Genomic DNA, 72,089 nt, shown 5'->3' on the forward strand with positions numbered 1-72,089 from the left:
GGTCCACATACTTTATATCAAATTCACTCAAGATAATAACCCATTTGGCCAAGCAGCCTATCAATGCTTCCTTGTTGCATAGGTATTTGAGTGGATCGATTTTGGTGATGAGTTGTACCTTGTGCGTTAATATGTAGTGCCTCAATTTGGTGGCTGCTAAGATAACTGCTAGGAAAGATCGCTCAATAGGTGTTTAATTGAGTTCATAGTCTACCAATGCGTGAGAGATATAGTATACAACACATTCTTTTCCTTTTGCATTGTGTTGTGCTAGTAGTACTCCTAATGTTGTATTTGTAACTGAAATATATAGCAATAGAGGTCTATTTGGATCTCGTGGGATCAACAATGGTGTATGCATTAGGTAGTCTTTAAGCATTTGGAATGTCTGCTGGCACTTTCTATCCCATTGAAAGTGGGTATCCTTGTATAATAGATGCATCAAGGGATGACACTTATCAGCCAATTGTGCAATGAATCTCCGAATTGATTGTAGTTGCCCCTATAGTGTCCTTAACTGACTGATGTTCTTTGGAGGTGGCATGTCCATGATTGCTTTGACTTTCACCAGATGTACTTCAATTCCCCTGCTTGAGACAATGTATCCTAGGAGCTTCCCAGAGGTGACTCCAAAGACACATTTCTTTGGATTAAGACAGACATGATATTTCTCTAATCTATCAAAGATTTGACCTAGTATTACCAAATGGCCTTCTCTTGTTAATGATTTAACTAGTAAATCATCGACATAATCTTCCACTATGGTGTGCATCATGTCATGAATGATGGTAGTCATAGCTCCTTGATAGGTTTCCCCTGCATTCTTCAGACCAAATGGCATCACATTCCCATAGTAGGTTCCCCATGGGCATGTGAAAGTAGTTTTATGTTGATCCTCTGGAGCAATCTTGATTTGGTTGTACCCTGAAAAGCCATCCATAAGATAAAGAATTGGATTACCCGCTATGAGATAGACAATAATTTCAATGTTTTATAAGGGGAAGTCATCCTTAGGGCATGCCTTGTTCAAATCTCTGAAGTCGGTATAGATATGGATGCCCCCATTAGCTTTACCAATAGGTACAATGTTGGAGATCCAATTTGCATAATCGATTGGTTTGATGAAACCAACATCCAAGAGCTTTTTGAGTTCCACTTTGACAAGGATAGCAATCTGTGGGTGCATCTTTCTGAGCTTTTGTTTAATCAGTTTAGCTCCTTCTGGCATGGTGAGGTGATGCATGACCAACTCAAGATCTATGCCAGGCATGTCTACATAAGACCATGCCAAGTTGATTTGACGCTTGTGGAAGAATTCAACAAATTTTGGTTGTTCCTCTGGAGTTAGTAGAGATGCCAAATGTATTTGGTGAGGAGTCTCAGGGGTCCCCACATTGAATTCTTTTGTTTCTTCAATTAGGATTGTCAATCTCTCCTGATTTGTACTAGAGGGGAGGATGTCAAACATTTCATCCGTAGGTGCCTCAGAGAGGTTTTCACCTTTGGATATGCTCTTTATTTTTTACTTTTTTGGGATCAATAAGTGCCACGATGTGGTTTTCACTAGAAGATCCATGTTTTATTGTGATATTTTTGCAGCTGAAAGGTTTGGGATCTGCCCCAAAGTACATTGTGCTATTAAGTTTGATGGAAAATCTAGCTTTATGATTCCCACTTGGTATGTTATCTCATATTTCTAAAATTTCGATGAGCGCCTCATCATTTTGGAAGTAATCGAGACATGAGGGATTTGGCTAGTTCCAGTCAATGAGTTCAGGGTGGATGATAAGCATGTCCTCATCGATTAGGTTGAGTTGAAAGGAGGTATCAGTGAGAGTTAATATAGATGAGTGAAGTTTGTCAATGGTACTCTCCTTGTCAGATTCTGGTGTAGGATTTGACATAGGGCCTGTGGAAGTTTCATCTTTCTCAGGAACCCAAAAGGTTTTGATCTATGCCTCTCCATAAACTGGGATATCTTTACAAGGTGGTGGAGGTGATGTGTCTTCTATTGTTCTAAAAAATGAGAAACCCAAGTTCACCTGCAATCTATCTATGAAGTAGCCAATCTCAATCAATGAAAAGCTTCAAGGCTTGGACAACATAACATAGAATCCTAATGATCCTCCTACACTTTAGGTTCTACTAGACCTAGGGGGGACACCATTTTGATGCATAAAATACAGCTGGTTACAGACATATGGCATCAACAAAATCAAATAGATCTCGTAAGGCTTAAAAACTAGGAGGTTATTGCAAATGGGCTAGATCTACATTGACATCTCAACTAAGTTCAATCATGAGATAGGGGGGAAAAAACAAAACTACAAACATAAAACTAAAAGGATATTTGATTTTAAAAATATCTAAGAATCCCCAGAATCTGCAAGACCAGTGCCTTATCCAAGGGCATAGAGTCATACATCAAACTGTAAATGGAAACTTCTATTGCAAATCCAATTTATTGAGAAAGATATCCCTATATTAATGCCTGACATTAATACATTCTAAACTCAAACAAAGGATCATACATATCCAAACATTATCATGAATCCAAAATGATTGTTCATATAATTTAAACTCTTCCTTGAAGAGTACCTAAGAACACTCATTACACTCCCACTCTTGAGAGGACAAACCCAAACTCCCTTGAAGATTGGATTTATTGAAAATAAGAGAAGGCCTAGAGACAATCCAATAAACTATATATATGCCTTACATATATGTAACCTTGAACAAAAAACATTTACAGCAAGAAGATACTCAATTACTTGAAATAGGGACACTGCTATACAAAACTCTGGAAAAAGGCTCAAAGGTGGAAACACAGAATATGGAGCTCTCTCGCTTACCAAAAATTTAGGAACCTCTACAAATGAGAAGACCTCTAAAAAAAAAGGAAGAGAGGAATATTGGATTTCATCTCTAACAATGGCAACTGCCAAATCCTTGCATTAACTGCCCACACACTCGACTTGCAGAAAATCATCACTTTCTGACTGAAAAATATATTTTGAGATCACAAGGAACCTTCCCCAAAAATATCCATTGGGGGTTACACTTGACTATAGAAATGGATTCCTCATTTTGAAAGCTTTCCAACGATATACAATACATCTATATTTGGGCAAAAAATAACCCCTTAACCATCAACCTCTCAGACGAGCACAACCAACCAGTCATTAATTTCCCTTGCAGATTACTCAGGAACAATATATTTAATTTTGACTTTTATCTTTCTTTCTTTTGTGATCCACCACATGGCACCCTTTTATTGGCTCTAGAGTCCCTCTATGTACCACTTGTCCTACCACCTAAGCAAGGCTAAACCTACCCTCTAACCTGGGCCCGCCTTGTCATGATGGTTAACCAGTGAGCATCTTTCTATTGCGGTATAGAGACTACTGTTAGATCTCTTTGCCCAACCATCAGATCTTCTCAATTTTCTCTGCCTTTACCTCTTCGTCCATCTATGCCACGTGCCAGTCTTTGGTTTTCCACTTGATCCACCTGAGCATGAATTCATCTGCCACCCCAGTGCCACCGAACCCACCATTTCACTTTGCTTTGTTCGGCATTAGTCTTTCGACCAAACTTCCTCCCTCGGTGAGCTATTCACATGTCTCATCGATGCCTTTCACTTTATTGATGGGACCATTTTTGATTTCTTTGATATACCCCATGTCAATGGAACCAAGCTTTTGGCTAAACCATTTAGAGATCCATCGCGGCCAAGGTTTGTTCGATAAATCACCCTTTGGTTTGTCTACACATCTAGTTGGCTGCCATCTAGGTGCCACCTATTTGCCACCTGTTCTACCATGTGTCACCACGTGGCACCTTATGATTTTCTTAGAGTCCACCTTGGCGCCACCTGACCTACCACCTCACCAGTCGCCAAGTTGTGGTGATTAACAGTCGAGCACTTTCTCATAGTGGTATAGCGATGGTCGTTCGATCTCTTGCAACCTAGTCACCTATTAATTTGCCCTTTTACTACAAAATTTGGCTGCTTTGAGATGCAAGCACACGCGGGGGCCCACCAACACTGAGCTAGTCTTGTCAAAGGCCTGTAAGCTTTGAAACTAAGGATATATGCAACCTTTCTTTTAAATATTAAAACTCTCCTCCCACCACCAATGTGGGATAAATGGTTCTTCATGCTTGGCGACATTTACATGGAATTTTCTCTAGCCTTTTAAAAAACCTCTTTGGCGCCTAAGTAAAATTCTTTACACAGGCCAATTGCATTTTCTCTAAGTTTCTTTGCTTCCGATGTCTTACAGGAACATGATGGGAGGATTGCTAGTTCTATTTCTCATGCTCTCAAACTAGGCAATTTAGGTTGATTCATCAGGTGCCATTTGAAAGTGCAAAGAAGAATTTTAAAATGGGCCACTCAAACTACCAAAATTTTATAGGTCCCAACATCTTCCTTGTCTTAAGTATTTAGATTCACTAAATCCCATTCCCATTCATGCGAGTCAATCTCTAAATCACTCTCTAACATCTGATTACCGTACCAGGTTGGGATGTCTTTTGAATTCAAGAGTGTATTGGTTACGAGCTTGTGCTCTTTTGGAGGTGGGATTGCTGGAGATGTTGGTAGGGTTATCGGTGTTGATGATGCTACTGCTGGGGTTATTGGTGTTGTTGATGCTGCTGCTGGGAGTATCGGTACTCTTGATGTTGCTACAAGGATTACCGGTGCTATTGATGTAGTTGGTGCTACTGATGCTACTGATGGGTTTATCAGTGTTGTTGATGTTACTGATGGCTTTGATGCTACCGATGGGATTATTAGTTTTGTTGGTGCAGTTGATGTTGTTGGTCCTATCGATATAATCAAGGATGGCCTCCTTGGAGTAACTGGTTGATACATGGGTTTACTTGGTTTTCCTTTGAATCTAAGTTTAGGAAGAGATTCCTTTTGAAAACATACTCCAGTTTTATCTTTGGGTTTCAACTCAGGTTGTAAGGGCTCATGTCATCCTTGTTTGCAATGTCCCAAAGCACTCTGGCCATCATAGCCCATTCTTTGCATGATAGTGAGGCCTCTGCCATATTTATCAGTGGGAAGTTTAGCCTTTGGGCTTTCTTTGTTGATAGGGTCTTTGTAGATCCATTCTGCTAGGTCTTCATCCATGGTTTCCTCTTCCTGAATTTTTCCAGGGATGAACTACGCCAAAGTGCATGCTTGCTTGGCAAGTGGTGGTTGAAGCAACTTTTGAGGTTTGCCATGAGTTCTAGGGGAGGTGAGTAATTGCCCAACACAAAAGAGTTGGCTAAGATTATATTCCCTAGGACCTTCCTTGGCCATTTTCATTTCCAACTTCTCTTGATTTGGTATAGGGGTGATCAAATTAGAAAGAGAGGTTGGATTAGCATATGATGTGGAAGGGATAGCTTTTGTGTTGTTAGGTACGGTGATCTTGGGCTAATGGTTAATATTGTTAAAATATGTAAATGGATTTGCATCGCTAAGGATTGTAATTTCTATGCCATTATGGGGAAACTTGATACACTGATGATAGGTAGATGGAGGGGCTTGCATGGCATGTATCCAAGGTCTTCCTAAAAAAAGATTATATGGAAAAGGAAGGTCTAGAACTTGGCAGACTATATGTTTCACCACTGGCCCCACTCTGATAGGTAATTCAACAGCTCCTCTGGAAGAATGCTCTGTATCATCATAGGCCTTAATGGTTATCTTTTTATTGGCATCCACTAATTCTACCACATATCCCAATGTTGTGACTAGCTGCAAGGTGCATATATTCAAGTCAGCTCCATTGTCAATCAAGACTCGCCTTATTCTATGTTGGTTTACAAATCCTTCAATGTGAAGGGATGCATTATGTGGTTGTTGGAATGAAGCGTTGTCACTTTCAGAAAAAGTGAGGCAAGGTGATGACCTGAGGTTGCCAATCATGGCTTGAAATTGATCTATGTTGAGGTTGGCGAGGGATGATGCTTCTTAGAGAGCTTGAACCAAGATTGTTTTATGAGAAGGGAATCGATAGGCAGGATCCTAGTTTCCTGAGTCATCTTGACTCACTCCAAGGATTTGTTCCTAGCCTAACTTGGGAATACCTCACTCTATTCCCCTAATCCACTCTAGGTCCTCACTACCGAGGGTTATTACTCTACTCTTTGTGAATTCACTTTCATAAATCCACCAACTCACTAGTCCACTGAATCTAACTAGACACCTTGCAGGGTTTTCTCTACCATGGATTATTCCTACAACTTCTTCTAAGTTGTTCTCCTCCTCATGCATGGGTCTTTCTTCTTATTGATCCCATCTTCCCCTTGATCTGAGGCTAATAGCCTAGATTCCAATCTACCCTGCAAATGATTTCACTTGGTCACTAATACCTAGTCGGGCTATCATCAAGCTCGCCTAGGACCGGTTTTCTAAAACAACCAACGCCATTCCCTGGTTTGCTACAAATAGAACTCTATCATACATGACTAGCTCTTCCTGACAACCTCCAATGGTTGTGTGGATCCCACAATGAAAAATCAAGATAGAGCCATGTTTACATTATCTTGTCACCAATAGAAAACAAGAAACAAAATGACAACTTATTTACAGAGCTGAGCTTGGCATGACTTCAAAATTGGAGCTCACAAAACACAGGAAAGAAACATTTACTCTATCACACTGGCATTTAAAGATTTAAGCCATTATTTACAGTTTGCAAATGAAAATGGAACTCTGAGAGAGAAACCATAAAATGGTCTTCAAATGGTTATTCAACACAATCCCAATCCAACCTCCTTCTAACCTTTCAACCTGTTACAGAATGCCCATTGGGTCTTATATAGCCTCCTAGACATGTCGTGAATCATCCTTAATGGACAAGATTCAAATTGACACAATTTGTTTCTGTCTGTAACTATCTTTCTATCTCCATTGGGTCATCAGAGTAGCCTCAAAACACTCACTCTAATGTCCGATATCGGTTTACAAATCGCGCACTTCTTCATTGGGTTATCAACATAGCAACAAACATCTCTTTCCGATGACCAATGGTGCGCTCCCAATAGAATGCTTCCTTATTGGGTTTTTGGGGTAGCTCCAAACATGCTATACCGATAACTGAATGCGCTCCCAAAAGTATGCTTTCCTATCGGGTCTTTGGGTTAGCACCAAACAATTTTACCAATGGCCAATGGTGCGCTCTCAAAAAAATCTTCCTTATTGGGTTGTCGGTGTAGCTCCAAACATGTAATACTGATAGCCGATGATGCACTCCAAACCTTCTGCCTTCCCTTCAGGTTATCAGTGTAGCTCTAGACATGTGATACCAATAGTTGATGGTGCGCTCCAAACCGCATGTTTTCCCATCAGGTTATCGGGTGGCACAAAAAATAGTAATATCGATACTCGATGGCTCCACTTCATCTCGCTCCACTCACTGCCTTCTCGTTGGGTCCCACCATGGTTGCTAAGTCATGGGCGATAAACCTCATGCAACTTGCCATAGCAGTATAGCGACTGATGTAGATCAACCTGGGACTTTCTCACTCGTTAGCTGGCAGTTTCATCGGGCTATTGGGGTAGGTGCAAAATACTCCTACTGATATCTGATGGTTTGCTTTGAATCACTCCAACCACTAGCGACTTCATCGAGGCACGTGGTGATGAAAACATGAATCATCGGAGCGAGTTATGCTGAAAACATGAATTTTCAAAAATGAAGATGAAAATGCACTCCAAGCTCCAAACATACAATCTAATGGATTAGAACCAGTCCTTATGCCAAAATTGCCAAAATTGCAAAGGGTATTTCCTCACCCTTAGGTGCTCCTGCACCATACTCCCCACATGAAAAATCAGGTCCCCCTAGGGCAGCAAGGCAACATCAATGCCCAGTCTTTTGAAATCGGATTCTGCAACCCAAGTGGATTTGACCTCAGGTAAGCTGTGCCACTTGATTAAGTGTTCCCTATACACACCATTCCTTGTTTGCTTCTTCACCCTGGAATCTAAAATCTATTCTGCCTGTGGTTTAGAAATGGGTGATACTAGAATATCACTAAGAGTAGTGTACTCTACTAGAGTCGGTCCATCTGGCACTGTAGGACCTTTAAACTGAACCAATTCTTTGACATTAAACACAAGGGACAATACCAAATTTGTGGGTAAATCTACCTTATAAGCATTGGAGCCATACTTAGCCAAAAAATTTGCAAGGACCGATGCATCTCATCTGAATCTTACTAGGGACTCCATTTTGCAATCTTGCCTTGTTCAGATGTACCATAACCATGTCTCCAACTACAAATTGAATGTCTTTTCTCCTCTCATCTACTTTAGCCTTAATCCTTTGCGTAGCATCGATCAATGTTTTCCGCACTTGTTCATGCACCTCTTTCATAAACTGAGTGACATCCTCGACATGTCCACTTCTTTCTTCTAGGCTTCCTAAATCTCGAAGTTCATAAACACTACATGGGAGGAGTCCATAAATAATCTCAAAGGGACTCTTACCCGTAGTTCTGTTGACATTGTCATTATATGTGAATTCTGCCTATGGTAGCACTTGATCCCACATCTATCCATACTCCTTTGTCAGACACCTCAGAAGATTACCCAGTACTCGGTTAATGACTTCTGTTTGACCATCTGTCTATGAATGGTATGTAGAACCAAAAGAAAGGTTAGCTCCTAGTCTTGTCCATAGAGTTTTCCAAAAGTCTCCCATAAACTTCACATCCCTGTCTGAAACTATACTAAGAGGCAACCCATGAATTTTTACCACCTCTTTGAAAAATAAATGTGCAATGCACATAGCATCATGCATAGTCTTGCATGGAACAAAATGACTCATTTTACTAAACCGGTCAACAATGACAAAAATACTATCCAGGCTAGTCTTGGTTTTTGGCAAACCTACAACAAAATCCACGTTGATGCACTCCCATGGTCTTTTGGGAACTGGTAAAGGTTGGTATAGTCCAGCATTTGAACTAGTACCCTTGGCTTTCTAACACACAATACACTATTCAACATACTTCCAGATAACTTTATGTATTTTCAGCCAATAATAAAATCTTTGCACCAACTCAATTGTTTTATTCAGACCAAAATGTCCACTAAGACTTCCATTATGTTTTTCCTGTATGAGATTTTTCCTCATAGATCCTCTTGGCACACATAACTGACATCCCTTAAACAAAAGACCACTATGCAATGTGTAATTTGCATACTGGCTATTGAAATGATTATTAAACTCACCACATACCTTGTATACATCTGAAAAGTCTTCATCTTCTCTATAAAGCTCCTTGAAACTCTCCACACCTATTCTCTGCAAAGTCACTTCTTATACAGTGAGAAGTTTTTTACTTAAGGCATCTGCTACCTTGTTCAGCTACCCTTTTTGTGCTTGATAGTGAAAGTGTATGCCTACAGGTATTCTATCCATTTGATGTGTCTATCGCTCAACTTTTCTTGAGTATTGATAAAACTGAAGGCTTGGTTATTTGTAAACACTACAAATTCTTTGGGCAAAATATAATGTCTCCACTTCCTAAGAGCTTGCACTAAGGCATAAAATTTTAAGTCATAGGATGAGTATCTCTTCTTAGATTGATTCAATTTTTTACTATAGAATGATACTAGTCTTCCCTCTTGGTTCAAAATAGCTCCTACTGCTATATGACTAGCATCACATTCTAAGGCAAACAACTTATCAAAACTTGGTAAAACTAGGATGGGTTGGGTAGCTATCATCTTTTTGGACAACTCAAACCCCTAGTCCACTTCTTTAGTCCACCTAAACTTAGTTTTCAACCCACCCTTAATTGTATCAAGAACATGAGCACAAATTTCACTAAAACCATGAATGAACTTCCTATAAAATTAGGAAACTCCATGAAATTTTTTTACCTCAATAGCAGTTTTTGGTGTAGGCCAACTCTGTATTTCTTCCACCTTGCTAGGATCCATTTCCAAAGTACCTTGGGATACAACAAAACCCAGATAAATGAGTTCTTGTTTCATGAATTCACATTTTTTAAGATTGATGGCCAACCGTTCCTCATGCAGTTTCCTTAAGACAATCTGCAAGTTTTCAAGATTCTCTTCCTCTATTTTACTGAATATGAGGATATCATCAAGGTATACCACCAAAAATCTACCTATGTATTCCTTAAACACCTCATTCATCAACCTCATGAAGGTGGTAGGGGAGTTAGTAAGCACAAATGGCATAACTAACCACTCATATAACCCCTCTGTAGTCTTAAAAGTTGTTTTCCATTCATCCCCTTCTTTAATTTGGATATGATGATAACCACTCTTTAAATCCAGCATAGTAAAATACTTTGCTTCTCCAAGACAATCCATCAAATCCTCAATTCTAGGGATAGGAAATATGTATCTTATGGTGATTCTGTTTATTGTTCGAGAATCAGTACATAATCTCCATTTACCTCCTTTCTTGGTTGCTAAAAGCATTGGTACAACACATGGGCTTATACTTTTTCTGATTAGACCTTGATTAAGCAACTCTTGTACTTGTCTTGCCACTTCTTTGTTTTGTTCAAGAGTCATTTTATATGCAGCTTTATTTGGTAGTGATGCTCCAGGTATAAAGTCCCTCTAGTGACTTACTATTGTAGGAGGAGGTAGCATTGCGGGTGTTCCATCACTCACAATGTCCTTAAACTGTTCTAACAACTATTGAACCTCTTCAGATAAACTTTCTTGTTCAGTCTCCTTTTCTTGACTAGGTTTCACTATTAGAGCAAAATGTTCTCCATCTCCTTTCTTGAGATCTCTCAAAAATTCTTTTCCTCCAGTCAACAACACATTAAGACCACTAGTCTTGGTTCCTTCATCCTCTACCAAATATTGAATCTTGTATGTCACCCCTTCCTTTGTGAATGCATAGGAGTTCTTTTCTCCATCATGGATAGCTTTTTTGTCAAATTGCCATGGTCTACCTAGAAACAAATGAGAGGCATCCATGGGTAGAACATCACATAAAATTATGTCAGAATACTTCCCAATTGCGAATTCAACCCATGCTTGTTCATTTCCTAGCACATGTTGTACTTTATTCAACCATGTGACCTTGTAAGGATAACTATGTGGCATGCTACTCAACCCAAGTTTACTTACTGCTTCTTCAAAGATGATATTGTCCATTGATCCTAAGTCAATGATCACTTTACATGCCTTACCAAGTATCTTGCACTTTACTCTGAAAAGATACCTCCTCTATTTAGGCTCTTCCTTAACCGACTCCCTGATTAGTACCCTTCTAACCATCAGATTCTCACCATTCTCTGAGTCAAGGTTTACTTCAAGAGACTTCACACTACTAGAATCCTCTTGTACATAATTAATTCTTTTCTCTTTATGTGATGAGGCTACCTTCTCTAGTACACCTATAGGCAGGATGACCAAAATTACTATAATGGTAACACTTCATGTTTTCAAAGTATGAACCTCCACCAGAACTTCTGGATCTACCTCTGTTGTTGCTATTTTGACCTCTTCCTCTACCATAATTTCCTCTTCCACTGGATTCATTAGTCTACTGAGTCAATTTTGACTCTCCTTGTGATCTTGCATCACTTCCTCTACCACTATAGATTCCTCTATAACCTTTTGAATCTTGGCCTCTACCTTTGCCTCTACTAGTACCTTCATGTTTCTTCTTATTCTTTTCTTCTACCTTCAGGGCCAACTGATAACATTTGTGAACAGTATTTGGAATCAACAAACTTAATTCCTCTTGTATGTTTCATCTCATACTGTTAAGATACCTTGCTACTCTAATGTTTTCATCCTGCATCACTTTTTCCTTAGACGCAACTTCTGGAACTCTTCAGTGTAGGTACTTACATCTAACTCCTTTTGCCTTAGGTTTTGTCTTTTCCTATGCAACTATATTTCATAATCCTCAGGAAGATAAGTCTCTCTAATTTTTCTTACTATCCCTCTCCAAGTAGAGATGGGGATCTTACCTTCTCTTTCTCTCTCATTTTGTATAAACTTCCACCAAGTAATGGTAGCACCTCTCATTCTTGATAGCCACTAAACCATTTGGGCCTCAGTCACACCTTCACACTCAAAATGGTTTTCCATACCCTTTATCCATCTTGCCACTAAACAATGGTACTCCTTCCAAAGAATTTCCACTCATTGCCTTCAAAGCCTTCAAGAATGGTTCTTGATCAATAACAAGGTCTGGGGTAGGGACTTCATCCACTATTGCCAACATTTTACCCTTCTCATCTATCTTCCCACTCGCTTCTGTTGTCTTGACTTCCACTACACCTAGTTTCTGCTCCAACTGCTCCAAACTTTCCTTGAGCAATTGGTTTTCATCTTCTTGGTTAGAGACCTGCTTAGCCAATTCTGCATTGGTCACCATCTTTACTCCTTCTGATACTAGATCAGTCTTACACTCTTTACCCCAAATCTTTAACTCACTCTGATACCAATTTGATAGGGAGGATCCTAGTTGCTTGAGTTATCTTGACTCACTCCAAGGCTTTCTTTACTAGCCTAACACGGGAATACCTCACTCTATTCCCCTAATACACTCTAGGTCCTCACTACCTAGGGTTATTACTTTTCTCTTTGTGAATTCACTTTTGTAAATCCACCAACTCACTAGTCCACTAAATCTAACCAGGCACTTTGCAGGGTTTTCTCTACCATGGATTATTCCTACAACTTCTTTTAAGTTGTTCTCCTCCTCATGTGTGGGTCTTTCTTCATATTGATCCCATCTTCCCCCTAATGTGATGCTAATAGCCTAGATTCCAATCTACCTTGCAAGTGATTCCTCTTGGTCACTGATACCTAGTTGGGCTATCATCAAGCTTGCCTAGGGCTAGTTTGTTGAAATGGACAACACCATTCCCTAGTCTGCTACAAATAGAACTCTATCATACATGGTTGGCTCTTCTTGACAACCTCTAATGGTCATGCGGATCCCACGATGGAGAATCAAGACAAGGTGATTTTTACAATTGCTTGTCACCAATAGAAAATTATAAGAAATAGAACAACAACTTATCTACAAAGCCGAGCTTGGAACGACTTCAAAATTGGAACTCACAAAACACAAGAAAGAAATATCTACTCTATCACACTGGCATTTAAATATTTAAGCCATTATTTAGAGTTTGCAAATGAAAATGGAACTTTGAGAGAGAAAGTAGAAAACAGTCTTCAAATTGTTATTCAACACAATCCCAATCCAACCTCCTTATAACCTATCCAACCCATTTTAGAATGCCCATTGGGTCTTATATAGCCTCCTAGACATGTTGTGAATCATCCTTAATGGACGAGATTCAAATCAACACAATCGGTTTCTGTCTGTAACTATTTTTCTATCTCCATCAGGTCATCGAAGTAGCCTCAAAATGCTCAATCTGATATCCGATGTCGGTTTACAAATCGTGCACTTCTATATTGGGTTATCGGCATAGCAATAAATAGCTCTTTTTGATGGCCGATTGTGTACTCCCAATAGAATGCTTCCCTATCGGGTTTTCAGGGTAGCTCCAAACATGCTATATCGATAACTAAATGTGCTACCAACAGTATGCTTTCCTATCGGGTCTTCGAGTTAGCACCAAAACAATGTTGTCGATGGCTGATGGTGTGCACTCAACAAAAGCTTCCTTATTGGGTTGTCAGTGTAGCTCCAAACATGTAATACCGATAGCTGATGGTGCACTCCAAACCTTTTGCCTTCCCTTCGGGTTATCAGTGTAGCTCCAAACATGTGACACCAATAGCCGATGGTGTGCTCCAAACTGTATGTCTTCCCATCAGGTTATCGGGCGGCACAAAAACTAGTTATGCTGATACCCAATGGCTCCACTTCATCTCACTCTACTCACTGCCTTCTCACTGGGTCCCACCATGGTCACCAAGTTGCGAGCGATAAACCTCATGGAGCTTACCATAGCAGTACAGTGATCGATGTAGATCAACTCGAGACTTGCTCACCTATAAGCTGGTGGTTTCATTGGGCTATCGGGGTAGGTTTAAAACACTACCGCTGATATCCGATGGTTCGCTTTGACTCACTCCAACTGCTGGCAACTTCATCGAGGCACATTACACCGAAAACATGAATCATCGGGGCAAGTTATGCCGAAAACATGAATTTTCAAAAATGAAGACAAAAATGCGCGCCAAGCTCCAAACATACAACCTAATGGACTAGAACCAGTCCTTATGCCAAAACTGGCAAAATTGAAAAGGGTATTTCCTCATCCTTAGGTGCTCCTACACTAGGAATAAGTGCAAAATCTCTCATATGGATATGAGTGCGAGCGTTTTATCCAATTGTTCCACAAGATTATATTGCTTGGGCAGGGGTGTCATTCTATGTGGTGTTTCTCGAATGGTACTCTTGCTACGATGTGCAACAATGTTGCATGCAGAATTTAGATCTTTGATGGTGAGAGTTGCAACTTGTTCATCAACATCATAGAGGTGATTAACAGTATAATTATAGGCAGCTTGTGTATAATTAGTTGTAGTGTTTTTGTTTCACCCAGAGGTGGAAGGACCCCTTTGATCATGTGATGGAAGTGGATTCTTAAACATTAGATGATCATCATTGGATGTTTTAGGGTCATGTCCTTCTATTTCAATTTCTCCTCTGTTAATAAGATCTTGAACAAGACCTTTTAGTCAATGGCAATTGCTCATCTTATGCCCTTTTCCCTGGTGGAATTCACAATGTTCATTATCTCTCCACCATGGAGGTTTGACTTGAGGCTCATAGTTAGAGGTTTTTGGTAAGGTCACAAGATTGGAAGAGACCAATTGACACAATATTTTTTTGATGGGTTCCCCTAAGGGTGTGTACATGCATTTTGGTTTATAGTTTTGTTGCCTTTGTTTTGGTTCCTCTGGTGGTGCATTACAGCCTTGATTTTGTGGATGAGTGATGGTATTGTTTTTAGGAGGGGGATTTTGTCCTGCAAACCTAACCACAGGTTGTGCAATTTTTACCATTCATGCATCCACTATATTGTCATTGACAATGTTGTTGTTCTTGTTCTTGTTCCAAAAGTTGGGTTTATCACTATTATATCATGGATGAGGGCCATCTTTCGGTTCATTGTATATTTTGATAAGTCCCTTTTTGATAAGGGCTATTTCACATTTTAATCCTTGAGTGATCATCTCCTCAAAGGACTCTGTGCCCTTCATGTCTAAATGGAATTCCATCTCATCATTCAAGTTGGAAATGAATATTTCCACTAGTTCTTGTTTAGGTAAATGAAGAGAATGTCTGCTAGATAGTTGCCTCCACCATTGTAGGAAAGTTGAGAACAATTCCCTTGGTTTTTGTTTGGTGTTGCATAAATCTTCCATGGTAACATCTCATTCTATGTTATGTGCATAATGAGCAATGAATTTTTGAACTAGTTCCTCAAATGTTCTAATGCCATCTCGTAGTAATGAAAACCATTGTGTAGTTGTGCCTCCCAAACTCTGAGCAAAAAGGCACATTAGATATACATCCTCATAGGCCACCTCTAAACAAGCTGAGTGAAATTCTCATACATGATCTCTAGGGTCTCCTTTGCCCCTATACTTTTCAAACTTGGGTGTTTCAAACCCTCATGGAAATGGTGGCATATGCATGCTCCTATCAAAAGGATAGGGACAAATATCATTAAGTGAAAACCGGGTAGTCTTCACACCACTATTGAGTTGTTGACCGAGATTGTTGTCTCAACATGTCTATTTCTATAGGAGGAGTTGGAGGATTCCCTTGATGATTAAGGTCATTGTGGAAGTAATCTCTGCCTCTTCCACCATCATTACGAATATGTTGCTCAGATGTTTGTCGTATTTGTGCAGTATCAAAGTCAGAGGGTAGTTTGGCACCCTCTTGAGTAAGTCTTAGAAATTCAGCATTTGCGTTGTTTATAAGGATTTCGTCAGAGTCTATTGAACTTGGGATTATGTTGTTCTCTTTCGAGATCTTTGGGAGTTGGATTGCTAGGATCTTACTCATTTTTTGCCTCCTCCAACGACCTCATGGAAATCATTGAGGTTTTCTTCCTTGTCTTCAATCTCTAGTTGTCGGTTTCTCATTAATCTTGTTTGAGCCATGTTGTTGAAATTTTGAGGTTGGTGAAAGCAATGATGAGGTGGTGATGAAATTTTTGATGGAAGATAAGTCTTTGTGAAATTTTTATAAGATGGATTGCTAACACTAAAGGGTGGATGTTACCAAAGTTCTTTGTGAATTGCTCTTGTGTTTTCAACAATTTTGATGTGATAAGGTATAGCAACATTTGAGATGTGTTACAAACCAACCTACCTAGCAATGATAGGATGCACTCATAAACTAGTTTTAACCTGTGTAGAAATGCCTCTTAGGATGATTGATCCTAGATGTAGGGACATGCTAAAAGTTATTTGTTGGTTTGATTTAAGAATTTTTTAGAAGAACTTAGGACAAGACCTTTTGTGTTTTTTTGAGAGTTGAATGTATTTGTGATGTGTGAAGGTGAAAGTGGATAGAATATGGACCTCAATAAAAACTTTATGTCACAAAGGGGGTTTCTACTTCTTCCTCTCTCTCAGGGGTTGGTGGTTCCCCTCGAGCTATGTTGTAGGTGATACAAAATTTTGGAAATAATGCAAGGTTGATCTTGCCTCCTTTGTTTTTGTGATAATCCAAGGCTCAATAGTGAGTAAAAGCTCTATTTTTCAAAGGCTCCTTGTCAAATTGGTTGGATTTTCCTTTAAGGTACAAGTGCATATGGCGCAAGAAGGCTCTATGTGAGAGAAAAAAATGTCTATTGATATAGAAAAAATTCCTTCTTTTGATAAGAGATTTTAAACTCATTTGTCTCTTTTTCAATGTGGTCTTTTGATGAAGACTCCTTTTTCTCAAGATGTGAGCACTGATGGTCATACAAACTTCATACTTGTTTCACTTGTTGATGTTGTTTTGTTTACCAATGTTGAATATAAATTTGTTGGATGAATATTTGGTTTTAAATTGTTTTGAATTTCTTTGACAAGAAAACACAACAAGCACACAAGCACAATAACCTTGCCCCTTTTCAACAAAAGGCAAAAATAGGTGTGGGTCTAAATCAACCCAATCATGAACTTTCTTGACCCTTTGTACAAATGTATTTTATGTTTCCCAAAGCATCTAGTTGGCTCAAATTGTTACTAGTTTGACACAAGACAAATACAACTCAAACACACTTTATCCCTAAGGTCAATGGCCAGTTGCGATATTTTCAGCCTACATCTTGATATTTCTTCGACTTTGGTACTACATACCTTATGAATCCTGTCATGGCAGGTAAGGATGTGATATACCAAGTCTTGCATGATCATAATAGATAGATGATCCCTTTGATGGGGGAGTCACCACTTTTATCAAGCTACAAGTAGCCTTTCAAAAAACCTTGTTTCTACTCAAGGAAATATGTACGGTGAGTATCTTGGGAGAAAAACCATCTACGCTCTTGAGTTTTGAGCTTTCTTTGTGTAAATTGACAATGTTTTATATGGTCTAGTTAAAAATTGAATATGCATTTATATAGTTAATCTTTTATTAATATTTGGGTTCTTTGTATAGTGCATTGGTTAAGCGGTGGTGTTGCTATGATCATTAAGATTCAAATCTCACACTTTATTAATTCTATAGAAAATTATTTTTCTTTAAATTAAATTAGAATTTTTTTTAGATTAAGCTAAGCTAAAGATTTTGAGTGTGTAAGAATCAATTATGGAGATAGCCACCCAAGATATAGATTCGTATTGAATAGAACAATAACAAGAATGAACAATAGAGACAAGAACAAACTATATTCTCATCAACGATGCTATAAGTTGAATTTAACCAACAATGTACCTAAGCATGTTTATATTGGCAAGGCAAAAGGGAATGAGAGCACACAATAATGACATGTGGCCCAATGAGATGCAAGAGTGGGTAAGAGTTAGAACTCAAGCACCCAACACAAGTAACAATGCATCCTAGGAAAGGACAAATCCACCTAAAGTGGAAATGTTCCAACTAATCTTATGTAATTTTCTAAGTAAGCTTAAGTAAAGTGTAATTATATCCTAGGAGATTAAAAAAAAATTTATTACATGAACACCTCCCTTAAGTGCAACTTAGGGGAATGTAGACTCAAGCTAACAATGTGATTTGGACCCTGGCTACTAGGCCATGTTAAGTACACATGTACAAATGCAATGCAATCTCTTGCAACTACAGGGAGAAAACCCAGTGGGAAAAAACTCCCTTGCAAAAGATAGATGAAAATACAAAAGAATTATCAAAGAGGAATGAGAAGGAGAAAACCCCATGTGAGGAAAAAGTCCCCCCCATAAGAGAGGATAAGATAGACCAAGTAGCTCCCTCCCTGCCCTGCCACCCCCCTCCCCCCACAATGTACAATGTCCACCAACAATAGAAGCTCAAAACTAAATGAAGAAGTTGCCCCACAATCATCAAACAACATTTAGGAAGAAACAAAACCAAAGGTTTATGTACAAATGCTTATGGTTATGGTTACATTGATCATTTTAGTTATTCGTGAAGTATTATTGATTCTATTTATCAATTTAAAATTGAACTTAAAAGTTTTATTAAAAGAAAATCTATAAATTTAGAATATAATTATATGTGAAGTCCATAAAATACACTTATTGTAATATTGAGAGTGTGATTTGGGAAAAGAATGATTACATTAACCATCAATATGTACATTTATTTGACTAATCATTTTATGTATTGTTGCAATTGTGTTGTTAAGGGTGACAACAACTCATAAAAGGAGGAATGTTATACAAGTATTCCTATAAAAAATAATAATAAAGAATCGTATCTATGTAGGCGAAGCGTACCAGTAGTGGATATAGCTAACTTCGTGCACCTAGAACTCCTAAACGGTACATTTGGATTTCAATGATTTTATTCGGTTGTCTTTGTATGTGACTTAAGTACTTATAACTAAGGTTTTGGCTTTTGGGTAGTAGCAATGCATAATGTGGGATCAATTGTGTGCACAAGGGTCAAGAATTACATATTTCAAAGTGTCACCCGATACCTACTTAAAGATGTTCCAATAACCATCCACTCAAAATTACCATATTTGTGGACAAATACCCTAGTAGATGTGCATAAATGTCCTAGTAGTGGTGCACAAATGAGCCAATTATGGATTAAAAAGGTCAAAAAAGGTAAAAAATGATCGGCTTTTGGTATATGTGAAACTTATTAATGAGCTTTTCATTATCATTTTTTTGGCTCCTTTAGAATTACTAATTGGTAAATTAGGTGCACAAAGAGTGATTGGTTATTGGAACCCGATATACTATTGATGCTAAACAATGTGAGTGGAGATATTCTACATAGTTTGGGGATATGAGTCGACTTGAATCGTTGGACCTTTCTTCAAACAAGATTTTAGGACATATTCCTTTAGAGCTTCAATCTCTAAGCCATTCGAGACATTTAAATTTGACCAACAATAATCTATCTGGAATTATTTTGCAAGGAGGACAAATGATCACATTTGAAAATACGTCATATTTCATAAATCCAAATTTGCAAGGATGCCCACTTCCAAAGGGTTGCTCATGGCTAAAATTTGCACCTCCTGCTCCTATAAGTAATGGTGAAGATAAAGATGAAGAGGAGAGTGAGCAGATTCCCTAGTATTAAATTGGAGTAGGATGGTCATATCGAGCAGGTTTTCTAATTGTTATAGTGTTATTGTTACTATTTACTAGGTTGTCATTAGTTTTAGGTTCAAAGTCATTCTATATACTCTAGTCGGTTAATCTACCAAAATATTCAGTCAGTAAGCACAGAGCAGTCGGTTATAGAAGAAAGTAGTCACAGAACTTAGTATACACCGAGCTATCTACCGAGTAACACTCTATGTCTATCAAGCAACAAAAATGATGTACCGATTTAACACACACTGAGTGAAACATGTTACCAGATTCATTGAACCTAGACACATGTGGGAAATGTGTTACAAGATTGAGGAATAGGGAATCATTAGCAATTGGGAAATTGCACCTTAAAGATTTTGTATGATATTGAGGACATCTATCCAATGAAATATTTTGTATGGTTATTCATTTAATGAATCATGTTTGTAAGATCGAAGCAATGAACAAGATCACCGACATGAGAGATCTATTTATACAGCATGAATTGAGGATCAGGCATATATGTGTATGAAGCAAGACATGTGTGATAGATAAGGAAGCACTGAGTGTTGTAACTATCAGAGACACAGAGGTCACCGAGAAGGATTTCAGAGAACAGTCAAGGAACAGAGTAAACATAAGGGTTTACTGAGTTAATTTATGGATTACTGAGGTATGCTATAAGCAAGGTAATCTTATTTTGAGCACATAGAATCTACTATAACATTTCAGATGTGAAGTTGCAGATATTTTGTAGTATTTTGATTGTAATATTTTGAGTTGTAAGAGAAACCTTTAACAGGGTAAAAGACTCTAACAAAGTCTATAAATTGTAAAGCCTTTAACCAGGTGCAACATTTAGAATAAGTGTTGTAAAATCCTTTAGCAAGGTAGATCTTAAGATATTGATACTCCTAACAGGGTAAGCTATTAGAAGTAGCTAAGCATATAGCTCTAACTGAGCAACCTTTATTATTGCAATAGTGAAGTTGTGGGTGCCATCCCCACCGCATTTTTTCTCTCTAACCAAGAGTTTCTGCATAACCAAAATATATGTGTTCTGGAGTGAATCATGTATGATTGTTATTTATTTGTTTTAGCATTATATTATGTTACAGCAGTTTTTGGCTTATGCTTAACAGTAAAGTTATTGTTGAAGAAATGATTTGAAGTACTGATTCACCCCTCCTCTCTTAGTACATTATCTTTCCATATTGGGCCTAACAATTGGTATCAGAGCTTGAATCTTGGAAAAGGGTTTAACTTCCTAAAGAGAAAGATCTTATCAATGGAAGGCTACAAACAATCTTGGAGAATTGTTAATCTTCAAAATGAATTGGATCATTCTAATCAAGTGATTGCTAACATGCAGAAACAAATGCAAAAATCTTTGAAAGTTAGAAGAAGATTATCTGATGATTTGTAGGACTCTCAAGAGTTAGTGGAGCAAATTGAGACATCATCTGAGAATAGTATATCTGAAGAGACTGAAGAAATAATTGGAGAACTGAAAGAAAAGAACAAAGCACTGACTAGTTAGCTAAAAGCAATAAAAAGAGATCATGAACATTTCAGCACACAGATGACTGAAAATCTTGATGCATTAAGGACAAATGAGGATAAATTAAGAGATCTAGAAAGAGAAAAACAACAGCTTGAAGCATTAGTATCTGAAAAGAATGATGAAATCAAAAGGTTGACTGGAATTCAACAAAATCTGTTAGATCAATTGGGTTATGCACATCATGAAGCAAATTTGAAAGATGATGAGAATCAAGCATTGAAATTTGAAGTATCAAGGTTGACCGATGAACTTGAAACAGAGAAGAAATCCAAAGAAACATTGAAGAAGAGTTATGAAGCATCAAAGATGTTGGATGAGCAACTAAATACAAAAAGACCCAACAAAGTTGCAGGACTCAGTTACAAAGGAAAATACTCTACCGAGAAGGGAATCCACACTACCGAGAGAGGAGAATCATCAAAGCAAGCTAGAAATAAGAAGAACATCAAAGGAAAGAAGCCTATTTGCAACTACTATGGAAAACAAGGACATACTGCTAACATGTGTCAAATCAAAAAAGGTAAGCAACCAAATGTCACTAGGTCCAAAGGTTATTGTTACAATTGCAATAAATATGGTCTCACATCTAACCAATGTAGGACAAAGTTTGCTAGCAATTATCAGAAGGCAAAATTGAAATGGTTTTGTAAAAATTGCATTAGATATGGACATAGTACCGAGAAGTGTTGATTTAAGCAGAAGAACTGTATGTGGTGTGAACACTGAGCAAATACTAGAGGCTACCGAACTCACATAGATCTTAACCGAAAATATACTGTAGTACCATGGGATTATAATACAAGGATATGGTGTGAATGTTGTGGAAGATATGGACATATAAGTGCCAACTGCTTTATAAGGTTTGGAATGAACAACTGAAGATCATGGAGAAATCCTGGTATGGCATGTTTTCATTGTCACAAAATTGGACACTTGGCTAGAGATTGTAGAGATCAACCTAGAGGAGATACTGAGGAAATAAAAAGCAAATTACAGATGATTTGGAAAAAGAAGGAAATTGTGTCAAATGAAGAAAGCACCTTACCTACTGAGTTAGGTACACCTATTCCAAATTAATCGGTAAAGGTATGAAGGGACTGCATTCTCTCAAGGTTAAATCTTAACAATTCTTATTTTATCATGTACTTAATTCAAAATCTGCATAGCTAAAGATGCATTAGGAAATTTGAAATTTTATCAAGTGTTTTGGAAGCCTATCTAGTCGGTAAATGCAGGAAGTCTAGCTACTCGGTAAAAGCATAAAAAGTAAGTGGAACCGAGTGCATTTAATGTTTTCTTACCTAACTGCATGGAGCCCAATAAGGTAAAATGTGTACTTAAAGCTTTTGCGTGGTCATTTTACACTTACCAAGTTTTCAGAGAGCAGAGCGAAGTGATTCAAAGGTGATCAAATCTCTTTCGAAGCAAAATTCAAGGTATTTACATCAATCACAATGCATTGTCAAGCTAGTTTACTGATCATATCAGTTGTGAATATCTATTTTATATTTTCTAAGAGGAAAGTGTCTGCCATTTAAAAGTTTTCAAACCCTAAGGATCTTTTGAAATGGCCCCTAAGTTTCAGAAGCCCGTTGTTGTTGAGAACATTGAGAAGCCCTCATTGAAATACTCTCTTACTCGCAAAGTAGCATCTGAACTGGATGATAACACTTCATTTTCACTCATTCCGGATAAGGTTTTATTAGTTGAGGATGTCAGATTCTTCACCAAGTGTCGGGTTGAGGAACTAGGTCACACAGAGATCAAGGACACATATGATGAATTGTGTACCGATGGAAAACTAGATAGCAAGTTTGAACACAATAAAGTCAAGGGATTAACCATAGCCCTAACCTACCCACGAGTCTTCAAACCCCAATGGGTTAATTTTTTTTTGAGCAGAGTTCATGATGACTTCATGTGGTTAGAGGAGCAACCATTCAAGATCACCAAGGAAATCATCCACTTGATCATCGGTTACCCTATTTTTGACCATGCCCAAGCTCAGAAAATGATTTCACAGAAGGAATTGATCACTTTAACTGGAGTTGAATCTAATTATAGAGGTCTGATACTGAACAATGTCATAGATGCAGAGCTGAAGTTTGCAATTAGAGTCATAGGTTATTGTTTCTTTCAATCAGCAAGGGAAAACAGTGTACCATGTGCAGCTGTTGATTTAGCCTATAAAATTGTGAAGAAAGCTATGAAAATTGATCTAGGTGAAGTATTGTTGGAAAATCTGTTTGAAAATCTCAACACCATAAGGAAGCCAAAGAAGAACAACTCAGCAAACACACTAAAGTTTGGATCACTTTTGGTATGCATGTTTTTCTATTTTGAGAAATTCTTTCTATCAGTCGGTAATATAGTTTGGGAGCTACACCAACCAATCACCCATCAAATCAATGACTTCATCAAACAGCTAGGTGATAACTTCAATGAGATTATGGATGATTATTTTAGCAAGTTTCAGGAAAAGATGCATAATAGGTATAGGATTCCACCCCAGTTAGTGGAGAAATACAAAGATGATATATGCTTTGAAGTGGACACCGACTACTGCTATGTCAATGCTGTGGAACCGAGAACTCAATCTTTTCCACCTATGGGTTATGAGATTGACTTGGACATTACACAGCAATAGATAGATTCTTTTCTTGAACTACCAAGGCATGCTCCCGAGATGAGATATGGTACATATGAAGAAGTTAAAGAGAAAGTTAAGATGAGAATTGTAGTACCTAAGGCTACAAGGAAAGAAACAAATATGATTAAGGCATTAACATAGAAATTTGGAGAAGGTTCTTCCTCCACACCTATCAAGAGCATTCAAGTCATCACCAAGGAGGAATCTGAAGCCCAAGAAGCAACTATTACATTAAGCACCGAGTTGCCAAAAGGGAAAATTTTGAAAAGGAAGAAACAGGATACATCAAAGGTATCACCGACTCCTTCAATAAAGCACCCAAACACTAGATCATATGCAATGTCACCGAGTAAGAAACAGAAAAATGTTGCCGCACCAAAGGTAATAAAAACTTATAAGAAATCTACTCGGAGACTCATTTTGACTAAAGAGTCTAGTGACACCAAATCTGAAGATGCAAGCAAATTTCAGATTGTTAAGAGTCAAAAGAAAGATGTACATAGTGTTGATAATTTTTGTGCAAATCTAAAACAATATGGTGGATTTGGAGCATTTAGATATGTTAAGTATGAATCCAGAAATGATGCAGAAAATAGACAAATAGAAGAAGTTGTAATCTACACACTTCTGAAAGTCTGATTGGTCCCATTGGAAGTAACTAATTCTCTTCCAAAAGAATTGTATTTGCATATTGATGACAGGTGGAAGTATGCTATGGACTTGGAGAAATAGATGAGAGAAAGAAGTCTGATACATCTCTTTTTAGACATGTCGATAGATGAGATAAATGAACATCTGAAAAGATACCAGACAAACTTCCTAGTCAAGCAAAGAGCCTTGAAATTGATGAATGGCCTTTATCTTGAAGTAGAGAATGAGACCAAAGAAAAGTGGCAGGAACTCTTTCGAATCAAGAATGCTAGTGAGAAAGTTGAAGTTGAAATAGTTGATGTCATCGAGAAAGATCTTGATATCACTGAGCAAGACCTTGTTGATACTATACAAATTGATGAGGATATCATGGACACCAAGGTACAAGAACAAGAAATGATAGAAGGGAATGCTTATGCCAAACTAGTATTCAGTGAGTCAATTTTGGAACAAGTTTAGCCCTATCCTCCGGTCACTCAGCATGTTTCAACTGAGGCACCTGAGGATACTGAACAAGGAAAAGAGGGTCAAAAGTCTACAAAAGGAGAAGCTACTTCTCAGGCCACCTAGGAATAGACTTCTCAAGCCCCTTCTAGCGCTGAAAATGTTACAACTGAGACCCCGAGAAAGGATTCACCGAAGGCTACATCTAAGGTTAAAAAAATTGACAAAAGTGTTGCCTCTATCGAGCAACCCACCATGGGTCAACAAGCCTCACAAGCCATTGTATTAGTTCAATCGGTGAAAACCTCCACATCTAAAGAAAAGAAAATGAAAAAGCATAGTTTCAAATTACATTTGTCAAAACCAATAGTGTTGTCGAATGTAGACATATCCAAATTAAAAGGGCAAGCACTTATTGAATTCGGTGAACTATGCAAAGCCAAAGAAGAACAAGAGAAACAAATGACTATACAAAAGAAAAAAAGAGTACTTCAGAAGGTGAAAGCACTATTAACAGATATGCTACTTGAAGCTACAGTGACAAAAGATGCAGCCATCCATGTTCAACTGGATGAACTCCTAACTAAAATAGAGACATCTAGAGTAGACGCATCTGAATACTTGAGAAAATTGAAGGACAAAGAGCTCACTGCAAAAATGATTGAAGAGGTACAGAAAGCCATTGCTATCGGCAAAGTTAAACTTGTCAAATTTATTGTTGAGTTGTCCCCTCAACTCAAGCACATTCTTTCTTTATTTTAGAAACTATGTACATTTTCTTTATTTATTAAAGATATCAAGAATAAAACAGAAGTGATTGAGAAACAAATCACTGATCTCTCTAATCAATTGACCACTGAGCCAAATTCTATTCAGAATTTCTATACCAAGTTACAAAAGCTCATGGCTCAACAATTGGAACTTAGGAATGAAGAGCAAAAAATAAGGATGGACATTATGACTCTTCAAACATTATTCATTCCACACTTGTCCTCCATTCAAGAACAGATCAACAAGGCTACCTCTTTATCCACTCTGCCAGAGGGAAGCACTTTAGATGGACTGATTTTATTGTTAGCAGATATTACAGCTCGGAATTCACTCATGGATAGTGTCAAGGATGCACTCTCTGCCGCTCTCACTAATGCAAGAACAAAGTATAAATCCATTTTTGACCAAATGCCTCCACCGAATGGTAACTAGTTTTGATGTTTGTCAAAAAGGGGGAGTATAGTGTATATAAGTGGAGTATACCAAGCAAATCAGCATATTCGAGTATACAGATAATTTTGATAGGAGGAGCAGTGAACCGAGTAGTGATCACCGAGTAGTGAATACAAAATATTTTATCACAATGCATGCATAATCAGAGTTTTGTACAGTATATTGATAAGGGGACTATATTTGAGTATACTATTTTATTGACAATTGTATATACTGTCAGTTTAGTCAAATTTTGTAAGTATATAGATTTTTTGAGTTATGACTTTGAAAGAAGTTTTGTCAAACATCTGAACTAATGTCAAAAGGGGAGATTGTTACTATTTACTAAGTTCTCATTAGTTTTAGGTTCAAAGTCATTCTATATACTCTAGTTGGTTAATCTACCAAAATATTCAGTCAGTAAGCACAGAGTAGTTGGTTATAGAAGAAAGTAGTCATAGAGCTTGGTATACACCGAGTTGTCTACCGAGTAACACTCTATGTCTACCGAGCAGCAAAAATGATATACCAAGTTAACACACACAGAGTGAAACGTGTTACCAGATTCATTGAATCTAGACACATGTGGGAAACGTGTTACAAGATCGAGGAATAGGGAATCATTATCACTTAGGAAATTGCACCTTAAAGATTTTGTATGTTTTTGAGGACATCTATCCAATGAAATATTTTGTATGGTTATTCATTTAATGAATCATGTTTGTAAGATCAAAGCAATGAACAAGATCACTGACATAAGAGATCTATTTATACAGCATGAATTGAGGATCAGACATATATGTGTATGAAGCAAGACATGTGTGATAGATAAGGAAGCACTGAGTGTTGTGACTGTTAGAGACACAGAGGTCATCGAGAAGGATTTCAGAGAACAGTGAAGGAACAAAGTAAACAGAAGGGTTTACCGAGTTAATTTATGGATTACCAAGGTATGCTATAAGCAAGGTAATCTCATTTTGAGCACATAGAATCTACTATAACATTTCAGATGTGAATTTGTAGATATTTTGTAATATTTTGAGTTGTAAGAGAAACCTTTAACAAGGTAAAAGACTCTAACAAAGGCTATAAATTGTAAAGCCTTTAACCAGGTGCATCATTTAGAATAAGTGTTGTAAAATCCTTTAGCAAGGTAGATCTAAAGATCTTATTACTCCTAACAGGGTAAGCTATTAGAAGTAGCTAAACATGTAGCTCTAACCGAGCAACCTTTATTATTGCAGTAGTGAAGTTGTCGGTGTCATCCCCACCACAATTTTTCTCTCTAACCAAGAGTTTCTACGTAGCCAAAATACATGTGTTATGGAGTGAATCATGTATGATTGTTATTTATTTGTTTTAGCATTATATTATGTTACAGTAGTTTTTGGTTTATGCTTAACAGTAAGGTTATTGTTGAAGAAACGATTTGAAGTACTGATTCACCCCTCCCCTCTCAGTACATTAGATTTCCATATTGGGCCTAATAGTTATTGCTTTCTATAAGAGAGATGCGGAAAAAGAAATACTTCAAGGGGGGTTGATAATATTTTGAAGTTTCAATTTCCCTCCCTGCATAATAGGAGATTATGAATTCTTATTTATCCACCAAAATTGAGCAAATGATATTTGAGTTTTGAGCTTTGCTTTTGTAAGTTGACTATGTTTAATACAAATGTGTGGGTTAAAGTAGACATTTGAATTTTGAGCTTTGTTTTCATAAGTTCATTATGCTTTATATAATTTGATTATAAATTGAGTATAGTCGTGTTATTGATTTCAGTTAAGAAATACTTTGAATGGGTAGATAATATTTTGACATTTCTGTTTCCTTCCCTGCATAATTGTAGATTATAAATGCTTATTTTTCTATCAAAATTGAGCAAATTTGTGAGTTAAGCAGACATTTGAGTTTTGAACTTTTCTTTTGTAAATTGACTATGTTTTATATAGTTTAATTAAAAATTGAATATACATGTATATAGTTAATCTTTTATTAAAAATTGGGTTTCTTTTTTAGTGTATTTTGTTAAGTGGTAATGTTGTGTTCATTAAACTTCAAACCTCACATTTTATTAATTTTGAGTAAATATTTTTTTCTTAGCATCATTTAGAATTGTTTTAATGTATTCTATGGATTTTGAGTGAAACTTTTTAAAACGAAATAGTTTTGAGCAAAACTCTTCCCTTTCAAATGACATCTAGAAAGGGTTTCAATCAAAACATATGTATAATTTACGCCTTTTCTTTTCAAAAATATTTCTCGAGATTAATTTTACTAGAATTTATTTTTTTCCTTTAGTCGAAACAATATAAAATTTAAATAAAAATTTATTTTTAATAAAAAATTTCATAATTTTATTTTAAAATATTTTTCATTTTTTTAAATACTGTATATATGAAATTGCATCTATATGTATATGAAAACAATCCCACCCTAAATTGACATGCCTAGGAAACCTTAAATTTAAAACATTAACACAAAACCCAAAATCATGTTAATAATAAAAATTATATCAACTATTGATTATATTGAATTTATTTATATCAATTAAATATGATTTAAAGTATTAATTTACATCAACTTTAATATACATCAATTTATATTTATTTCAATATATCAATTTATGTAGATGATATGAAAGAAAGAAATTATTTGGCCATGTGTTTATAGACCAATAATAACATAAAGTAGTTATAGATGGGAGTTATTCTTTTGTTTCAATTCTATGATAAAGTAGACAATTATGTTACACTTCAAACCAACCAAATAGTTTCAAATGAAAATGTTACACCAAAATAATTTTGAGTTGAACAATTTTTCTTAAACCCATGTGCCACCTACATGGTAGATTGAGTATAGGTGAAACTCTTTCACCTAAAAATAACTAGCAATTGCACCTTAGTGTGCAATGGGTACGCTGAAGAGGTTTGGAAGGTCAATTAGGTAAAATTTTGGTCTTTTTTTTGCATACATGTGGTGTACATGAGGTCAATTGGTAGGGAGAGATGTAGGGATAAGGAGCTAGAGATAGAGGGTGAGATAGAAGAAGAAATATGGAGAGATAGAAATAAAGAGGGAAAGAGATAAATATAAATGTCTAGGAAGAGGGAGATGGAGACATGTTTAGAGAGAGAGATGGTGATATAATGTGATAGAGATATAAGGAGACATAGAGAGGGGAAAGATGGAGAGGGTGATAGGGAGGTAGGCAAATAGAAAGACAAACAAACAAAGAGACATAGAAAGTGAAGTATTTAAGGAGGAATGAATGAAGAGATATAGAGAGAGGAAGTGGGAGAATGAGATAGAGATGGATGGAAGAGGGAGAGAAGGAGAGAGACAAGTAGAGAAAAGAGTTGTTGATTACTGCTGGCAGAGATAATGGGAACATAGGAGTTGGTTGTGTGGGCGTAGATTCATTCTTGAGTTCAATGTTTCCTCAATGACTTGAGTACTTTTGAATCAGATGGTTTATTTATTTTACTTTTCAAATTTGCCACATAATTACAAATTGTATTTCTTCTTTATTTTTTATTTTTTTATTGAAAAACTAATATAAAAACATAACAATTTTTAAGAGAGAATTTTATAAAACCTAGCAATTACTTATCGCACACCCATTCGGTTTTAAAAGAAAAGTGAAAAAAGTAAAACCTAGACAAACCTTTCCAACTAAAATCCAAAATAATTCAAGTAAAACTCAGAACTTTTAGCTTGATACAGACAGTGATAAGAACATTTTAATGGAACTTTGTTGGCAAAAATCACCTAGCCAATGGGTAGACAAAGCGACAGCTCAAACCTAGCAAAATTTTGTTGCTCGGAGGAGATTCCAGACAAGACTATAGCTATGGGTAATTCAAATGCCATGATAGGAGAGTAGCAGCAAGGACAACCAAGATTAAAACTATAACAAAGAGGAAGCTGGGTTCAGGACAGCCAGCACTAAAACTATACCACTCGCTAATACAACAGTAACACAAAAGGAGGCATTGACAAAGTGTCAGTGGTTCAGGACAGCCAGCACTAATGGTAAGGGTTGCAACACATTATTTTTTAAAGACACCAATAAACCTGTGCCAGCATAAACACTTACTAAAGTATGGACTGCTATGACTCTTTCAATCATCTTGCTCCCCTTCTCAAGTACTGTGCGTCGTTAGATGAAAAGTATAGCCCGTTCACTTCATATAAGATACGCCTTTGGCATAATCAGCGTAATAGACAAACAATTTTTAAATTCAAAGTGCATGACAAGTTGGATTCAAATGTAATGTTTTCAGCGAAACACCTTCACTTGAAATTATTTATGTGGCAATTTAAATCCTATTTGGAACAAATTAAAAACTTGATGCCAATTCTAGATTTCTCACACCAAGAGAACTTTCATGAAAATTTACAAATACACTTATGTGGAGTTCAAAGTTTAGAAATTAAATTTTCATAAGGAATTTTAAGGATTATTATTAACTTTTAATTTTTTTTGTGTTAAAAAATGTTATCAATGATATTTTTTTAAATATTTAATTAAAAAATTATAATTTTTTAATTTGTATTTGTATTTCTATATGTTTTGGGTGTAACTAATTCAATATCATTTATTGATATAAGATGTATTGTGTTCTTAATCCACAAATCAATTTTGATAATTGTTAAGATTAAAAAATGTCAATATGTTCGTCATCAACAACACAAAAGAAATAAAATAGACAAATGTAATTGCATTGGAGTTACATATATTAAACTCCAGTTAATGTTGGTATTACAAACTATTGGTATTTATCAATGAATAGATGATTGTATAGTGGATAAATTTTCCTTACATATGAAATTGAAAATTTAAAGTTTTGAGATAGTTTAGACTAATTAAGAGGTTTGAGTGAATTTTTAGATCTTTGTATGTGTTTTACATTTCTCTAAAATTTTGCAACCATTAATTTTATTTAGTCTTTGAAAAAAAATAATTTTAAAATTTTAAAGTAAAAGTTAATATATTATATATGTAAACATTTACATATGTGTATATGTAAGAAATCTTCTTTCCATACCCTAAATCTTAAATATAATATCCTAAATCCTAAACAAAAAGACAAACTAAAAAATTCTAAATTTTATACCATCAATCAACTAATGGTATATATATATCAATTCAATTTTATATCAATTGACATGATTTAATATGTGAATTTACACCAATTTATATGCATTAAATCAATTTGTTGATTTTATATAATCATTTTATATTGATAGATATAAGTAAATATAATTTATATAAATGGATTAATTTCAAACACCTTACATAGTAGTATCTCCATAAGGTTTTAGGTTAAGTATTTTGTTCTTCTTATTTTAATTATGCAAATTTATGTTCATTAGTCTCAATTAATTCTTCTAGATTATAATGCAATATTTATTTACGATTATATTTTCCTTTTCCAATATGTCATGCATGCTTTTTCCAACTAACAAGGGAAGAAATTAAATAATTTTTTTTAAAAAACTACTAAAATTAAGAAGGAATCACATCTATGTGAAAAAAATTATGATTGAAAAGGAAGAATAAAATATATGAAAAATTTGTCTATACTAAATGTAATTGTTCATTTCTCCTAAACTTTAGGTGTGTATTTTTATATAATTCACTAGTTTCTCATTATTCAATATATCTTCTTATTTTATATCTATCAAATTTTTCATACAATTTTATACTCATCTTTTTGTCAAAACAATATTTTATGAATATCATTTCCTTTTAATATTTATTTATAAAAATATTTCCTTAAGCAAAAAGGAGTGATTTGACATATGTTTCACAATATTCTTTTCATAAAAATAAAAATAAAATCATATGATGCCATGTGCTCTAAGTTTACTGTCCATCCTCATGAAAGATGGGCTCTTGTGAGCAACTAGTATACTACTTATCAAGGTCAATGAGTTTAAAGAAGTTGCACAATTAAATTTTAATAGAAATATCATGACTTGGATCTATGTAAAAATATCTAAATACTTATAAAAAGTACTAATTATTAAACAACTTTTTATATTTAAACAATACAATTACAAAAATAAAATTACCAACAAATAATTAAATAAAATTAAACTATAAAATATACAATGTACAATATAACATTATTCTTAATTAATTAGTCCTATGATCTTAATTAGCTCCATAAATCATTAATATGATTGTGTAGTTTCTGAATTCCACTGCGTAAGCTTTATTTACATTGTTTACATCAACATTTAGGATCATACTAGAGCTCTCTCATCCTGATGATGGATCATTGAATACGATCCCAAAAGTTGATAAAAATAAAGTGTACACACCTAAAAATGTCTCATTAATCATGTACTAATTATTCATCTAAATTAGTTAAATAATTGTTTAATTATTTAATTACGTTAATTAATCTTATTCTTCTAATCTCATATTTTTTCATCATCTTACTAATTATTCTATTTCAACTCTATCATTATTTAATCATTTAAACTATTTTTTAGTGTTAATTAAATATTTATTATTTAGTTAATTATGATTTTTAATGCTCAATTTAAATAATCTTTATTATTTAAATAAATTCATTATCAATTTCTATCTCTAATAATCTAATCATTGAACCCTCTTCTAAAATATTCATTAAATAGTATTTATTTAATTATTTGTGATTAAATCCTTTAATTTTAATAATCTTTATTATTTAATTAAATTTAATTTCTATATAATTAAATGGTTTCTTTAAATTATTTAATTAACTAATTAATTCTTCAAATGTCAAATTCAAAATCCTCAAATTCTAATTTCATCTAATTTCATTTAATTTCTTTTAGTTCCATTATTTCCTCAGATTCAAATTCAAATTCTTTCTAATTTATCCCAATTTAAATACATTTGCATGATTTCAAAAATCAAATTGAAAATCAAAGTCAAGTTCTAAATATATTCAAATAACAAATTGAATTTAAAATAAATTCAATATTTGAATTAAACACATACAATGATTAAATTGAAAATCAAAGTCAAAGTTCAAGCACATGCTAAATTAATTAATTCAATCAATCAATTAATTAAATCATTATCTTTCCAATCTCTATTTCTATCTTCCACTTTTCTTTTTTCCAAAAAGCTTTAAATCATTTAACTATTCAATCTATTTTAATTGAACATTTCAAATAATTGATTAACTACATAGTTTCTTTAATTCTCTCCGATCATTCTTTTTCTATCTTATAATTAGTTTTTTCTAAATAAAGATTTCTTTGTCATCAGTTAATTATCATCCAATCATCATTTTTCATCTTTCAATTAGTTTTTTTCTCAATCAATTAACTCAATTATCTATTCAATCAGTTAATTTCCACCTCCAAATCAATAGTTCAACTATCAATCAGCATGTGAGCTCACCTGAGTTCCACCTCTTGATCAATTTGTTCCACCTTTCAATCAATCCTCTCCAATAATCTATAAATTGAGCATTCAATATCCATTTTCAATAATCATGTACTTCGAATCTTTGTCTCAATTGAAGGTTGCCAGCACGATATCTGAGAGCTGCCATACCACAAAGAGGAGAAGAACAATGGAAGCTACATGCAGTCATGGAATAGGGAGAATTAATTGATTTTTCACATTCCTATTTGCTTGATTGTATGATTTCATTGAGTTTGTTTAAAATTATTTAATTGAATAGGGATTCATGATTTCCCCTTTATTTCGGAGATAGAGTAGACCCAACCCACTCCATACCACCTGGAGATACTAGTTATGTCATTTATTCCCATTCAAAGTGTTACACCTTCGATAGTTATTATAGTTTCGATAGTTACTCCAATCCTTAAGAATCAGCTTTTTCCTTTACACCTATTCATCACTAGATGGAGATGGGGATGGGGTTAGGCCACTCCATCAGGCTATAGATCTGAATCTGAACCAAGTGGCCCCCGTAGGGGAGTGAAGGCTGGATCGACGCCGGTTGGTTGTAGGGAGGGCTGGACCAAGAGCCTTTATGGATGATGGTCTCCCTTTATCAGAGATAGGGGCCCTACTATAACTATGATAAAGGGGTGGGGGCCCCTACTATCTATAGGATGGTTCCATGATATGTTTGTAGGCCTGACTGGTCAAAAGAATAAAAGTTGATGAGAGACAGAACTGATGAGGAACAATAGTTGAAGAACCATTGTTGTCTGCAACAATGTAATGTTCGGATATTGGTGTCTCATGATCGTGAGGATTGCAGCATTGACCATTAGCCTACGCGATCGAGTGCTTAGTCTGCGCAAGTTGATGATTTTGATCGTCGGCCTGTGGAATGGTTTTCACCATGGAATCCCACAACATTGGATTCTAACAGGCCAAACAATATACCCGTCCTAGACCATCGCAAGGCAAGGAATATAGTTTTGCGATGAGAAAGGGGGAATATGAATGTCCTTCGTACCCCAACACTAGCCTCGACTAACTACTGTACTGAGTGGAATACCATCTGTCCCTTCAGTCATAAACAACACTTTGGAAGTGTTAGGTATTGCCACACACTAACGTGTGAGTTTCCTCCAGACTGTATTGGGAAAGCATTAATCGATCCATCATATACGATGGAAATACATCGCATCGCAGAATTCCGTTTTAAATCGTTATCACAAACAAACCCCACAAATCACACCCCGCAACCCCCCCATCCACGAATTTCCTTGCATAGGCCACATTTTTTTACTTCATTTACCTAGTTTTACAAGGCCCTTCTCACTACCCCATTTCCCTCCCATCTTGAACTATTCTCTTATATTACTTATGAGACCCCGGGACACCCAATAGATGAACTAGCGAGGTAGAACTGTTTTACCAAGTTAGTCCAAACATCGCCCACACAGCAAGCACTTCATGGAAGTTGGTCACAGTACGGAGTAGATGAAACAAATGCTAGCAGCCTTCGACTGTTCCATTAGGGAATAGAATGACTCTTGATATGATACAAAGGAGATAATTGGTTTAGTGGGCTATGTGAGCCCAAATAAAGAGCACTAGGTCCATAATTTCTAGTAAAGAGAAGGTCTAATCTATCTATTCGTAAGGTCTGCAAAGGTATAACAAGCTGTGTGGTGGCAGCCCCGGTCCTGGTAGCTTCCCCGCCCGCTGGGCAACACACCCACTAAGTGTTGGCTATCAATCGTAAAAGCATCCCGTCAAAGAACTCACTAACTTGGCATCCGTGGATTCATTCATTTCGGGGGGTGAGTTAGGATCTGAACTTGCTGCATCGGTAGGGATACCTCTATACTATATACATGATATTGCAACCCTCGCTCGTTTACTCGCTCGGGTGGCATGATTGATGCATGGGCTAGCCGGATCCTTTGTTCTTATAAATTGGGATAGGTTCTTCGACGATAATAATCATCTAAATAGAATTATTTTATAATAAATCTCTAGTGGTGTAGCTGTTTCATAGGCTTGTTCTCCAAGGTGGTTTGATTTGTAAGGTGCTTTTCTAGCATCCCTCGGTCATTCATTTATTCTGTATCGAGTGATGGCGGCCCGGACCCATCCACAGGGAAGCTCAGGAGATTTTAGCTAAGGAGATTGGGTTTCATTGTGGCTAGCAGGTGTGCGCGAGCAAGGCCCTCACCTAAGCCAAGCAAGCTGTCAAGTGTCCATTCAATCTAGAATGTCGATTGTAGAATGACTATCTATATAGATATAGATATAGATAGAAGAATGTCAATAGGGTATTCTTTCCCAACCTGCGAAGCCTCTCTATATATGATATTATCCCTTAGTTGCCGATATGAGATTATCCCTCCCTTAGTGGTAGATATGAGATTATCCCTGAGTTGTTGACGCAGAGCTCGGGTAAGACCAGGACCTTACTGCGTTTACCATATCTTCTCGAACCTCATTTTTGGCCCCATAACCCCATCTAATTTCATATCTTCTCGCTCCCCTACTATTCTACGGCACCCACTAGGTTGACCTTTCAGGACCTTATGGTTGTTGAATTTGATGATGAATTTTAGCATACGACATTTTGGTGAACTTGACATGAACCAAAAGCTAATTAATGTTCTGGTTTTCTGCGTGATTTTTGCAGATTGTAAGGATTTTTTAGGTTTTTTGTAGGTCTTGTACAAATTTCAAAGGTGGATTTAAAAGTCACCTAATCATTCAAACATAATCACACAATCACATAGATAGGTTCACACAATTGATCACACAGGGTCATGCATTCATGTGAATCCCATCACGCATTTTCTTAGAAACTATCATGCATTCGACAGAGTTACTTCTGCTTTCTGTTTATCTGATCTTTCTTGTTTCTTGCTCTCTGTTCTACTAAATTTTGTATGAAATTGGTTAAATTTGAACATTGTTTACCCTTATTGCATGATTTAATTATGACATCTTATGACACGTAAGGTACAATTTCGGATTTCAGGGTCCACGAAGACGAAGGAACAAAGGAGACAAGCCAGACGCTATCAACAAATCCTAAAGGTAGAAAATAAAATACAAGACTTAGAAGAGGTCAACTAGCAATTGAAAAATACAATAGCCTAGTTCTCTCATACAGAGTGAAATATGATTTTCTTAATATTGAATGGTTGATGAGAGATCTTGTTAGGGCATCACAGTCTGTTTTGCAGGTTTGGATCTGATTTAGGCTCTCCTTTCTTTTTCAATTTCCTTGTGTTCTATTTTCTCTCATGCATTCATCTAGACATTTTCACTCATTAGCTCTGTCAGTGTACCACAATCGATCTATCAAAATTACGCAATCGAAGAGTCAAGATCACACAATCGCGCATACAAAACCATACATTTGCTTAGGTATCATCATGCATTCATTTATTTAATAGTTAGGTTTTCTATTTTTTGTGGATTATCTTGGGTTACTGATTATCTATCTGTAGCATGTGGTGAATTTACAGAGAAGATTGGATTATTACTGAATCATACACACTCATGTTATCACATTTCAATTTTGGGCTTAAAATAAACCTGGCTAAAATGGACATGCATGTTATCACACTTTAGTTATCAGCTTAAAATAAACCTGGTTAAAATTTACATGCATGCTTTCACACTTTAGTTTTGGAGTTAACATAAACTTGATTAAATTGGGCATGCATGCTTTCACACTTTAGTTTGGTGTTGTAAAATTGACATGCACATGCGTATCTCACACCTAAGTTTGGGTCTTAAAATAAACATGAATCAGGCTTGTCAATAGAATAACTCACATTTCATTTTTTTCTTAAAGAAAATAATTTGTTATCATGTTTGGGGTAGACCTACTATTGCATCAACTACCTTTCCACCAACCTTCGAGGTCTTGGGATAAAGGGAGAAGGTGATGACAACACCCAATTTTTTTTCATTTTAGTAGTGAGGGGTACCTTTGAATGGGGATTTCATCACCTCATAGAGGTACTTCGAATTGGGTGTGTTGGGGATATAATCTCTCCCTGCATACTCTCGAGCGGGTTTTTGGAGCCACTATATAAATATACTAGTCAAGCTACTAGAGTGTTGAGTGAATTTGATGTATGTGGGGACCTTCCCTACACCGATAAGCTCAACTAAAGTCTTAAGTAGCTTTCTCTGAGAATACTTCATTGGATCAGGACCCCTCGAAACTTACAATAAGAACCAACTTAGTAGCCCAAATCCCACATTCAGTGATCCTGGGAGTGTGGATCATACCCCATAGATACCCCTCATGTATCTTGCATTATGAGACAAAAATCCCTTGGTGATAAGATCTTCAGATCTTTGGGGTAAGAGAGACTGACATGCTCGAGAAGTGTGTGTCATGGAGTGGAGCTAGTGTTGCTAGACTCTCTATCTGTTCGTCTTGTTTTGGTGTTTTCCTGCAGGGGCCTCATTGAATGGTGTCCACTTTCCAGCCTAAGATTGTCTTCTGTTCTTTTATGTGTATCATTGTTCTAGACCACTATCGAGTCAGTATCTGGGCTATTTTAGGCCCTATCTTGTGTATCTTTGAATTCTTAGAGTTGGTCAGAACAGAATTCAGTCAGCTATAGCTATCTTCAAACAACTGTTCTTAGATTTTGAAAACAACAAACTCATCCTACAAACAAAATTATTGGAAATAATGTTTACCTAGAAACATCAAACAATCCAAAAAATTCCAAAATTTTCCATACTTGTGACCATAGGTAGTCCTCATTTACATCCTTAAAATTTGCATAAGTCCTAGCATAGTCCTCATTATCATCATCATAGAATTCACATATATGTCATCATAATCTTAACATAAGCCCTTGCATAGTCCTCATTATCATTCTCATTGTAGTCCCCATTTATGTCCTTACTTTGCATAAGTCCTTGCATACTCTTCATTGTTGTCCTCATTATAGTTCCCATTTATGTCCTTACTTTGCATAGTCCTTATTATTGTCATCATATACATTCTTAGAATAAGTCCTTGTATAGTCTCCATATACGTCCTTATAGAGTTCCCATATACATTATCGTAATCTTCACACAAGTCCTTACATTGTCTTGCATAGTCCTTAAAAAGTCCTCATTTGTATCCCATTAGCGTCCTCATAATATTTGCATATAGTCCTTGAATAGTTGTCATAATCTTCGTATATAGTCCTTGCATAGTTATCATAATCTTTGCATAGTCATCATAATCTTTGCATAAGTCCTTGCATAGTCTTCATCCTCATAAGAAATAGGGTCAAATCATTATCTCCATTTTGCATTACCTTCAAAATCAGGGTGTTCCCTAGTCCATGTCCAAAGTTGCATTGTCATTCTTTAGGATTTCATCTTTTCTTTCTTTAATCCAATTTGTCAAGAAATTTCAAAAACATAGGTTTCATTTTTCATCCTTAGTTGCATTTTTCCATCTTCAAAATTCTCAAAATCTAAAAAACAAAAATGGTATATAGTGTTGTTAGTGAATAGATTTTTGCCTTTCTTCAAATTAATTAATTTCAAACTCTGTCACCTTCTTTAAAAGACAAAAGATCAAGGAAATAGTTGGGTAAGTGTAACATATACTACTTCCCTCTGAATGTTTGATAAGTACAACTCCCTCCATTAGTTATTCAGGGAATAATCTAATTAAATTTAAGTGGTTCACTTTTAACTTGAAAGCGCATAAGGCTACCTACTTCATTCTTAGATGAGAGGCTAATGATTTACACATATTTCAGAGAAAAATTATTCTTCAAAATGCTTCAACATGAGAAATGGAAGTAACTGAAACAAAGTTCAAAACACTAGTTTGAAATATTCATAAAAACAGATAAGAGAAACAAAATCTCTTTTCCAGCACATATCTTTTAAAATCTCATAGGAAGGAGTCCTAGAATATTAATAATATTCTACATCGGAAAGGTGATCATTGCCATTTGATTTGATTAATATATGCAAAGATATATCACCACACTAATTCAAAACTCAAATTTTTTCCTTCTCCCAAAAACAATATGATCATTTATATATATATCTTATGCAACAAAGACACAACAATACATATATAAATACTTTTCAATTTCAGATTTTCAAAGTCTGATGACTTCCTTCAATAAAAAAGAAACCAAAAACCAGAAAAACTAAGTGACAACTTAACAAAATTCTAACCAAAATCTAACCCTTATTCCATCTATCTTAATCTAATTTATAGTCCTTCAAACAGAGGAGGTCTCCCTTAAAACTCGACCTCCTCTGAATCAGTTATGAAAACCAACAGAGTATATTTGGGATAGATGTCCCAAAGTCATTTGCACAATCATGAAAAATACATAAAATAAAAACAGAGCATTAATAACATGTTATGCTGCTCTGTCATCGTCATCTTCTCCACTTTCCTAGGCGTCATGGGCAGTTGCAAGTTCCTGGATTATAGATTGGTTCGGATTCTTCATAGCATTGATTTTTGCCTTTGCGGCTTCTTTGTTCCATCTGTGCTTTACCATCTTCTCGGCATGCTTCAGTAACTGATCGTTACCGACAAATGTCATGGACTCGATCCGAGTGACTTGTATTATATCTTCAGCGGTGAAATTACCTTTAGCTTTAATTTTCTCCATGTATAGCCTGAAATCCTTTATCGCATCCTGCGTGTTCAGCCCACAAATCCCCAACTGCCAGTTGTGGTCTAGATTAACCATTTTGTTGTCATTAACTAAACTGCATTGGAGGTCCTAAAGTTCATAAACAGAAGTCTTGGCATCGAAAATCATAGACTTGAAGGTGAGTACCTGCCACATTATGGTCTTTTTCAAAACGAAGAGTTGGCATTAATCGGTTACCAACTTGATTGAATGCTTAGTCAGGAATCTGATGACTCCATACTCTTCTATTTTGGTGAGCATAGGCAAGACATTTTCCCATTTATGTTCCTCTTTCTCCCATGGCAAAATCTAGTTTTGAATTTCTGCAATGAGGCTCTGCATCTCATTGCATAACTTTCAGGAGCTTGTGATATACTTTTCTTTGTCTTTAATTACTCCTTCAATCCACCTCTCCACAGCCTCTGCAATTCTTTTAGCTCATTGAACTTGACTCATTAGCTTTTTATTCTTTGGTGAAGTAGGATCAAAGCTCTCTGTAGAATGGGATATGGGAAGTTCTCTGAAGCAACCAATGCTATCAATGAATTGAGCGAGAATGTTTATATGCCGCTTTATCTCTCTCTTCTCCCGCTCATCTTTTCTCAACCTCGTAAGCATTTTCTTAGCCGATACCTAGAGGAAATGATTTATTCGAGTCCCTACTCATGGTCCCAAGCTCCACCTTGGTGCTCTCAAAATCTTGTGCACTGACTTACTTATCTTCGTCATTGGGCTTGTAAGAGGCGATCTTAGCAACCCACTTTCCAGTTCCTTCATCATTATCAAGTCGGCCAGTTGTTTTGAACTTCTTTTGCTTGGGGCCTTTCTCTATGTACTTAACTAACATGTCCTGAATTGGGATGGTCACAGGGATGAAACTCCATTTTTTGCTTACTGAAGTGGTTAGCCACTTAGGAGTTGCACTCAAACTGGTTGTTCCTCCAATCACCTTAGGGGGTGGTGTCATGGCTATGGTAACCACATGGGAATCCATGGTGTTGATAATGTCACTATCAAGATCTTCAACTTTAAATATCTGAGCATCAAGAATTTTATCCTTAGCTTCTGTATCTTTGGCCCGATCCATTCTTTTCTATGCAGCACTTTGTGACCTAGTATGTCAAGTAGCAGAGAAGTCCAGAGCTGGATTGGGCTTGCGCCTAATGTGAGATGGCTTGCGCCTAATCTTACTGCTCTCTTCTTGCCAACCCATTCTGTGATTCTCTCCAAAACCCTTTTTGGTTTTACCTGTATGTCATCCTCTTCTTCCACATCCTAGTTGATGCAAGATACTTTAGTTTTAGCTTGGTTTAAGTATCTAGGTTCAAAAAGCTCCAGATAATCTTCTTCAAGCCCATTTATGTCAAGCTTCACCTGCAGTGAAATTACTTGCTCCAACACCATCCTCATGTTTTCCTGCTTGAACACCTCGAGCTCATCACTGCAATCTTCCAGAAGTCCTCTAGATGTGGAATTGGGAGGTATGGCATCAGACCGAGACTTTGTGAGAAACCTTTATTGTCAAAGCCTTTTATTTCTTGATACAATGGAAAATTGAAGTTTTTCAAATCGGCTCCAATGCTTAAAGCATCTGACATTGAACTATAGGATAAACTACCCAACTAAATAGGAAAATAATCCTCCCATTTATCCCTGGGTTGAGCCTTCTTAATCATAGTAGCCAACTGCCTACAAACCTTTGCCGAAACGAAACAATTTGAACAAAAATGAGGAAGCTTGAAAGGCTCTTCCTCAAAACTGCCTACTCTTATGTAGCAAAAGTGAGGGAACTGGATAAAGAAACTACCAAATCTCTTCACTAATGCCTATGCATCCTCAGACATCCTCTTGGTTTTCATGTTCTTTAGTTCATAACACAAATCTCCTAGGAAGGAATTATGTACCCTCCTAAAGTCTTGCAAAGCATATTCCTTTTGTAAAATAGCATAAAATTCATACACAAAGACCTCTCCTTCAATGAGCTGCCTAGGTATTCCCACTATCTCCTGAACACATGCCAAGCAATATATCAGATATGAGGGCATGAAGAAATTCTGCTTGAACTATTTGGCCATACTTAGCTGCTCCCTCATGGAATCGGCAATCAGCTCTACCCAGTCGAGGCATTTCTTTCCTTCTAGTACCAGTTGTACATAGCAATAAATCTAGTTGTGGAAATTGTAGGCCTCCACCGAGCCTCTGACTCGGTGCAACGGTAACATGACATCATGAATGTGTGGAAGCATATAGTTCTTGTTAGGATTCTTGGGTAACTTGGAACCACACCTTTGGGGAACCTTCAACCAATATTTTGCTACATTATTCTGGTGCCCGGTTCTATCTGCGTTGAACTCAATAATTGATTGTGTGGGAGAAAAGTTTGAGAACTGATAATCAGGTAGTTTGAAAATAGAGGAAATAACTTCGTGGTTAATGGCAAGGAGGATTTCACTATTATCTCTTTTGATGGTCTCAAAAATTAGGTCATACCTAGCAATACACTCTCTAACCAGTTCTGGGCAAGAGATAGCTGGGGGGAAGGCTTCTACTTCTATGAGACCACTACTCAAAATTTCCACACCAAAGGAACCATCAATTCCCTTGAACACCCTTTCTTTCAAAACTTGAAGATTTTCCCCTTTTAAGTCTAGATCACTGACTGTGGGCTCTGTACATGCAAGACTAAAAATGTTCTCAAAAAGGTGTAATGTGGACTTCATAATTCATAAATAACAAGCCTTATTTTCTTTGAAAATCTTATTACGAGAGTGGAAAATTAGGTAAAAATCACTAGAGAGGACAGAAAACAAAACTCACCTTCACTGTTGAGAGCAATCGGATGACTACCAGCAAACAAACCTTCTATCTAAGAAAAGTAACTTCGCAACAATGAGGAACAAGTTTTTAGAAAACTAATCACTTCATACCTTATAGAAAAGCACCGATACGAACTTATTAAGATTATTAATTCCAATCATCAGTTCAAAGGTGCTGAGCATTTGGATTGGACATCGCATGCACACATTGAATGCATGGCAGCATTTTTGGAGTAACCGCCAGTTCCTGAAATGATTACTTGCCTCGAAAACTCAAACAGATGATGTCACTCGAGATATGGTTCAATCTTCATCATACTTGGTAATAAGTGCACCATCATATCTTTCAGCTCATGGGACCCACCTGATTTGAACACACATGAACAATCTAAACTGACTTCACCAGAGTTCAAGTAGTTCAAGGCGTACATGGTGCCACGAAAATTCTCTTTTGAAAAGATTAACTCTATTAAGTGTTGTTGACCTTTTGAACCGTGTTGAACATGTTGAACACTTCTGAACTATTTGAACTAGGTTCAAAGAGTTCATAGCCTGGAAAAGGATGATATAACACATCAACAAACGTAATGAACATGACCATTAAAGAGAACTGTTGCAAAACAGTTTGAGTGAGTGTTAGTATAAATACCTCCTAGACACCTAAGAACCTGCAGAACCTAAATGAATGTTATGAACTTGCTTCAAAAAGGTTCAATGAGTTCATGGGGTTCAAACCAACCATTAAAAGTTGGTGTTTCAGATTAAAAGACAATCTACAAATGGATTAAGGATTGAACCGAGGAATTCCAAGAAAGATAAGGACTTCAAATAAAATTTTAGAGGGTGATTTACTCCTATTATGAAGGATGAATGATGAGGTAACATTGGCTCTGACTAGGGATTGTATTTTGCGAAGGAAAATGCAATGAACACTAAATCTCTAGTTTCACACAGCAAAAATAGGAAAGGGAGCAAAGAGAAGGCACACCAAATAGACACAAAACAAAGCACCTAAACTACTATATATAGGAACTCTCAATCACAAACTTCACAGTTTCTAGAGCTTGAGGTCCTATCCATTGTAGGTATAGGGCATAACCGTTCCATCGGAATAATTGAGTCTAAAAGCATTTTGTCCCACCACTTCACAGATCTTGAATGGGACTTTCCACAATGAGTCAAATTTACCATGGGCACCCTTTGGTTATTTCCTTTTATCCCATAATAGTACTTCATCTCCTTTAAGGAAACCTCTTGGCCAAGCTCTCATGTCAAAGATCTTCTTCACTCTATTCTAATGCTCAATAATTCTATCCAGTAATATTTCTCTTTCCTCTTCCAACCTCATCAGATACATAACTCTCTTTTCCAGAGCAATTTTGAAAAAGGAATCTTCGATTACTGTTTGAAGTTTGGCTGTTGATAATTCTAGGGGTAAAGAAATTTTTGCGCTAATCCCATACACAAGCTCAAAAGCTACCATTTCAATGGCTTTTTTAGGCATAGTTTTGTCTGCCCATAAGGCTTCATAAACCTTCTTATGCCAGTTTCGAGCATTTTCATCAACCAGCTTCTTCATAATTGCCACCAAGTTCTTGTTGCTCAATTCTGCTAACACATTTCCTTGTGGGAAATAATTAGAGGAGTGTGAAAGAGTAATTTGATGTTCATAGTAGAACATAGTCAATTATTTAGAGGAGAAGTATGACACATTGCCTGTGACAATCTTCTGAGGGACCCCAAAACAAACCAAAATGCAATCTTTGAGAAAGTTAAATACGACCTCTGAATTCACCTTCTTAGTGGGAACAACCTCCACTCACTTAGTAAAATAATCTGTTGCTGTGAAAATATACTAATGACCAACATTGGAATGAGGATTTATTGGCCCAATGAAATCAATACCCCATTGTTTGAAGGGTTCATCTATTACCACAGGCCTTAAAGGCAGAGCTGCTAAATGTGGTTTCCTGGAAAAGAGTTGGCATTTTTCACATCCCTTAACATAAACATATGCATCCCAAAACATACTAGGCCAGTAAAAGCAATTTCTTCAAATCTTAAAAGTAGTCACAGAGGATGAGAAATGCCCACCGCAGGCTTCATCATGATAAACTTCCAGAAGCTTTTGCTATTGAGGCTTATCCACACGCCTTAAATAAGTACCATACAAACCTTTTTTGTATAGAACATCTTGCCAAATAACATACTTAGCTGCTTTTAACTTGAGATTCCTTTGCTCTTTAGCTAACAAATGACCTGGACAACTATCGTAAGTCAAATAGTAGGCTACATCAGAAAACCACGTATCTTGCAATCCAATGAACATGGTCAATGGTGGATCCTTTTCTGTTTCCATCTTATTTTTTGCTATTAATTTTCATAAGCCTTGTCCTTTAACCGTCTTTGTAGGGTGAATGTCTAGATCGTATTCCTGAATTTTAGTCACCCAAGTAGCTCTTTTATTGAATCCGACTTCTTGCTGAGTTAAAATGCTTTTCACTGTAGAATCTGGAACAAAAATCACAGAATGAGAATGCAAGATATAATACCAAAATTGTTTTACAACTTTAACCATGGCAAAGGCTTGTTTCTCTAAGAGCGAATACTTAAGCTCATGCTTCTTGAGAGGAACACTCATGAATACTATAGGTGCTTCAATCCTAGATTCATCTACCGGTAACAATATTCTTGACATTGTATGCTTTGAGGCATAGAAGTATATAATGAAATCCTTTTTGAAATTCAGGTTGATGAGAGTTGGCGCATTGGCAACTGAACTCTTGATGCTATCAAAAGCTTCTTTGGCTTCTTTAGTCCATTTGAAAGGGTGCCTTTTGCTCAACAAGCTGATGATATGCTTGGCAGTTTCTACAAATTTAGGTACAAACCATCTTAGGAAATTCACTTGGCCAAAGAAAGACCTCACTCCAGTCTTATTTGAAGGTAAGCTGAGATGTTGAATTGCATTGACTCTCTTAGGATCAACCTTGACACCTTTTGAAATGATATGCCCCAACAATTTGCCTTCAGTTACATAGAAACTGACTTCTTTGGGTTCAAGGAGATACCATGCTCTCGACAACGTTGCAGAACTGCCCTCAAATCTTTGAGATGATTCTTCCTATCTTTAGAAAACACTGTCAAGTCATCTAGGTAAACAACAATAATTCTGTCATGAAAATCCTTAAAAGAAGAATCCATGGCCCTTTGAAAAGTTGCTCCAACATTTATCAAACCAAATGGCATACAATTATATGCAAATGTTCCCCATGGAGTGATTAATGTTGTTTTGTGTTGTTCATTTTCTGCAACACTAATTTGATCGCAACCAGAAAAACTGTCTAACATTGACATCATTTATGACCCAGATACTGTCTGCAAAATATGATCCATATTGGGTAAAGCATAGTTATCCTTAAGACTTGCCTGATTCAAATTGCAAAAATCTACACAAATCTGAATTTCCTCATTCTTCTTCCTCACAGGCACAATATTGGCTACCCAGGTAGAGTGATGAATTGGATATATAATTCTGGCTTTAAGAATTTTATCTACCTCTTTAAAAATTGTGTCTGCCATCATGGGATTGAAATTTCTCAATTTTTATCTGAAAGGAGAAACACTAGGCTTCAACAGAATTTGATGTTGAAACTGCCCATTCCTAAACTCCTTCAAATCATCATAAGACCAAGCGAATACATCAATGTATTCTTTCAGTATCCCACTAAGTAGTCATTTTTCCTTAGAAGAGCAACATTTGCCAATTGTTACCATTTTAGGATTCAATTCATCACCAAGATTAATGTTTTCACAGCTTCCTTTTTGGTCATTATCAGGAGCTTTCTCAATAGTGAACATATCTTTACGGGTGAAGAACCTCTCTAGAGTCACTAGACCTTTCAAAATTTTGTTTCCTTTTAGCTGAATAAAATTCTTATCAAAATCAATACCCAGATCTGGACTAAATTCCTTGCAACTATCTTCAGAACCTTCAAAATATGTTTGGACAAATGAATGGGTGCACTCTAAAAAATCTTTAATTTGAGCATCTGTATCAAATACTTGCCAATGATTCACGTTGCTAGGGACACTAGGCCTATAAATCATTTCAATCGTATAAGAATCATCTTTGAAACCTGGGTGTGGTAGCAAGAGAGAAGCTGAAATGGCCAACGAATCTGCCCTAGTGTTTTGCTCCCTTGGTATAGCCTCAATTGAGAAAGCATCAAAAAACTTTATCTCATCCCAAACCCTATTTCTATAGTGTTTCAATCTATCATTCTTAACTAAATAAACATTTCATACTTGTTTGACAATCAGCTCCGCATCCCCTTTAACCCTGAGCCATTTTATACCCTTAGACTTGGCTTCATTTAATCCTAACAACAACGCCTCATATTCCATAGCATTATTAGTATTCTTGAAATTCAACTTGAAAGAAAAAGGGAAAACGTTACCATTAGGGGACAACAAAACTACCCCTGCTCCTGAACCAAAATTGGTGCAACTTCCATCAAATTCCATTTGCCACAATCCGCCTTGTTCATCCATTGTTCCTTCCATCTCTTTTTCATCAGGAGCAAGAATGAGATAATTTCTGAATTCACATTCTTGGAACAGAATCTGAGCTTTGGGATTGTCAGAAGGAAAAACAATATATTTATTTTTATGTTTAGGTTCAAGTTTGATTTTCTGTTTTCCTAGTGGGATGATAGCTTCAGACCAGTCCATATTAATTTCACCTCCAAGATCTTTACAAAAATTCCTACTCAAGAGCATCCTGTAGCTTGTAGGAATGTCAGCAATCAAAATGGTTAATTTTACTCTTTTATCAGGACATGCTACTAGCACTGCTTGAACATCCTTTACCTATCCAATGAGAGGGACCTGCTTCCCATCCATTGAATAACATCTCCCAAAGGTCTTAGTAAGAGTTAAACCTAAGGATCTAGCAACAGATGATGGCATTATGTTATCTGACAACCCTGAATCTATAATACAATTGCTAAGTTTCTGACCATTCAGGAGGAGAGAGATATAAAAAGGCTCAAATTTTAGTGTCAGACTTATCTTTAGCATTATGAAAAGCACAGGGGTTATTTGAGTCAGTGGAAGGGCAAGAAATAGGTGTAGGTTTTTTAGCAGTATACAAATCACTCTCAACCATATATTTATGCATTGAGGAGTCTAAGGTGGAATCTCCTTTTACATACTTGACTAGTTTGTCTAATTCCTTCGGGTTCAATTTCAAATATTCAGCAGTAGAAAGTTGAAGAGTTGAAGCCTTACAAAATTCAATTATATCAAAGGAAGGAGAAAGAGAAGAATCATTTTTACCTTCAATATTTCTTTGCAAAATTTTAACTTCAGGAGTCTTTGCATGAAAGGAGGAATCATTACTTGCAGGACTCGTACCCTTGAAACTAGTTCCAGCAGAACTGGCAAAAGGAGCAGGTTGGGAGGTTCGTTGATTCCTTGTAAGAATTGCACATGTGGGGTCTTCAAGAGTTACCAAAATATTACCACCTCTTTTTAAATTTAATTCATATTCAAGGTAAAATGATCCAGAGTCACCAGGTCCTTCTTGAATCTTTTCTGCTTTAGTGAGTTCTCCGAGTTCATCTTTAGTGCTTCTCATTTGAACATGCCTTATCATATCAGGACAAGAACTCCTATCATGATCTGTAGTAAGGTGAAAGGAGCACATAGCACCTTTATCGAGAGGAACTTCTATTTTCAATATTTGTGGAGGAGAGGGCAATTACAAAGATCACCCATAATTATACTGGTTTAGTTGCTTTCTACTTATATCTTGATAGGGCTGTGGGTAGGAAACTCCAAGTTTTAGAATCTACCTCTTCAAAGCAATCATATCATTGACTAATCTTTGAACAACTGGATCGGTAGAAGAGGTGGAAGCTTGAGATTGACCTGGAGGGACTTGCACATCTTTTCTCCACTTTCCTACTATTATCAAATCATCTTCAAGCTCTATAGCTTGATTCTGTGCAGTATCAAGATTGGCTAGTCTATTCCTTCTAAGATGGAAACCAACATCAGGAGGCATGGAGTTGACAAAGAAACATTGTTCGTTATCAGCAGTGGGTCTTTTGGCCTGGGGAATCCTATGAATAATTTTATTATTCCTAGCCACATAATCTCTCATTGGCTCATGAATCTCTTTTTTCATTTGTGTGAGCTGAGCCAATAGTGAATGCTCATCATTAGCACTCTTGAACCGTTTCTCAAAAGTAGTTTTCATTGTTTGCCAATCAATTATAGATCCAGCCTGCACATGATCGAACCAATCTGATGCTCCCTTGGTTAGAGTTTAAGCAAAAAGCCTAACGACCACATCCTCATGTTGCCCTGCTAGTATCCCAATAGCTACATTAAAGGAATTCAAATGTTCCTCTACAGAAATTTTCCCATCTCCATTAAACTTAGGTAAGACATCCCTAGCCCCTTTTGGAAGAGGATTATGAGCTCTGAGAGCAAGAGGCTTGACTGGGGCACCCCATGGTTGGGCCATAATGAAAATAGGGTAAATAGTTACAAGGGGAGGGGCTTGGACTCCAGTAAGAATTAGTGCTTGCTAGTGGCTAGAAGATGAAGGTATAGGAGTGGTTCTAAAAGGAGAAGAAGGTCTACTCTTAGCATTTCTCTTGGGAGTGAAAGTTGTGGAAAATGATAACCCTCGCAATTCTTCAAAACAATAGTCAACAACTCCCTCTCTCCTTTGTGATTTGGTATAAGGATGGGAATCCAGTGTTATCCCCTCTAGGGTCCTTAAACAATTATTTCAACCTCAATAAATATTCTTGAGTTATGGGCTCAATTGCAACAAGCATGCAGCATAGTGATCTAGTGAATGTTTTAATGCTCCCCAGCAAAGTCGCCGAAAATCTGTTAGTGAACAGATTTTTGCCTTTCTTCAAAATAATTAATTTCAAACTCTGTCACCTTCTTTAAAAGACAAAAGTTCAACTAAACAGTTGGGTAAGTGTAACATATACTACTTACCTCTGAATTTTTGATAGGTACAACTCCCTCCATTAGTTATTCAGGGAATAATCTAATTAAATTTAATTGGTACGCTTTTAACCTGAAAGCACATAAGGCTACCTACTCCATTCTTAGATGAGAGGCTAATGATTTACACATATTTCAGAGAAAAAATATTCTTCAAATGGTTCAACATGAGAAATGGAAGTAACCAAAACAAAGTTCAGAACACCAGTTCGACAAATTCATAAAAACATATAAGAGAAACAAAATCTCTTTTCCAACACATATCTTTTAAAATCTCATAGGAAGGAGTCCCAGAATAATAATAATATTCTGCATTAGAAAGGTGATCACTGCCATTTGATTTGATTAATATATGCAAAGATATACAACCACACAAATTCAAAACTCAAAGGTTTTCCTTCTCCCAAAAACAATATGATCATTTATATATATATATATATATATATATATATATATCTTATGCGACAAAGACACAACAATACATATATAAATACTTTTCAATTTCAGATTTTCAAAGTCTGATGACTTCCTTCAATAAAAAAGAAACCAAAAACCAAAAAAACTAAGTAACAACTTAACAAAATTCTAACCAAAATCTAACCCTTATTCCATCTATCTTAATCTAATTTATAGTCCTTCAAACAGAGGAGGTCTCCCTCAAAACTCGACCTCCTCTAAATCAGTTATGAAAACCAACAGAGTATATTTGGGATAGATGTCCCGAAGTCATTTGCACAATCACTAAAAAAATACATAAAATAAAAACAGAGAATTAATAACACATTATGTTGCTCTGTCATCGTCATCTTCTCTGCTTTCTTGGGCATCGTGGGCAGTTGCAAGTTCCTGGATTATAGATTGCTTCGGATTCTCAATAGCATTGATTTTTGCCTTTGTGGCTTCTTTGTTCCATCTAGGTTTCACCATTTTCTCGACATGCTTTGATAACTGATCATTACCAATAAATGTCATGGACTCGATCCGGGTGACTTGTGTTATATCTTCAGGGCTGAAATTGCCTTTAGCTTTAATTTTCTCCATGTATAGCTTGAAAGCCTTCTTCGCATCCTATGTGTTTAGCCCACAAATCCCCAACTACCAGTCGTCATCTTGATTAACCACTTTGTTGTCATTAACTAAACTACATTGGAGGTCCTAAAGTTCATAAACAGAAGTCTTGGCATCAGAAATCATAGACTTGAAGGTGAATACCCGCCACATTATGGTCTTTTTCAAAACGAAGAGTTGGCATTCATCAGTTAAAAACTTGATTGAATGCTCTATCAGGAATCTGATGACTCTGTACTCTTCTATTTTGGTGAGCATAGGCAAGACATTTTCCCATTTATGTTCCTCTTTCTCCCATGGCGAAATCTAGTTTTTAATTTCTGCAATGAGGCTCTGCATCTCATCGCAAAACTTCTAGGAGCTTGTGATATAATTTTCTCCATCTTTAATTACTCCTTCAATCCACCTCTCCACAGCCTCTGCAATGCTTTTAGCTCATTGAACTTGACTCATTAGCTTTTTATTCTTTGGTGAAGTAGGATCAAAGCTCTCTATAGCATGGGATATGGGAAGTGCTCTGGAGCAACCAATGCTATCAATGAATTGAGCGAGAATGTTTATATGCCACTTTAGCTCTCTCTTCTCCTGCCCATCTTTTTCCAACCTGGTGAGAATTTTCTTAGCCGATACCTAGAAGAAATGATTATCCAAGTCCCTACTCATGTTCCCAAGCTCCACCTTGGTGATCTCAAAATCCTCTGCACTGACTTCCTTATCTTCATCTTTGGGCTTGTAAGAGGTGATCTCGACAACCCACTTTCCAGTTCCTTCATCATTATCCAGTCGGGTAGTTGTTTTGAACTTATTTTGCTTTGGGCCTTTCTCTATGTACTTAACTACCATTTCCTGAATTGGGATGGTCATACGGATGAAACTCCATTTTTTGCTTACTGAAGTGGTTAGCCACTTAGGAGTTGCACTCGAACTGGTTGTTCCTCCAATCACCTTAGGGGGTGGCATCATGGCTACGGTAACCACATGGGAATCCATGGTGTTGACAATGTCACTGTCAAGATCTTCAACTTCAAATATCTAAGCATTAAGAAGTTTATCCTTAGCTTTTGTATCTTTGGCCCGATCCATTCTTTTCTACATAGCACTTTGTGACCTGGTATGTCAAGGAGCAGAGAAGTCCAGAGCCAGATTGGGCTTGCGCCTAATGTGAGACGGCCTTTTATCCTTACCTGCATGAATAGGCATAGAAGTGAGATTAGAAAAATGCTTTGGTGAACATAGAGTAACCTCACTATTTTTCGCGGAGTTAGACTTGATGCCTAATCTCACTTCTCTCTTCCTACCAACCCATTCTGTAGTTCTCTCCAAAACCCTTTTTATTTTCAGTTGTATGTCGTCCTCTTCTTCCACATCCCAGTTGATGTAGGATAGTTTAGTTTCAGCTTGGTTTAAGTATCCAAGTTCAAAAAGCTCCAGATAATCTTCTTCAAGCCCATTTATGTCAAGCTTCAGCTACAGTGAAATTACTTGCTCCAACACCATCCTCATGTTTGCCCTCTTGAACACCTCGAGCTCATCACTGTAATCTTCCCAGAAGTCCTCTAGATTTAGAATTGGAAGGTACGGCATCAGACTGAGACTTCGTGAGAAACCTTTATTGTCGAAGCCTTTTCTTTCGTGATATAATGGAAAATTGAATTTTTTGAAATCAGCTCCAATGCTTAAAGCATCTGACGTTGAATTGGAAGATAAAATACCCAACTAAATAGGAAAATGATCCTCCCATTTATCCCAGGGTTGAGCCTTCTTAATCACGGTAGCCAACTGCCTACAAACCTCTGCCAAAACAAAACAATCTGAACAAAAATGAGGAAGCTTGAAAGGCTCTTCCTCAAAACTGCCTACTCTTATGTAGCAAAAGCAAGGGAACTGGATAAAGAAACTACCAAATCTCTTCACTAATGCCTGTGCATCCTCAAACATCCTCTTGGTTTTCATGTTCTTTAGTTTGTAACACAAATCTCCCTGGAAGGCATTATGTACCCTCCTAAAGTCTTGCAAAGCATTATCCTTTTGTAACATAGGATAAAAATCATACATAGAGACCTCTCCTTCAGTGAGCTGCCTAGGAATTCCCACTATCTCCTTAACACATGCCAAGCAATATATTAGATATGAGGACATGAAGAAATTCTTCTTGAACTGTTTGGCCATACTCAGCTGCTCACTCATGTAATCGACAATCAGCTCTACCCAGTCGAGGTATTGCTTTCCTTCCAGTACCAGTTGTATATAGCAATAAATCCAATCGTTGAAACTGTAGGCCTCCGCTGAGCCTTTGACTTGGTGTAATAGTAACATGACATCATGAATGTGGGGAAGCATATGGTTCTTGTTAGGATTCTTGGGTAACCTGGAACCAGCCCTTTGGGGAACCTTCAACCAATATTTTTCTACATTGTTCTGGTGCCCGATTCTATCTGCATTGAACTTAGTAATTGATTGAGCAAGAGAAAAGTTCAAGAACTGATAATCAAGTAGTTTGAAAATGAAGGAAATAACTTTGTGGTTAATGGTAAGGAGGATTTCACCATTATCTCTTTTGATGGTCTTGGAAATTGGGTCATACCTAGCAATACACTCTCTAACCAGTTTTGGGCAAGGGATAGCTTGGGGGAAGGCTGCTGGTTCTATGAGACCACTACTCAGAATTTCCACACCAAAGGAAGCATCAATTCCCTTAAATGCCCTTTCTTTCAAAACTTCAAAATTTTCACCTTTTAAGTTTGTATCACTGACTATGGGCTTTGTACATGCAAGACTAAAAATGTTCCTGAAAAGGTGTAATGTAGACTTCATAATTCATAAATAACAAGCCTTATTTTCTCAGCAAATCTTATTACAAGAGAAGAAAAACAAGTAAAAATCACTAGAGAGGACAGGAAACAAAACTCACCTTCACTATTCAGAGCAATCAAATGACTACCAGCAAACAAACCTTCTATCCAAGAAAAGTAACTCCACAGCAATGAGGAACAAGTTTTCAGAAAACTAATCACTTCATACCTTATAGCAAAGAAGTGATACGAATTTATTAAGTGTATTAATTCCAATAGTCAGTTCAAAGGTGCTGAGCATTTGGATTGGACATCGCACACATGCATTGAGTGCATGGCGGTGTTTTTGGAGTAACCGCCAGTTCCCGAAATGATTACTTTCCTCGAAAACTCAAACAGATGATGTCACCTGAGATATGGTTCAATCTTCATCATACTTTGTAATAAGTGCACCATCATGTCTTTCAACTCATGGGACCCACATGAGTTGAACACACATGAACAATCTAAACTGACTTCACCAGAGTTCAAGTAGTTCAAGGCGTACACGACGCCAAGAGAATTCTCTTCTGAAACGATTAACTCTATTAAGTGTTGTTGACCTTTTGAACCATGTTGAACATGTTGAGCACTTCCGAACCATTTGAACTAGGTTCAAAGAGTTCACAACCTAGAGAAAAATGATATAACACATCAGCAAACAGAATGACTGTGACCATTAAAGAGAACCGTTGCAAAACACTTTGAGTGAATGTTATTATAAAAACCTTACAGACACCTAAGAACCTGGGAAACCTAAATAAATGTTATGAACTTACTTCAAAAAGGTTCAATGAGTTCATGGGGTTAAAACTGACCATTAAAACTTGGTGTTTCAGATTAAAATACAATCTACAAACGGATTAAGGATTGAACCAAGGAATTCCAGGAAAGATAAGGAGTTGAAATAAAATTTTATAGGGTGATTTACTCCTATTATGAAGGATGAATGATGAGGTAACAAGTGTGATGGTTGAAACAAGCTCTCAAACTTCTAGGAGACAACATTACCTTTATCAAACTTCCAACATGTCATTGCAACCAAACAATCAATCATCTCAATCCAACATATACATGTCTCAAAATGTGCATCAAACTTATCAGGAACATACAAGTGTCATACCTATTTCTCTATCACTTGAAGAGAAACTAGCTTGAGAAATAGAGATCTTGGAATAAAACATTAAAAAAGGTGAAGAGTAGATCCCAGATGTTCAAACTATTTTAAAAATTCAGAGATCCCATTATAAACCTAGAGCCAATTGATGTGCGAGCTCTTATTATGAAATCAGACATATTGGATATTCTCACACAAATAAATATGAGAAATCAATAATAACAGAAAACACATCCAACAATGCAAGTCCAACAACCAATGCGACAAATGACACAACTCTCAACACCACAAATTGTACAAACAAGTCAACCACTACCAAGGTCATACACAATTACACAATCAATTTTTCTTTCAGTCACATCATATGTATGTAAATATCCTCCCATGTCTTCAAATACACCACCAAGGGTGTCCCAAATGAATGCAAGTGTATTTACAAACATGTCACCCTTTTGGACATCAATCGAACATGGTCAATGTGTCACCTATTATGCAATATGGTCATCTGCCCATGTCTAACAATGACTCTTCCCATCAAGAATTTGCACCTCAGGTAGCCTCCATATATTCCACCATTTCCTCATACCTTGAAGTCACACAAGATAAGTCCACACCATCTTTATCCAATAACGCAACCTCCCAAGGGCTATCCATAGTAAAAATCCAATCTAATCCAAGTCATGATGCTAGTCCTTTTCATGCTTCATAAATTCAAGAACCAATTCCATCATATACTCCTATCACAAAGAGTCCCATTCAAAATCCTTTCTCATCAGGATAATGTGTTGAAACATTCCAAGAATCTCCCATGCATATCCGAACTCCTTCCCCACATTAAGAGGATGATCCAAAATCAAGATAAATGAGTCCTAAAACAAATAAAGATCAAGAACAACCACTTCCATCCTACCCAATGTTTGATCAAGGTCCCACCGACCAAGAATCTTATGATGATCACCTCGCTCTTTTCTATTCCATTCATAATGATACCCTTTTGTCTCAAGAACAAAGTATCCTTTCAAGTCCCATCCAACATCCACCTCCTAAGAAAGATCAGGATAGCCCTTCTATCCTTCATAATAATCCATTTCCAAGCCAAGATCAAAAGATACCTTTACCTTCATGTCCTAAACAAGATCCCATCATTTCTCCAAATCCTGATCAAGATCCCTCCATCCCTTCATTTCCATGTCATAATCCTCTATTTCTCTCACAAGATTCCCTCTCAAATGAATTTGACATTTCTCCTAGTGATCCCAATCCCTCTACACAAGCTGTTCATGAATCCCTTATCAATGAAATCACCAATCCAGATCATACTACATAAAGCAACTTGTCAACAATTGTATGTGAGTCATCATCACATGCCAATGTGGTGAGAGAAATAAGCATGGCACTAGCTAATGAGATGAACACCCAAATTGTTTCATCATCTTCTTCATGCACAAACATAACACCAGCTAATGAGATTCACACTTGGCTGGCTTCATCATACTCTTCAAGTGTATCAATAAAAATAGGCATAGCACCTGCTCATGTCACAACTTCGAAACCAGAATCTATTCGTATCATACACCCACACTTGATAGACTAGGGGCAAGAGAATCTACCACAATTGGATTGCTTTAAAAATAATAAGACTATAGCTTAATCCAGGGGTTCGAGAGCTGGATTTCCCTCTGATGATCCATAAAATCCAAAAAGTAAGGAAATCAACATTGGAGATGCCGAACATGTACACTTAGAGGAGTCCTTATATCCCATTGGAAAAGACATCTTTATCCGACTCTTCAAACAAAGACCACCTACAAAAAACTCCCTAACCCTATGAATAGCATGCACCTTAAATAATATTATATCTAAGGGATGGTTTAGTTTAGGTTTTACTTTCGACATTGCATCTCATTTTATTCAAAGCATTTCATTGCATATAATTTCTTTTTTCAAATGCATCGCATGTTACTACTTATTAAGTTGCCATTAGTTTGCCATTAGTTTTATATCCAAAGTCATTCTATATACTCTAGTTGGTTACTACTACTGAAACATTTAGTCGGTATGCACAGAATAGTCGGTTATAGAAGAAAGTAGTCACAGAGCCTAGTATACACTGAGCTGTCTACCGAGTAACATTACATGTCTACCGAGCAGCAATATTGATACACTAAGTTGACATACACCGAGTGAAATATTTTACCAGATTCATTGAACCTAGACACACATGTGGAAATGTGTTACAAGATCGAGGAACATAGAACCGTTATTACATTGGAAATGGCACTTAAGGATTGTGTATGATTTTGAGGTCATCTAACCAATGAAATATTTTGTATAGTTATTCATTCGATAAATCATGTTTGTAAGATCAATGCAATGAGCCTGATCAATGACATAAGAGATCTATTTATACAGCATGGATTAAGGATAAAAGTGTGATAGAGAGAGATACAGAGGTGTATGAAGCAAGACATGTGTGATACATAAGAAAGCACTGAGTGTTATGACTATTACAGAGACACATAGGTCACCGAGAAGGATTTTAGAGAACAGTCAAAGAACAAAGTAAACGGAAGGGTTTACCAAGTTACTTTATGGGTTACCGAGGTATGCTATAAGCAAGGTAATCTCATTTTGAGCACATAGAATCTGCTATAACATTCTAGATGTAAAGTTGCAGATATTTGTAAAGTTTTTATTGTAATATTTTGAAGTTGTAAGTGAAACCTTTAACAGGGTAAAAGACTCTAACAAAGTCTATAAATTGTAAAGCCTTTAACCAGGTGCAGCATTTAGTTTAAGTGTTGTAAAATCCTTTAGCAAGGTGGATCTAATGATCTTGATACTCCTAATAGGGTAAGCTATCAGAAATAGTTGAACATGTAGCTCTAACCAAGCACTCTTTATTATTGCAGTAGTGAAGTTGTGGGTGCCATCCCCACTGCAGTTTTTCTCTCTAACCAAGAGTTTCTGCATAACCAAAATATATGTGTTATGGAGTGAATCATGTATGACTATTATTTATTTGTTTTAGCTTTATGTTATGTTAAAGTAGTTTTTGGTTTATGCATAACAGTAAAGTGATTGTTTGAGAAAGGATTTGAAGTATTGATTCACCCCTCCCCTCTCAGTACATTAGTTGTTCATATTGGGCCTAACAATTGGTATCAGAGCTTGAATCTTGAAAAAGGGGTTAACAACCTAAAGAGAAAGATCTTATCAATGGAAGCCTATAAGCAATCTCGGAGAAGTGTGTATCTGCAAGAAGAGTTGGATCATGCTAATCAAGTGATTGCAGACATGCAAAGATAAATGCAAAAATCATTGAAAGTCAGAAGAAGATTATCTGATGATTTACAGGACTCTTAAGAGCTAGTGGAGCAAATTGAAACATCATCTGAGAATAGTATATCTAAAGAGACTGAGGAGATGATTGGACAACTGAAAGAAAAGAACAAAGCATTGATTGATCAGCTAAAAGAAATGAAAAGAGGACATGAACATTTCAGCACACAGATGACTAAGAATCTTGATGCATTGAGGGCAACTGAGGATAAAGTAACAGATCTGGAAAGAGAGAAACAATAGCTTGAAGCATTAGTATCTAAAAAAAATGATGAAATCACAAGGTTGACTAGGATTCAACAAAATATGTCAGATCAATTAGGTTATGCACATCATGAAGCAAATCTGAAAGATGATGAGAATCAAACATTGAAACTTGAAGTATCAAGGTTGACCAATGAACTTGAAACATAGAAGAAATCCAAATAAACACTAAAGAAAAGTTATGAAGCATCAAAGATGTTGGATGAGCAACTGAATACAAGAAGACCCAACAAAGATGCAGGACTCGGTTACAAAGGAAAAGACTATACCGAGAAGGGAATCCACACTACCAAAAGAGGAGAATCATCAAAGCAAGCTAGAAATAAGAAGAATATCAAAAGGAAGAAGCCTATTTGTAACTACTATGGAAAACAAGGACATACCGCTAATATGTGCCAAATCAAAAAAGGTAAGCAATCGAATGTCATTAGGTCTAATGGTTATTGTTACAATTGCAATAAATATGGTCACACATCTAACCAATGTAGGACAAAGTCTGTTAACAATTATCAGAAGGCAAAATTCAAAGGGTTTTGTAAAAACTGCAATAGATATGGACATAGTACCGAGGAATGTTGGTTTAAGAAGAAAAACTATATGTGGTTTGCACATCAAGAAAATACTAGAGGCCACCGAACTCACATAGATCCTTACCAATAGTATGCTACAGTACCATGGGATTACAATACAAGGATATGGTGTGAATGTTGTGGAAGATATGGACATATAAGTGCCAACTACTTTATAAGGTTTAGAATGAACAACCGAAGATCATGGAGAAATCCTGGTATGGCATGTTTTCATTGTCACAAAGTTGGACACTTGGCTAGAGATTGCAGAGATCAACCTAGAGGAGATATTGAAGAAATAAAAGAAACATTCTAGATGATTTGGAAAAAGAAGGAAATTGTGTCAAATGAAGAAATAACCTTACCTACCGAGTTAGGTGCACCTATTCCAAATTAATCGGTAAAGGTATGAAGGGACTGCATTCTTTCAAAGGTTAAATCTTAACAGTTCCTATTTTCATCTTGTACTTAATTCAAAATCTGCATAATTAAAGATACATTAGAAAATTTGAGGTTTTATCAAGTCTTTTTTAGCAATAGTCAAGTCGGTAAAAATAGGAAGTCTATCTAGTCGATAAATGCAGGAAGTCTGGCTACTCGATAAAAGCATAAAAAGAAGTAAGTGGTACCGAATCAATTTAATGCTTTCTAACCTAACTGCACAGAGCCTGATAAAGTATAATGCATACTTAAAGTTTTTTTGCGGTCATTCTACACTTACCAAGTTTTCAGAAAGCAAAGCAAAGCGAATCAAAGGTGATCAAACCACCTCTCAAGAAAATTCAAAGGTATTTACATCAATCTCAATGCATTGTTAAGTTGGTTTACCAATCTTATCCAGTTGTTATTATCTGCTAAGTGTGAAGCGTCTGCCATTTGAAAGTCTTCAAACCCTAAGGATCTTTTGTTAGTATTTATCTAAAATCTGCAATGGCACCTAAGATCTAGAATCTTGTTGTTCTTAAGAACATCGAAAAGCCCTCACTAAAATACTCTTTAACTCCCAAAGTTGCATCTGAACCGGATGACAAAACTACATTTTCACTCATTCCGAATAGATTTTTATTAGTCAAGGATGTGAGATTCTTCACTATGTGTCGAGTTGAAGAACTAGGTCATGTTGAGATCAAAGAAACATATGATGAATTGTGTACCGATGGTAAAATGGATAGCAAATATGAACACATCAAAATCAAGGGATTGACCGAAGCCCTAGCCTATCCCCATGTATTCAACCCTAATGGGTCAAGTTTGTTCTGAGCAGAGTTCATGATGACTTCATGTGGCTAGAAGAGCAACCATTTAAGATCACCAAGGAAATCATTCATTTGATCACTGGCTACCCTATTTATGATCATGCCCGAGCTTAGAAAATGATATCATAGAAGGAATTGATCAGTTTAACCATATTAGAATCTAATTGCAAGGGGCTGAAACTGAAGAATGTCACTGATGCAGAGATAAAGTTCACCATTAGAGTAATAGGTTATTGTTTCTTCCAATCAGCAAGGGAAAACAGTGTACCCTCTGCAGCAGTAGACTTAGCATATAAAATTGTGAAGAAAGGCATGAAAATTGATTTATGCGAGGTATTGTTGAAAAACCTATTTGAGAATCTCAATTCCATAAGGAAGCCAAAGAAGAACAATTCAGCAAACACACTAAAGTTTGGATCATTGTTAATATGCATGTTTTTCTACTTTGAGAAATTCTTTCCATTAGTCGGTAAAGTTGTTTGGGAGCTACACCGACCAATCACCCATCAAATCAATGACTTCATCAAGAAGCTAGGTGATAATTTTAATGATATTATGGATGATTATTTCAGCAAGTTTCAAGAGAAGATCCATAACAGATATAGAATTCCACCCAAGCTAGTGGAGAAATACAAGGATGACATATGTTTTGAAGTGGACACTGATTACTGCTATGTGAATGTTGTGGAACTGAGAACTCAATCTTTGCCACCAATGGGTTACAAGATTGATTTTGACATCACACAATAGCAGATAGATTCTTTTTTGACTTTACCAAGGCACGCTACGGAGATGAGGTATGGAACATATGAAGAAGTGAAGGAAAAAGTAAAAATGAGCATTGTAGTACCCAAGACTACAAGGAAGGCATCAAAGATGATCAAGACATTAATGGAGAAATTTGGAGAAGGTTCTTCCTCCACTCCTATCAAAGGCACTATAGTCATCACTGAGGAGGAATCTAAAGCCCAAGAGGCGACTATAACATTAAGCACCGAATTGCCTAAGGGAAAAGTTTTGAAAAGAAAGAAACATGATACATCCCAGGTATCACCGACTCCTTTAGTGAAGTGACCAAACACAAGATCATCTAAAACATCACCAAGTAAGAAAACAAAGAGTGTTGCCACACCCAAGGTAACAAAAACTTACAAGAAATCTACTCAGATAATCATTTTGGATAAAGAGTCTAGTGACACTGAATCTGAAGATGCAAGTAAATTTCAGATTGTCAAGAGCAAGAAGGTAAATGTGCATAGTGTTGAAAATTTTTGTGCTAATCTGAAGAAATATGGTGGATTTGGAGCATTCAGATATGTGAAGTATGAATCTAGATCTGTTGATGAAAAGAGACAAATTGAAGAAGCTGTCATTTGCACACTTCTGAAATTCTGCTTGGTCCCACTGGAAGTATCTAAGTCACATCCAAATGAATTATATTTACATATTGATAATAGGTGGAAGTATTGCATGGACTTAGAGAAATAGATAAGAGAAAGAAGTCTGGTACATCTTTTTCCAGACATGTCGGTAGATGTGATCACCAAACATCTAAAAAACTGCCACACAGAATTCCTAGTCAAGCAAAGAGCCTTGAAATTGATGAATGGCCTTTACTTGGATGTAGAGAATGAGACCAAAGAAAAATGGAAGGAAATATTTTGAATTAAGAATGTTGGTGAGCAAGCTGAAGTTGAAATAGTTGATGTCACCAAGCAAGATCTTGATATCACCGAGCAAGACTCTTCTGACACTATACAAGTTGATGAGGATATCATGGACACCAAGGCACCTAAACAAGAAATGATCAAAGGGAATGCATATGCCAAACTGGTATCTAGTGAGTCAATTTTGGAACAAGTTCAACCCTATCCTCCGATCACTCAAACTATTTCAACCGAGGCCCCTCAAGATACGGAGTAAGGAACAGAGGGTCACAAATCTACAGAAGGAGAAACTACTTCTCAGGGCACCAGGGAATAGTCTTCATAAGCTCCTTCCAGAATTGAAAATGGTACATCTAAAACCCCAAGCACTAAAACACCAAAGGAGACACCAGAGGATACTACAGAGGCTAAAGGAACCGACCAAAGTGTTGCCTCTACTGAGCAACCTACCGAGGGTCAACAAGTGTCACAAGCCATTGTGTTAGTCCAATTGGTGAAAGGTAAAGAGAAGAAGGTGAAAAAGTATAGTTCCAAATTAGATTTGTCAAAACCAATAGTGTTGCCGAATATTGATATTTCCAAATTAAAAGGGCAAGCACTCATTGACTTCACTGAACTATGCAAAGCCAAAGCCAAACAGGAGAAGCAAATGGCTATTCAAAAGAAAAATAAAGTACTTCATAAGGTGAAAGCACTCTTAACCGATATGCTACCTGAAGCAACAATGACAATAGATGCAGCCATCCATGTTCAACTAGATGAACTCCTAACCAAGATAGAGACATCTGGAGTAGATGCATCTGAATATTTGAGCAAGTTAAAGGACAAGGGGCTCACTACTAAAATGATTGAAGAGGTACAAAAAGGTATTGCCATTGGCAAAGTTATGACTTTGAAAGTAGTTTTGTCAAACATCTCAAATAATGTCAAAAGGGGAGATTGTTACTACTTATTAAGTTGCCATTAGTTTTATATCCAAAGTCATTCTATATACTCTAGTCAGTTACTACCACCGAAATATTTAGTCGGTATGCATAGAATAGTCGGTTATAGAAGAATGTAGTCATAGAGCCTAGTATACACCGAACTGTCTACCGAGTAACATTACATGTCTACCGAGCAGAAATATTGATACACCGAGTTGATATACATTGAGTGAAACATTTTACCAGATTCATTGAACCTAGACACACATGTGGAAATGTGTTACAAGATTGAGGAACATAGAACCATTATTACATTGGAAATGGCACTTAAGGATTGTGTATGATTTTGAGGTCATCTAACCAATGAAATATTTTGTACAGTTATTCATTTGATAAATCATGTTTGTAAGATCAATGCAATGAACCTGATCACTGACATAAGAGATCTATTTATATAACATGGATTAAGGATAAAAGTGTGACAGAGAGAGATACAGAGGTGTATGAAGCATGACATGTGTGATACATAAGAAAGCACTAAGTGTTATGATAGTTATAGAGACACAGAGGTCACCGAGAAGGATTCTAGTGAACAGTCAAAGAATAGAGTAAATAGAAGGGTTTATCGAGTTACTTTATGGGTTACCGAGGTATGCTATAAGCAAGGTAATCTCATTTTGAGCACATAGAATCTGCTATAACATTCCAGATGTAAAGTTGCAGATATTTGTAAAGATTTTATTATAATATTTTGAAGTTGTTGTTAGGCCCAATATGGAAAGCTAATGTTACGAGAGGGGAGGGGTGAATCAGTACTTCAAATCCTTTCTTCAACAATATCTTTACTGTTATGCATAAACCAAAAACTACTGTAACATAACATAAAGCTAAAACAAATGAGTAACAATCATACATGATTCACTCCATAACGCATATATTTTGGTTACGCAGAAACTCTTGGTTAGGGAGAAAAACTGTGGTGGGGATGCCACCGACAACTTCACTACTGCAATAATAAAGAGTGCTCGGTTAGAGCTACATATTTAGCTATTTCTGATAGCTTATCCTATTAGGAGTAAAAAGATCTGTTAGATCTACCTTGCTAAAGGATTTTACAACACTATATATATGCTGCACCTGGTTAGAGGATTTACAATTTATAGACTTGATTAGAGTCTTTTACCCTGTTAAAGGTTTCTCTTACAACTTCAAAATATTACAATAAGACTTTACAAATATCTGCAACTTTACATCTGAAATGCTGTAACAGATTCTATGTGCTCAAAATAAGATTACCTTGCCTATAGCATACCTCGGTAACTCATAAAGTAACTCGGTAAACCCTTTTGTTTACTCTATTCCTCGACTGTTCTCTGATAACCTTCTCAGTGACCTCTGTGTCTCTGTAATAGTCATAATACTCTGTGATTTCTCATGTATCACATAAGTCTTGCTTCATACACATATGCACACACATTTCTCACATTCACATATATTTCGAACCCTAAATTCATGTTGTATAAATAAACTTCTTAAGTTGGTGATCTAATTCGTTGCTTTGATCTTACAAACATGATTTCTCGAATAAATAACCATGCAAAATATTTCATTGGGTAGATGACCTCAGAATTATACAAAATCTGTATGTGCAATTTCCAATGTGATAACAGTTTTGTGTGCCTCGATCTTGTAACACGTTTTCATATGTGTGTCTAGGCTCAATGAATCTGGTAACACGTTTCACTTAGTGTATATCAACTCGGTGTATTATCTTTACTGCTCAGTAGACATGAAATAACACTCAGTAGACAACTCAGTCTATATTGGGCTTTGTGACTGTTTTCTTTAGTAACCGACTAGACTGTTCATACCGACTTCTCTATGTGTACCGACTGGATGATTTGGTAATACTAACCGACTAGAATATATAGAATGACTTTGTATATAAAACTAATGGCAATTTGATAAGTAGTAATAGTTGTAAGTGAAACCTTTAACAGGGTAAAAGACTCTAACAAAGTCTATAAATTATAAAGCCTTTAACCAGGTGCAATATTTAGTTTAAGTGTTGTAAAATCCTTTAGCAAGGTAGATCTAACGATCCTGATACTCCTAACAGGGTAAGCTATCGAAAATAGTTGAACATGTAGCTCTAACCGAACACTCTTTATTATTGCAGTAGTGAAGTTGTGGGTGCCATCCCCACCCCATTTTTTCTCTCTAACCAAGAGTTTCTACATAACCAAAATATATGTGTTATGGAGTGAATAATGTATGACTGTTATTTATTTGTTTTAGCTTTATGTTATGTTAAAGAAGTTTTTGGTTTATGCATAATAGTAAAGTTATTGTTCGAGAAAGGATTTAAAGTACTGATTCACCCCTCCCCTCTCAGTACATTAGCTTTCCATATTGGGCCTAACATCTCATTCACAAATTTCATGGCATATATCAACATCAATAAAACAAGGCAACTACCCAAGTTTACCATCTGTATGCATTCAAGAGAAACAAGGGTCATCTCCTTTCTTAGATATTCGGACATGAAGTCTTTGAGGTCCTAAGGTCATTCATTTTCAATTTTCAATACCCTTTGATGATTCTTTACTTATGGTTGGGTGGTGATTTCACTATTTGAGACTTGTTAACCCAAAATACATCAATTGCTATATCTCAAACACATTAACAAAATCTCTAATTCATTCGAGACACCTAGTTGATTATATGATTAGTGAAAAATTTAAAATTCAACTTCAACGACGCTGTAATTGTCACACCCAAGTAGGTTTCATTACTTACAAGTCAAGACAAGAAAATGTAAAAATAAAAAGTGTTATGCCAAATATTCATCTCAAGGAAAAAGAGAAATGATATATAACTAAAATATCACGCATACAAAGTGTGACAAAAATCTTGACTATGGGAACATGCAAGTAACTCCATTAGGGCTATGAACGCTTCTTGGCAATGGAGCAATATTTGAGAAATTATAGTCTATAACCTCGTTGAAGCTCTAAAAGCTTACTAGCAACGAGGCTTTATTCGAGATTCTTTTGAAGTTAGAATAATCCATGTAGCTAGTCATATAAGATGCTAAGGATCTTTAGTGAACACAAGAGTGGGAATTAACTCATTTACACACACATGGGCAAAAGAAGATCAAAGTTTCAAGAACTAATGGAGAAGTTGTCCACATCTCCATTTGTAAATACTAGTCACCAAGTGTGTTATTTAGATGTTCCAAGGGACCTTAAGGATCGATTGACCGCTTATGTATGAAATGTTTTGTACCTTCAATTTAATTGGTGTATTACAAAATGTAAAAAAAACACAATTATCCTTGTTCGAATAGGAACTGCATCTTCATCATGCATATGGCATTAACATAGGCCATATAAAAAATTCATTGCCTCCACATGCATTCTGCAGATCATCATGTCATATAGGTCTGCATATTAGGGGCATAGCTGAAAAAATCCTAAAAAATCATAAGAAGTCTTGAAATTCAAATCTAAAAATATTTTTTTTTAAAATCCTAAGAAAATCATAAAAAGTCTTGAAAAAATCCAAAAAAAGGGCATAAAATATCCTGAAAAAAGGCTTAAAAATCGAAAAAATTGAAAAAACTGAAAAATCAATGCAAGAAAGAATAGACCGTCCACCAAATCAAATAAACAACAGACAAACTCTCAAAGTCTACAATCAAACTGATCACATGTCTTGTTAATCAATTTATCACTCACACTCTATCAAACATCATCATGTCTTACACGGGGTATACACTCTCTCAAACCAAACATTCCTATCAATCATCAAACAATCAAAACAATAACATAGATCAATATGGCTGCTAGATTTTGTCCAAGTTAGTCTTATCATTATCAATAGATGATAGGTCATGTTTCATCAAATCCAAAACATTGAAAAGCAAAAAATACAAAAAACATCCATATAATGTCCTGACAAAATCCTAAGAACCATAAAAAGTCAAAAAAAAAATTAAAAATAGTAAAAAATACAAAAACATTCAAATATAAAGTCTTGAAAAAATTCAAAAAAAGTGAAAAACATAAAAAGAAAAAACAGTGAAAAAGAAAAAAACCATAATAAACATTCAAAAAAAGTCTTGAAAAAAAAATCAATCAAAAATATTCAGAAAAGGTCTTGAGAAAATAAACCAAACACATTCAAATAAGACCCTGAGAAAATCCTAAAAATAAAAAAGAGTCCTGAAATCAATCCAAAAATAGTGAAAAACAGTAACAAATCCAAAAACATTGGAAAATCTTTTAAAAAATCCAAAAACATTGGAAAATCTTTCAAAAATCCAAAAACATTGGGAAAACATAAAAATTCAATCCAAAAACAGTGAAAAGCGGTAAAAATCAACCAAAAACATTCAAATATCAATCTGAAAAAATTAACCCAAAAAAACAATCAAAAATAAAAATTCAATCAAAAAACTTGCAATAAAATGTCTCGCAAGAATCAAACATCCTAGCAGATATCCAGCAAACACTTCGAATGAAGTTAACAAAGGATAGGACTATCCAATCAAACATCTGCAATCAACTAATCAAGTTGTCTTATCAATCATATCAATATCCATATCAAGTGATCATTATCTTGTCTTAAACAAAAGAGGATACACTCAAAATTAGACAAGTCAGTCTTAAACAAGGTCCGCAACTTTCTGAGAGTAGACATTATCAACTATCACATCAAGCAATTGAGAACGAAGACATAGATCAGTATGGTTGTTGAATTTTTTCCTAGTTAGTCTTTATCTTTTATCATTTACTGATAGATTATGTTCCTATGCTACTCAAGGATGTCCCCAAGTGACTAGTAGAGCCATGATGGGCATTATCTTTTTCTTTGTTTGTTGTTTGTGGTGTGGACCAATGAAGTTATGGCGTAATAGTTCCAATCTGGTGTAATAGTTCCAATCTGGTGTTTGTGTTTGTACGTTCATTCGGCAAATATCCTATGCAAAATTCAAGGATAGTTATGCTTGTGACTATCCCACATACATCAACCCCTTGCATTATTCTCATAATGGAGGGTTTCACTCCTTGTCTGCTATGTGTTTGTTTCTTCAATGAGATATCTTTATATCTTGGTTCCTTATACCCTGATGTGGTAAACTCCATTATTCAATAATAAGGCTCAATGATGAATATATATTGTGCAATAAATAATGACACAAGTTATTGAATCAATCATTCTCATTTCATCTCATTTGCTTATTGCTAGTTTGATGATTCATTTCTCATCGTCTCTTTCTAAATCATTCTATCCAACATTAGTCTATTTCATTCGAAGGTTCATTCTCTCATATTTTATCTCAATATCATTTTCACATCACCTATCTCTATCTCTAATCAACTAACTATTCTTCTATCTAATATTTTTCTCCTTTTGAAAGATCATTCATACCTGAATGCATAAACAATCTCTCGAGGGAGCATTACACCCTCAACATCGTTGGGGCATATTGGGGTAGGAAATTTTTCATTTTCTTTGAAACAATGTAGACACCTAAAAATGTCTCATTAATCATGTACTAATTATTCTTCTAAATTAGTTAAATAATTCTTTAATTATTTAATTAAGATAATTAATCTTATTCTTCTAATCTCATATTTCTTCATCATATTACTAATTATTCTATTTCAATTCTATCATCATTTCATCATTTAAACTATTTTTAATGTTAATTAAATATATATTATTTAATTAGTTGTGATTTTTAATCGTCAATTTAAATAATCTTTATTATTTAAATAAATTCATTATCAATTTCTATCTCTAAGCATCTAATCATTTAACCCTCTTCTAAAATATTACTTAAATATTATTTATTTAATTAATTGTGACTAAATCCTTTAATTTGAATAATCTTTATTATTTAATTAAATTCAATTTCTATATAATTAAGTAGTTTCTTATATAATTATTTAATTAACTAATTAATTCTTCAAATTTCAAATTTGAAATCCGCAAATTCTAATTTCATCTAATTTCTTTTAATTCCATTATTTCCTCAAATTCAAATTCAAATTCTTTCTAATTTCTCCCAATTTCAAATACAAGTGCATGATTTGAAAAATCAAATTGAAAATCAAAGTCAAGTTCAAAATATATTCAAATAACAAATTGAATTTAAAATAAATTCAATATTTTAATTAAATCTCATACAAAGATTAAATTGAAAATCAAAGTCAAAGGTCAAGCACATGCTAAATTAATTAATTCAATCAATGAATTAATTAAATCATTATCTTTCCAATCTCTATTTTTATCTTCCACTTTGGTTTTTTCCAAAAATCTTTCAATCACTTAACTATTCAATCTATTTTATTTGAACATTTCAATTAATTGATTAATTGCATGGTTTCTTTAATTCTCTCCAATCATTCTTTTTCTAAATAAAGCTTTCTTTGTCATCAATTAATTATCCTCCAATCACCCTTTTTCATCTTTCAATCAATTTTTTTCTCAATTAGTTAACTCAATTATATATTCAATCAATTCTGTTCCACCTCCAAATCAATAGTTCAACTATCAATAAACATGTGAGCTCACTTGAGTTCCACCTCTGAATCAATCCTCTCCAATATTCTATAAATTAAGCATTCAATCTCCATTTTCAACAATCACGAACTTTGAGTCTTTGTGTCAATTGCAGGTTGCCAGCGTGGTATTTGAGAGCCACCATACCACAAAGAAGAGAAGAACAATGGAAGCTACATGGAGTCATGTAATAGGGAGAATTAATTGATTTATTTTACATTCGTATTTACTTGATTGTATCATTTCATTGAGTTGTTTAAAATTATTTAATTGAATAGGGATTTATGATTTCTCCTTTATTTCTAGTTGAATTTGATGATGAATTTTAGTGTATGACACAAATCTTACACTAATAAAATCCAAAAACTAACTAATAATTCATCGACATTATATCAAAAAAATCTTAAATAATTTTTTCCATGTGTTCACATAAAATGTTGCTCTTTATCCATGCTCTACCTCATTTCATTGGCAATGTCTATGGGAGGATTATCTACACCACTGATAGTCTATTTACAAGTCCCCCATAGCCAATACCCATTTCATTCCCCACACATCAAGAATGTACATTTCATTGACTGATTGGATGCACATTTGTTGTTTTTGATGAATTTAACCCTAAATCTCCTCTTGTTGTGTCAAGTTCATTGCATGCTACCGTAATGTCATTTCTTCGCACCTTACAATAGTCAACTAATTCAATGTGCATTTGTCATTGACCAACTTGAACATTGACCACCGTTTGCACGACAATCTACATATAATACGCTCTACTTGTATTCTCACCATCATCACCATTTGCCTATTTTCTTTCCCCTCTACAACATCATTATCACCCCTGCAATGATTGATAATCAATACTACCATTACTATTTTTTTAATCATTATCACTCAAGGAGGACAAATGATCACATTTGAAAACACATTATATTTTGGAAATCCAAATTTGCAGGGGTGTCAAAATTTTCTCTTCCTCTTGTAAGTAATGTTGAAAATAAAGATGGTGAGAAGAGCATGCAGATTCTTTGGTATGAAATAAGACAAGGATGGTCATATGGCGTAGGAATTTTTAGTGTAGTAGTGCCATTGCTTTGACATAATCAGTTAAACATTCATTAATAGCAATCCCTCAGGATTTGAATCTTGATGGTAATAACAATGCCACCACAATTTAACCAACATAGTATGTCAATATCAACAAAATATCCCTATAATATTTTTTCTAAAAATTTAATTAAAATATTATAATTTTAACTTGTATTATATTTGTATGTGTTGACCCTCTTGGTTGTTGTCCTTGATGACATAACACTAACTTAAATCAGGCGTTCTTAGTTTGGTAAGGTCACATTTATGTGAGATTCTTGAGAAAGACTTCTTAATGAGGATAAAGTGTTAAAGTCTTGAATATTCCCTCAGGTATTTTGATATTTATGTCAAAAATATTGGCATAAGGACCCTAATACATATTGATATACATATTGGCATTTTGATATAGGCATCTTGACACTTATTACACTGATCACGATTCTCAGCTTTGACTCTTATAGTTCATCTTTGTTTGATATTGCACATTGGTCTCTTAATTACATTTCATGTTTAAGTGCTTCAAAGTTACAAATTTCATTCATATGGTATTGTTTATGTTAAAAGGTTATATTGGGCTTAAATGCCCTTTGTAATAGGCATATTACATTGGACATACTATGGCTATGAATATGGTAATATTTGGGAGGCACGTTTATATCTTTCACTATAGACTTCAATTGTGCAATATTACAAACGATATTGTCGTCTTCAAAAACATTATGAACTAAATCATCTATGTTAAGAGTCTTTTTTTGAGACATTAGTCTGAAGGTATTGAAGACTTTGATTTTTGTTTCAAAGGCTAGCATCTAGCTTTGAGGGAATATACATCATTTTATTTCAATTATCATCAGTATTATTGATCTTTGGCATTAAATATATTATCTAATTTTATTTGTCGACGGATGTGAATCCTAGTCGTGGCTTTCTAAACAAATGCTAGGGCATCACAAGTATTCATAGGAAAACAGGGCAGCGAATAGAGGTGATTAGGTCACAATAGGTGCTAATTTTTTGTTTTTCAAAGGAGGGAAATAGATGGAAGTTACCAGAATCATGCACAGTTTGTGAATTTGGTTGCCAGTTACCAGTGAATGGCTGAGAATGGTTTCACAGTGACTTCAACTACAGTAATCGTGTTCCTAATCTTTTTGTTGATTATGACATAACTAGGTTTCTTTTCTATTAATCATGATTACAATCCCTGTTAGGGTC

This window comes from Cryptomeria japonica, chromosome 5 (genome assembly GCF_030272615.1).
Source record: "Cryptomeria japonica chromosome 5, Sugi_1.0, whole genome shotgun sequence".
Classification (NCBI taxonomy): domain Eukaryota; kingdom Viridiplantae; phylum Streptophyta; class Pinopsida; order Cupressales; family Cupressaceae; genus Cryptomeria; species Cryptomeria japonica.